This window comes from Meriones unguiculatus, chromosome 7 (genome assembly GCF_030254825.1).
Source record: "Meriones unguiculatus strain TT.TT164.6M chromosome 7, Bangor_MerUng_6.1, whole genome shotgun sequence".
NCBI lineage: Eukaryota > Metazoa > Chordata > Mammalia > Rodentia > Muridae > Meriones > Meriones unguiculatus.
Genome location: NC_083355.1, coordinates 20104200 through 20159606, shown reverse-complemented (window position 1 = coordinate 20159606; position 55407 = coordinate 20104200). Strand labels below are relative to the sequence as shown.

Sequence of the window (55407 nt, the reverse complement as noted above, 5' to 3'; positions counted from 1 at the left end):
CTCTTGGGTTGCCAAGCTGATGGCTCAGCTAACTGATCAGGATGGATGACTGAAAGAAGAAAAAAATTGGGGAGGGAGCCCAGGATTACTTCTCCAGGACTAGGGACTGGCTACACAGCTGCTAAGGAGGAAAACTTAAACTGACCACCCCCCACCCCTACCCTGTGCAGCCAGGATTGAAAAAGTGGCTTAGTTTAGGGGTTGTAAAAGGAGGCTGTGGGTTGTAAAGGTGGCTCTTTGATCTGTAGATTAACCTTCTTTTCAGAGATCTCTGTTAAGCTAAAGCATGCCTGCTGATGGCAGAGCCCTGAGTCTGTTAGTGAATCTACTGAAAAACAAAAAATAAGAGAGAGCTAAAAAACAAACCACACACACACACACACACACACACACACATGCACTCAAGAGGAAAAGGTGGATGAAGTTTAAAAACTCTAACTTCAACTTTTACAAATACCCACAGGCTTACAAATGATGATGATGATGATGATTTCAGCTAGCATCTCCTCGGCAGAAACTGCAGCAAGTTCAGGCTGCCAGTTCCATAGTATCAGTCCACACATACACATAGACAAATAACCAGGTGTATAGACCTGCACATATTTATACATATTCAATGGACAATACAAAGATAGAAAAGGAGCACCTTACAGTCAGACAGACAACTGACATACACTGATATACCTTACTTACAAAAAAACACACATATTTACATGCAAACATTTATCTATATATGTATTTACATATAAACAACTGGTGGATGAAGCAAATTCCAAAGTTTATTGTCTGGTCACAGCTTTTTACCTATTTGAGACAAAGCTTTCTACATTGGAAAAGGAATTACCTCATAGTCAAAAAGACAATCACAAAGACAGATGAATTATAAACTACAACATGTATTCATATGTTACATTTTTTTTTCATTAAAACTAGACATTTCTTACCTATATATCCATAACATGAGCTCATAGTGAGTGACAAGGCCTAAGGTTTACAGGGTCCAAAGTTACAAGACTATATGTCTTTTCAATTAGAACTGACCTGACTACACATTCTCCAGCTATCTCTAGTTGATAGTGAGTTCAGAAAAATAATTTAATCTGTCTTTCATTCTGAGAAACAAAGTAAATTCAAAATGACAGTATTGTATGCCATAAGGTGACAAGGTATAAGGGATAACAATGAACCAGTTTGTATTTAATGACATCAAGATTTGTATTTAAAGGCTATCGAGGTGGCTCAGAGGTTAGGAGCACTGGCTGCTCTTCCAGAGGTTCTGAGTTCAATTCCCAACAATCACATGGTGGCTCACAGCCATCTATAATGAGCTCTGGTGCCCTCTTCTGGTGCGCAGGTGTACATGCAGCCGCAACATTGTATACATAATAAAATAAATCTCTTAAAAAAGATTTGTACTTAATTTAGACATTTTTTGGTAACTTAATTATATTTTGGGTTCATGGAAAGTTTAAACCAACTTGCTTATATTAATGGTATATACCATGGTACATAGTGCCATCCTTAGAGTGAGTGAAAGTTTATCTGAAGCCACAAATCTGTCTCAAGCCTATCTCCTAGTGAGGCATTTGGAGGTCCACAAAGCTATTTATTGCAGCCATAAACTTTCTTTTAACTCTTTAACCTTCTAAAATATTTTTAATCAAGTCAGGAATTCTATAATCAGGAATTAATCCATTTGAACAGCACTACATCTTCATAAAGATTCCATAAGAAGTTTGTTCAAACGGAGTGGATGAGTACCCAGAAAGTGAGGGTTTACACCGCACCAGATTTTTTTTTTTTTTTGAGAGAGATAAAGCAGCAATGCAGAAATGACAGGGGTCAGAGAGGTTGGAAGCAATTCTAGGGTACATCAGGTATACACCTTGGGAAATATCTGATCCCTTCCAGAAAGCCTACAAGCCTACTGAACCTCCCCAAATCGATGACTCTTGATATCATGTCAGAGGCTGGAAGCAATTCTGGTGGTGCATCACTGTATAGACTTTGCAAAATACGGGACCCAGAAAACCCACAGGCCTACTGAGATCCTTTAACAGAATGGCTCTTGACACATGAGGAACCGTATTAAAGGGGTGCAGCATCAGGAGGGTTGAGAACCACTGTCCCAGGTAATTGGCTGTGTTGAGAGAAGATGAATAAGCTACCAGCTGTCAGAAACTCATCGAAATAGATGATGAACTAAAATTTTGTACTTTTTTTTTGGGGGGTGGTATCAAGACAGGGTTTCTCTGTCTAGCCTTGACTGGCCTGGACTCACTTTGTAAATTTCTCCACCCCCTCTAGAGGAGATGAACTCATACCCAAACAATTCCTTTTTAGGCCTGGTATGGCTGGTTAAGTCTTGTATTTCTTCCTGCTTGGCACAGAAAAATTAAGCAGCTTCTAGAAAGGGCTCAAGCAGTTATTTAGCCATACCGTGGGGCTTCAACATCCATTGCTGCCGTGCAACCCTGGGACCCAGCACGAGCCATTCAACTGCCCTGTGCCTTGTTTTGAAATCTCACTTGTTAAATAATATATTGTAAATAGTCTACATCACACAGGGCATCATGGTGATGAAATAAGATGAGCCAGGCACAGCAAGGCCTGGCACATAGAAAATGCCTAGCATTCTGCTTCTGGGAAAGTGCTCCATAGCCATTATATGCCACGTGAATCAATATGCCCGAATTCGCTGATTCACATGGTATTTCTTGATGGCCTAATATGTGCCCATTCCTGTTCTGGATGTGGGAGAATGCACTAGTAAACCTCTCTAACAGTTTACATCCTGGGGGTGGAGAGTGGACAACAGACGTGTCAACAAGATCATTTCAGAGGACGGTAGGTGTAACGGGTTGAATTTCATCCCCCCAGAGCACGCTGAATGTGTTCTGGAAATCACGTCCTTGCAGCTGACTGAGTTCTAGTGAGTGCATCAGGTTGAGACCTGGGTGGCTTGAATGAGAAGGGGCTCCTATGTGAACGGTTAGTCTTCAGTGAGTGGCTCTGCTGGAGAATGATTTTGAAGTGTGGCCTTATTGGGGTGGGTGTGGCCTTTTTGGAGTGGGTGTGCCTTGTTGGAGTAGGTATGGCCTTGTTGGAGAAAGTACCTCACCAGGGGTAGGCTTTGGGGTTTCAAAAGCTCTAACCAGACCCATGTCTCTGCCTGCCCATCCAGACAGAACTCTCAGCTACTGCCCCGGCACCATGCCTGCCCGTGTGCCACCATGCTCCCTGCCGTGATGACAGTGGACTAACCCTCTGAAACTGTAAGCCAGGCCTCTGCCCCCAAGCACTGGGGTTGAAGGTGTGCACCTTTGTGTAGACTTTCTTTTCAAAGCTTTGGTGTTTATTTTTGTTTTTAGGCGTTTTGCCTGCACTCACGTGCACTGTGTATACCATGAACACACCTGGTAGCAAGTGGAGCCAGGAGAGGGTGTCAGATCCTGTGGAACCGGAGTTAGAGACACTCGTGAGCCGCCGTATGGGTGCTGGGAATTGAACCCAGGTGCTCTGGGAGAGAAGCCAGTGCCTTTAACCACCGAGCCATCTCTCCAGTCCCCTACTTTGTGTTTTGTGAGAGAAGGGCTCACTATATAGCTGAGGCTAGCCTCAAATTAGCCACCCTTCTATCTCAGCCTCTCAAGTGCTCTGTGGCACCTGTACCATCCCCATGTGTACACATACATCAGACACATACACACGTGATAATAATGAATACAACTTAAAAGAAAGAAAATAGGAAGCCAGGTGTGGTGGCAGTCAGATCTCTGTGAGTCCAAGGCCAGCCTGGTCTACATAGTGAGCTCTAGGGTCAGCCAGGACTACATGGAGAGATCTTGTTTCAAAAAAACAAAAAAGATGAAACAAAGTTAAATATGAAAATGTAGATTTTGACTGAACGCTAATATCAGTGGTTGGGGAAAGTGGCGTGGTTGTCAGTGATGGCTGAGTATTATGAAGCCCTGTGTTTGATCCCCAGAACCCACATGAGAACCCCACAAGGAGGAAACCAGGTTATACAATTTTTCCTACAACCTCCACTCGCGCACTTGGGCCAGCAATAACTAAATACTTAAAATTATTTGTAAAATGGAAGTTAACTAACTGTGGGATGGTAAGCCTTTTCCTGGAGACATTTTCTCACCTGGTGGCAGGGGCTTCAGGATGTGCTCGCCCCCTCCCCCACTCCTGTAAGATCTGTGAGAAATTCTAATTTTGTGATAAACTTTTTCCGTATTTTAGGGTCCCTTTACAACCGTCAGGGTTGGCTCATGGGTGATATGGTGTCTTACATGGTTACTCAACCTGGTCCCCAACTCCTAGATTCATCTCCCTAAGCAGCTGCCCATATTACTTCCCTGCATGGGGACCTCAGCTCAGAGATCCAGCCACAGGCCAACCCCACCTGGAATTAAGCAGAGCTGTCTGTGTTGGCTCAGCTCTCTGTGGTGAAAGACTCTGGACAAGGAGTGTTTTGCCTCAGAGAGGAAGGAAGGGCTGCTGTGGTGGCTAACTGCATTTTTCTCCTTTGGTGCTGACATTTAAGCCTATGTTTTCAGTTGCCTCTATATACATCAATAACTGCCCCCCCCACCCCATAGACCAATGATTTCCCGACTTAAAAATTAAATTAAAAGTATACTGCAATTTTGCAACACCTTTAATCTTCTAGTTTGCTCTTAAACGCCAACGCCAACATTAACTTCATTAAAAGTGGTCATTCACTTCTTCATAAATTAAAAATCATCAGAGTGATTTTTCTCCCTTACCAGGGCCAGAGCTCTGTACCCTAGGGCCAGAGCTCTGATTTTTTTTTTTAAAGGATTTATTTATATATTTATTTATTTATTTATTTATTATGTATACAGTGCCTGCAACCCAGAAAAGGACATCAGATCTCATTATAGATGGTTGTGAGCCACCATGTGGTTGCTGGGAATTGAACTCAGAACCTCAGAAAGCACAGACAATGCTCCTAACCTCTGAGCCATCTCTCCAGCCCCAGAGCTCTGATTTTGATCTTGGGATGTTTCAGAATTATTAGGAAAACTTACATTTCATTCATTGAAAACAATTATATTTTACGCAGCAGCTGTTAGAGCGGAAGAGGCAAAAAGAACCGCCCCAGGAATTGTTAAAGCCCAATTGTTTGCAGCCGGGTGTGGCAGTGCATACTTGTAATGCCAACACTGAAAAGCAGTCTGGCAAGAGGGTAAGGAGTTCTAGACTAGCTTAGTCTACATAGGGAGTTGGAGGTGACACTGAGGTAAACACAAGCCCCAACCTCAGAGAGTGGGGGAGGAGAGGCAAAGAGAGAGAGAGAGAGAGAGAGAGAGAGAGAGAGAGAGAGGACAATGCTGAAGCGTTTCCTTGAGAACGGAAAGTGGTTGTACTCCAAGGTACAAGAGAAAGAATGGGTTTTCACAGGAAGAGAGGTGTTTTCTCCAATGAACGCAGATAAGGAGAGACGGAAAGGATCGATAGGTTGGTATATTGGTGGTAAAAGTTGATGTCTTAGTTTGCTTTCCAGTGCTGAATCAAAAACAGGAATGAAAACAATTAAGAGAGGAAAGGGTTTATTCAATCTTTCAGTCCAACATGAGGGAAGTTAGAGCAGGAACTCAAGGCAGAAATCTGGAATTAGAAACTGAAGCAGAGACCATGGGGGAATGTTGCTTCTGGATTGCTCCTCCTGGCTGGCTCAGTTTAGTTTCTTACACACCCCAGGACCACCTCTTCGGGGATGGCACTGCTCACAGCAGGCTGGATCCTTCAAGAAAGAGCCTCACAGGCCTGCCTACCGCCCAGGCTAAAGGAGACACTTTCTCAATTGAAGTCGCTTCTTCTAGATTACCTTAGCTTGTGTCAAGTTAACAAAAAAAAAAAAAAAATTTTAAACAGGCCAGGTGAGGAGGAACTTCTCATTTGCTTTTGTTTTTTTCAATGACAAATAATACAAGAGCATACACTGGAGATGAAAGAGAAGGGCTTGTGGAGGTCTCAGGAGAAGAGCAGGTGTGACAGTCATTCAGCATGTGAGAAAACTTGTCAAGAGTGTGAAGAAAGAGCTCAAGAAATATCATAAATTTGCTTGAGATTTATGAACATGAACGTAAAATAAGACCAGTCATCCTCAACCCCATGAATTTCTAACACGCCAAAAACGAGTGACATTTATAATTGTTCTCTCATTAATAAGTTGATGGCTCATTGTATAAAACATTTAGGGAAAGGAGGAGGAAAAGTGTCTTCTTAAGGCTTATCTGAAGACAAAACTGATTTGGGAGCAAAGTCATTATTTCAATAAGTACAAACACTAGTTTTGAAGTTAGAATTCTGAAAGACACACAGAATAGTCGCATACTTAAAACTGAATGAAGTTAATTTGGGAGAAGATTCCTTGACTTTAAGTATCCTGTAACATGGAAAGCTACTAGAGATGTGTGTTAACAGAAAGTAGTGTGAAAGGTGAACTGTGGAAGTGAGTGGACAAGGTGGGTGGGAGGGGGTATCTGCATCTGCACTTGAATAAATGGAAAGACTATAAAAAATAGATTCCTGTTATTGTCTTTTTTTTTTTTATGTGCATCAGTGTGAAGGTGTCAGATCCCTTGGAACTTGAGTTACAGACAGTTGTGAGCTGCCTTGTGGGAATTGAACCAGAGTCCTTAGGAAGAGCAGACCACTGAGCCATCTCTCCAGCCTGTCACCCCCTTCTTTATCTAGGGTTTCTCTGTCTGACAGCTCTGGTTGTCCTGGAACTCCATTTGTAGACCAGGCTCAGGATTTAAAAATCATTATTTACTCGTGTGTGTGTGTGTGTGTGTGTGTGCGCGCGTGTGTGTGTGTGCGCGCGCGCGCGCGCGCGCGGGCTTGATTCTCACACCAAGTGTGTCTAATGGATTGCTTTTACGTCGTTTGCCTTAGGGGAGAAGTTCCTTAATACCCACTGTCATCCATCCTTTAGTTCTTTGTAGCTCAAGCTTTTCTGAATATTTTCCATTCAGTTGGGTTGAGCCCAGTGAATTGGAAATCCAGACACAAGGGGCTGACTGCATTGTATAAATTGGATTAAACGTAGCTATTAAGTTGTTTAATTTTTTTTTTTTTTTTGTGTGTGTGTGGCTGATAAAACACTTTAACCTACATTTAACCTACATACATAATGTACACATTTCTAGTTTCTCCGGAACATTTGTTCTGGGGTCTAGCACAGACCCCTACTCTATTTTATTGCGTGGAATAATCCATACTAAAAGACACACCAAATAAAAGAAGAGATGAGGTTTCAAGACTTCCATTGGGAAAATGGTAACCGGTTTCTTCCAGAACTGGGAAGATTTTTGATTCTAGTGAAGCCATTGGAAACAATGTGTTGTCTTAGCTAAGACACTATCCTCTTTTGGGCGTGAATTTGCCCCTCAGGTATTTGATATCTAAGAGTCTGAACGTTTATTATCATAAACTGTGTAGAAGGAAAATCCGGTGCAGTGGTACTTGTCTTCAGTTTGGTACTAGCCGGAGGGAGAAAGGGATGGGAGGCGGGAGACAGGAGTCGCAGCCCGGAACCTTCAACTAGGGACCCGGGCCGCGGGCTTCTCCTGCGACGTCACTAGGGCGCGACGCCTACTCTTCCAGAAGCAGCGGCACATGGGGTCCCACGGAAAAGTCCAGTTCCGGGACAATAGGGCACATCACTCTTGAGCCCCCGGGAGGCTTGGGTCTCAGCATCCCTGACCCAGGTTTACCGCCACAGGGTACAGAGGCCGGCGCTCCAAGAGCACAGCCAGGAGAAACCTGTAGAGCCGAGCCTCAGAGAGGCTGCGCAGGGCACGTGCTCATCCTTGCCCGAGTTCCGGCGATTGGCTGTGACGTAACTTCCGTCGTGAGCGGCGAAAGCCGGGAGGGCGAGCGAGAGAGCTAGCAGGCAGCAGGCGGCAGGCGGGCGGGTGGCCGGCCGGCACGGAGGGAGGGAACGAGAAAGCGGTGAGCAAGCCAGCGAGGGCGGCCGGGTCCCGAGGGCAGCGGAGATTCCTCAGGTCCCTCCGGCGCCCTCCCCGGAGCCCACAGCACCTCCGGCACCCAGCGGAGCGGACACGGCCCGGCCCGGCCATGGCCTCGTTGCTGAAGGTGGATCAGGAAGTGAAGCTCAAGGTAGCGGCACAGCTGTGGCCTCCTCATCCCTTCCTTCGAACCCCCAGCAGTCGGACCTGCATCTCCCCATGTCGTCTTTGTCTCCCTGGGGACACCAGCTCTGAGCTTCCGCCCGGCTCAACCCAGCCCCCCACCCCTGGAGACGGCATTGGAGAGGGTGGTATAGGGTGGCTTTCTTCTCAGCTTCTAGTGATGGAGCGCACCAGGGCCTCCTCCGCGGACACGTGTTAGACTCAGTGCTTTAGGCTAGTGACAGGTGGCAGTCCCCCAGCCCAGCAACGTCCCCGCCCCCGGACGCTGCCACTGACCCTGCCCTTGGAGGTTGGCCTTACTGCGTATGATAGGCCAGGTCTGGGTGGGAGTTGGGCACGTTTGTGAGCTCACATTTTCCAGGGTAGCGTTTGTCAGCTTATAAAATTCAGAGAGTTTCAGACAACCAGAGTGAGGGAGGGACCAAGGGAGGGGAGGGGTTTGAACGGGGAGAACTGACAGGTGCTGGCCTTCAACCCCAACATCTTCTGAGATGGAGAAATGGATCCTCAAAAAAATAAAATATTTGCAGTCTGGGGGTCTCTCATCTTTTCACTATAATTTCAAGGTGAGAGAGACACAGCTGGATTTGGGATTCCTCGGGATCCATACCCTGTATCACTAGGTATTGAATTGCTCTCTTTGTTGATTTCAGGTTGATTCTTTCAGGGAGCGGATCACAAGTGAGGTGAGTCTTATAAAGGAGAAATAACTGGGGGATACCCAAACAGATATTCGTAGGGAGTGACCATCCCGTTTATTAATTCAGCTGTATTTTCTCTGTCTAGGCAGAAGACTTGGTGGCAAATTTTTTCCCAAAGAAGTTATTAGAACTTGATAGTTTTTTGAAGGTGAGAGACGCTTTTATTTCTTTAATTCTTTGGTCCCTGTCTTTGTGACAAATGGGGCAGATTGTGAGTTAATTCTGTTCTCTTGTGTACTATAAAGCACTCTTGTTTCTTTTCTTTCACAAGAAATACTTCTCTTTCCTTTTCTTTTTGTTTGTTTGTTTTGTTTTGTTTAAACTTACACTAATACTATTTTGGGATGAATGCCTCTCTTTCAGGAACCAATCCTAAATATCCATGACCTAACTCAGATCCACTCAGACATGAATCTCCCAGTCCCTGACCCCATTCTCCTCACCAATAGCCACGATGGACTGGATGGTGTGAGTGTCTTGCATTTATGTTTGTGTTCTTAGCATTTTATCTCTTGGTAAGCTTGGGGATGTACAGAGGATGTGGGTTTGCTTGTGGGACCTGGGGTTCTGTTTTAGGTATGGTGGCTCCAGTACACTGCTCTTTTGGACCTTTAAGTTTCATTTTTAACAAGGTGAGTATGTTTGTGCCACTCTCAGTCTTAGCCTGAGTTTTAATTAATTAGTTCTGAACTAGTCATGGGCTTCCTCTAGCTTCCTGGCTTCCCCCCCCCCCCCCCCCCCGGTTCAGAATAAGACTTTTCTGTTCGGTGTGTTGCATCTTAAGGTGAGAGAGAGAAGTCTTGCTGCATAGCTGCAGTCTGGTCTCTACTGTGCTTATAGGGCCTGCACTTTGTTTTGTTTTTGAGATGGGGGTCTCGCTGTGTAGGCCTGGTTAGCCCGGAACTCCCTAAGTAGACTAGACCAGGTTGGCCTCAAACTGCCTGCCTCTGCAGACGGAGTGCCAGGATGGTAGGTGTGAGCCACCATGCCAGCTGGCACCAGTTCTGTATTAGCTCCATGTTTGCATAGTGTTAGAACACCAGCGATATGACAGTTTTGTCTGGATTCCTGTAGTTTGGGTATTTTTCTGTTGTTTTGTGGGTTTTTTTTTTTCTGTCCTAGAGGTCAAGTCTGGGGTCTTGTGCTCTACCAGTGATTTATATTCCTAGCTGTCAGAACCATTTTAATTTTAATTAAGTAAGCTGGGTGTGGTGGCTCAGCCCAAGGAAGGAGAATTGTAGGTTCAAGGCCACCCTGGGATACATAGTGGGTTGAAGGTCAGCTAGGACACATACTGAGGTCCTCTTGGAAACAAAACAAAATAAATCTTCAATTAAGGAAAGAGACATCGCAGTTGTCTGTATCCTTAGCTTCCAACATTACTCCCAACATAGAGAAGGAAGGTAGTGGTCTTAGTTTATTAAACAAAGATTTGTCTTTATTTTAGAACCAGCAGATTCATGCATACTCCCTCAGTTATCCTCTTCCTGCCTTGTTTGCTTTCTTCTTCCTGTTTTTTGCTATGTTGGTCCCAGAGATCAAAGTTGAGTTGTCAGGCTTGGCAGAAGTGCCTCTACCTGCTGAGCCATCCTTTTGGCTTCTTCGGTTGCTTTTTTAAGTCTTCTCTTTGTTAATAAATTTGGCCTTCCCAACTAGAATTTAAGTTTCTTTATGACAGGAATCTCTTTTAAAAGATATGCATGCAGAAATTAATAAGGTAACCTGTGGGGTCCAGGAAGGAATTAAACTTGATTGTTTGCTATCTTGTGACGGGCATGTGGTGTTGAAAATAAGCTAATTCCTCCGTCTTCATACCCTTAGCCTACTTACAAGAAGCGCAGGTTGGATGAATGTGAAGAGGCCTTCCAAGGTAAGAGCTTCCCTTGATTCAGCTCACTTCACCTGCTGACTAGCAGCCCTGACAAGTAGAAGTAGGATGGATCTGGTTTTCACCAGCTCAGGAAGTGAGGTCTGATTTAATTTCCGAGGATCAACACTTGGCCAGTCCTCCTGACATGGTCATTATTTAGTCTTCTCGTACACCAGGAGGGTGCATGGAGGCAGAAGCTACACCTCCCGTTTGTCACAGAAGTCCAGGTTTTCTGTTACCCCTGCCCCCTTTAGTAGTAGTTGGTGACTGATGCATTGAAGGTGGTAGAGTCATTTAGACTTGCGACATAGAAGAAGGTTATCACATCTTCTAGGTCTAGGGAAAGGAAGAAGATGGAGGATGCCCTCGCTTTTCCACTGCCCTTAATTTCTGACCTTGACATTTCTCATAGGAACCAAGGTGTTTGTCATGCCCAATGGTATGCTGAAAAGCAACCAACAGCTGGTGGACATTATTGAGAAAGTAAAACCTGAGATTCGGCTGCTGATCGAGAAATGTAACACGGTAAGGCAGGGCTCATGACCCAAATAGCTCCACTTGCATTGTAGAATGGTGGGTGGGCTTGGCAGGCTAAGTCTCTTGATGTCTTTGTTTCTGTCATCTGTCCCTAGCTACAAGAATCATGTACTTCACGGCTTTAGTAGGAAAGACTAAGTTCCTTTTACATGTGTTTTGTCTTGTCGTGCTCTAGGTCAAAATGTGGGTGCAACTCTTGATCCCCAGAATAGAAGATGGGAACAACTTCGGAGTGTCTATTCAGGTACCGTGCCCACATTGCAAACTGGGAGCTCCTTCCCTCGCCTTGTCTCCTTTCCCTTGGCCTTTGGTGCTGCTGTTGAGTGATGTGCAGGTAACTTGACTCACCTGTTCTTCCCCCAGGAGGAAACAGTTGCAGAGCTAAGAACTGTCGAGAGTGAAGCTGCATCTTATCTGGACCAGATTTCTAGGTAGGGCTGCTTGGGCCAGACCCAGGTAATTGGGTTGGTGAAATGGGAGGCATGTTTAGGGTCGTCTTCAACTGTTCTCTTTCTCTCTCTCTCTCTTTTTTTTTCTTTCTCCCAGATATTATATTACAAGAGCCAAATTGGTTTCTAAAATAGCTAAATATCCCCATGTGGTAAGTAGGGGTCTTGGGGTCTGAGGGGGGCGGTGACAGGATGGGGAGGATAATAGGAATGAGCTGTCTGTGGGCATTCGGGCCCTGGAAGACTAGCCTGCCCTACCTCCCACACAGGAGGACTATCGCCGCACTGTCACAGAGATCGATGAGAAAGAATACATCAGCCTCCGGCTCATCATCTCCGAGCTGAGGAATCAGTATGTAAGTAAAGTCAGTCCTGCCCATGGCCTTGCTGGCTTCTCTTAGTTCTGTGGTAATTTGTTGAACACTGGTTCAGAATAAAATGAATGCAGTGGCTATGGTGGTGTCCACCTGTAGTCGCAACTACTCTGGAGATGGAGCAGGAGGATCCAGAACTTGAGGCCGGCCTGGGATGCACAGAAATAGCTGTTCATCAGCTGGGTGTGGAGAACGTGAAATCACTGAGGGAGTCTAGCTAGCTGTATCTGTTCTAGCTAGGTGGTGGTGGTATGCAGCTCATGGAAGGTTAAACACAGGCCTTGGAATCAGAGAGATGGCTTTGTAACCAAAGTCCTCATAAAATGGGTGATTTTGTTTTGCTTATTTTGTTGTTTGTTTTTTAGACAAGGTCTCACTATGTAGTTCTGCCTGGCCTGGAGCTCACTCTATTTGTTGTAGACTCACAGTTCCACTGACTCTGTCTCTCTTTTCCTTTTTTCTTTTTGGTTTTTTGAGACAGTTTCTCTGTGTAGCCTTGGCTGTCCTGGACTCATTTTGTATACCAGTCTAATCTGGAATTCACAAAGAATCCACTGACTCTGTCTCTCAAGTGCTGGGATAAAAGATGTGTGCCACCATAACCAGCCTGATTTTTTTTTTTTTTTTAATAATGTCTGTGTGTATTAGTATGTCCACATGCAAGAATGCAGGTACTGTGGTTACCAGAAGGAGGGTATCAGATTTTCTGGATAGCTGTGAGTTGCCTGACATGGGTGCTGGGAACTCACCTGTGGTCTTCTGCAAGAGCAATTCCTGTTCCTAGCTTCTGAGCCATCTCTTTCAGCTGGGAAAGTATGATCTTAATCATGTTCAGGGTCATGAATGTGACCCTATCTGAAATGGGAGTTTGATGACTTAACTACAAAACCTGATTTTTAGCAGTGAGACAGCACATAAAAGGGCTTCTTGGTGTGGTCTATGCTTGGAGCTAGTTTATAGGTAGTGTTGGTCCCCCTTTAACCAGATGATAGAGTAGGAGAAGGTAAGTGATTGCTTGGAGCATGCCAGTTTTTGGTGAGGTCCAGGTTGAACCTCACCAAAATGATGAGTAATTTCCTGATCTTTTCTGTCCCAGGTCACTCTACATGACATGATCCTGAAAAATATTGAGAAGATCAAACGGCCCCGGAGCAGCAATGCAGAGACACTGTACTGAGGCCAGGGCCAGGGCCAGGGGACTTTGTGAGTCTGGCTCAAGACCGACATTGCCTTGGTTTGTTACATGACTATCGTGATGGGGAAACTGGCTGGAAATAGTAATCACACCTCTCTGTTTTTAGTTAGAGTCTAATGAAACTCTCATGTAGTTCTGTGACGTGTTTACCTCTTTTTTCAGGCCTCAGGAACTCCTCTGTCTCCTTTCCCTCCCCTCTTTGCCTCCCCCTGCCCCCCAAACCCAGTCTGTCCTCATTTCTGGAGAACTCCAGGTCTGTGCAAGATATAGGCACAAGAATAATTGTGAGGGTTTTTGTTTTTTTCTTCCCTTCTCTCCCTCCTTCCCTGTTAAAAGTTTTGTGTTTTCTTCCTTTTGGTAATTAGTTGGTTAAAAGCTGGAGGAACTATAGGGAAAGTGTTAGGTGTCTTTTAGGAACTGGGGGAGTGGAGGTGGAAGGGACATCTCTTCCTGTGACAAGGCTAGTGTCTCTTGCTTCTGTAGGACTTTGGGTCCTCCCTACCACAGCCGTGGTGGTGCCTGGGGGCTTTCAGCCTCCATCCATCCCATGTTGAGCCGTGATGAGGGTACCTTAGGCCTTCAGCTGTGTCCCTAGAGCGCCTTTGGATGTTTTTATAACTGGGGTTTTCACATACACATGTGTGCGCATGTACACACGCATAGGGACATGTATACATGCTTCCTGCTCCATTATAGAACATAGCCTTTCTTCCTGCACCACCACCCCTCAGCCCCTGTCACACACAACACCTCAACAGGTGATAGTTGTCTTAGTCATCCACCCAGGCAAAAGTCCCAGGCCACCCTCTTCTGATAATGTAGCCGTTGGTGCCAGGGTAAGTTGAAGGAGAACCAAGAGCTGAGCAGCAGAGGGCTCATGAAGGCCTTCCCTCTGTGACTCAGGTTCTTTTTGGTGTTATGCAAAAGCTGGCCCTCTGGCCCCCACTCGCCCGTCTCCCAGGCCAGCTTGTGCGCTGGATAGGGCGAGGGCAGCTGTGAGGTCCAGAGGCTGTTGCTCCTCGCTGTGCTTTCCCTTTGGGAAATATTTCTCGTATTTATAGTATTGTGCTTCCAGGGAAAGCAGTAATTCATGTGTATATGTGTGTGCACATACACACGTGCACGTGTGTGTATTCGTGTATGTATAAATATGCTGCGAAGGTCAAACCCAAGGAAGAGTTGCCTCCTCTCTTGACTATTCCAGAGATATCACTTATCACAGCTTTTGTGTTAACCCCACCAGCCCCAGCTTTTTAAGTGAGAGTTGACCTTTGCAGTTAGCCTGCCAGTGACTCTCAGTGTCTATCTGACTATTCTTCTCTGTCTTCCGATTCCCAATCATATTTTCACCTGGGATGCATCATTTTCACTCCCAGTGTTCTATAGAGAAGGAGTCAGGATGCTCTCTTCCCATGAATAGTGCTCAGTAACAAACCAATTGCATTTTAGTTGGGCAGTACTCCTACCCACCCCTCAGATCCCTTCCAGTTAAACCCCTCCCCTCCTCCCAACATGTGTTTCTCAGTTTCCCTTTTTGTTTGATTGTTCCACTGCCCCTCCTCACCCTACCACCCTTGGATTGTAATGTAAAATTCTTTTACCATGTCAAGAAATTATTAAAAATACAGGTACTTTGACCTCTTTCTAAAGCTGCAGGCCCTGGTGCCGTATTCTGGGTGACTGAGAGACGTACATAGTAATCACACATGAACATTCAGACACTCACCGTCACAGATGCTCTGCCAGCCTGTTGTGTGGACATCTGCTGGTCAAACTGCTTCATTTTTCTTCCTAGTGGCAAGAGCAAAGCTTATGACCATCAGGAAGGAGTGGGTCCTGCTTTGTGTTGAAGCTGGGTTATGTGAAAGCTGCCTCTGTTGGATACCAGATCCCTGTTCCTTCCCAGTGATACCCATGAGCCGCCAGCAGAGGCTGCTGGAGTTCTGCATGGGGAGGGCTGCTGAGGCTTACCCTGCCCGTCTGTCCTTTCCCACCATAGCAACTTGTCTCTGAGGGAAATCCTGGTCTTGGTTTAAAATGACTCAGAGGGCTCATAGGAGACTCACGTCCCTCTGAAATAAAGTATCATCACCTCCCTCCTGGCAAGTAGACTTCAAATTTCCAGGGAGACTCTCATTGTCTGCAGAGGTTTAAGGTTCCAACAAGGGAGAGGCATCTACTCTGCTCTATCCCAGAGCTTAGAGCCAGTGGCTAGCAGCTCTGCCTGTGGGGTTACTAAGTACTTCCTTAGTAACCTTTTACTTAGTCAAAAGCAGGCCTTGAACTCAGGACAACCCTCTTGAGTGTTGGTATTGTAAGTGACTGTCCCACTGTGCTGTTATAGGCAAGAAACGCAGAATAAGTAGCTCCTTTAAGGCTATACAACTTAGACAGGATTGCTGTACAAATCTGAACACAAAGCTCAGAAACTCACCAAGTCTTTTCTCTGATGATAGGAGTAAGGCCTGCCCCTCCCAAGTCAGGCACTCACTGCATTAGATCCCACATAGAGCTGAATTGGGCAGTGGATCCAGGAACTATTAGTTGGGCTGTAATTCTGCCAAGAGGTGTTCCGTTTTGTTTTGTTAGTACTTATGTGCAACACAGAGAAAGGGTTGTGCATCAGAAATTGCCTTCTCAGAACTGTTGACGGTTACAAGGTAGCTTAGTGTGGTTACTCCATCCCTGCTCGTGTGGTCTAAGTGATGGAGGAGCCAAACCACGGCACAGAAAATTGGAACAGAATTACATAAAGTAGGATGAGAAATTTCCTGACCAGCCTCCAGGGTGGAGCTTAGTCCATTCCCCTCCATCCTGAATATAAGGCTGCCTTGATGTCAAAACAGAAAAGTGCTGCTGTTAGGTTGATGCAGCTCAGCGTCAACCATGAATCTCAAGGTTCTGCTGGTGTCTCTGGTGCTGTCTCTTGTCACTGTCTTTGCTCTGGCCTATGTTTTGCTGACCAGGCAAGGCAGTTCCGGCCAGCCTCCTCGATGTCCCTCCATACCTCCCAGAATTCATCCCTGGACACACCCTGGCCAGAGCCAGCTATTTGCAGACCTGAACCCCGAGGAGCTGACAGCTGTGATGAGCTTTTTGACCAAGCACCTGGGGCCAGGGCTGGTGGATGCAGCCAAGGCTCGGCCCTCGGACAACTGTGTCTTCTCGGTGGAGCTGCAACTGCCTGCCAAGGCCGCAGCCCTGGCCCACCTGGACAGAGGGGGCCCCCCACCTGCCCGGGAGGCCCTGGCCATCATCTTCTTTGGTGCACAACCACAGCCCAACGTGAGTGAGCTGGTAGTGGGGCCCCTGCCTCACCCCTCCTACATGCGGGATGTGACAGTGGAGCGCCGTGGTGGCCCCCTGCCCTACTACCGGCGCCCCATCCTGGGAACTGAGTTTCTTCAGATATGGAGGCATTTGAAAGAGGTAGAGCTGACGAAGGCACCCACCTTTCTGGCTTCTGTCTTGAACTACAATGGCTCCACCTTGGCACCTCTGCATGCTACTGCTAGTGGCTTTCGTTCAGGGGACCGGTCTACCTGGATAGCCCTCTACCATAACATCTCAGGTCTTGGAATGTTCCTTCACCCAGTGGGGCTGGAGCTACTGCTGGACCACAGAGCCCTGGACCCAGCCCACTGGGTGGTCCAGCAGGTCTTCTACCTTGGGCACTACTATGCAGACTTGGCCCAGTTAGAAAGGGAGTTTAAAGCTGGCCACCTAGAAGTGATTCAGGTTCCTCTACCCACTCCAAATGGGGCTTCCTCTCTGAGATCTCGAGTCACTCCAGACCCTCTTCCCCCTCTTCAGCTCTCCCCCCAGGCTCCCCAGTACAGTGTACAGGGAAACTCAGTGGTATCTCCCCTCTGGACATTTACCTTTGGTCATGGGGTGTTCAGTGGCTTAAGAATTTTTGATGTTAGGTTCAAGGGTGAGCGTGTGGCTTATGAGGTTAGTGTCCAGGAGTGCCTGACAGTTTACGGTGCCGATTCCCCCAAGACAATGATGATCCGGTACTTGGACAGCAGCTATGGCCTTGGCAAAAACAGCCGAGCCTTGGTCCGGGGGGTGGACTGCCCCTACCAAGCCACAGTAGTGGACATCCACGTACTCGTAGGCACAGGTTCAATCCAGCTACTCCCAGGGGCCGTGTGTGTATTCGAGGAGGCCCAGGGACTACCCCTTCGAAGGCACCACAATTCCATTGGGGGTCACTTTTACGGTGGTTTGGCCAGCTCGAGCCTCGTGGTCAGGTCGGTGTCATCAGTGGGCAACTACGATTACATTTGGGACGTTGTGCTGCACCCAAATGGGGCGCTCGAAGGGCGTGTCCACGCCACCGGCTATATCAACACAGCCTTCCTGAGTGGAGGGGCCGAGAGCCTCCTCTTTGGGAACCGAGTCGGGGAAAGAGTGCTGGGAGCAGTGCACACACACGCTTTCCACTTCAAACTGGACCTGGATGTGGCAGGTGAGTTCTTGGACTGAGGCTTGAAGGCTGGGAATGGGGCCCAGGGCGGGAAGCCCCCCGGGAGCATTGCCTGGGCGCAGCTGCAGTCCTAACAGGATGTCCGGCCAGAGGTCAAAGGGGTTCCTTTTGCCCAGCTTCTACCCTCTGACCCCCTCCCTGCCCCACATGGGCAGTTGTGAAACTAGTCTAAATGTAATGGCTGTGCCTGGCTGGCTTAGCCTTGAGGGACCCTCTCAAGGAGGGAGTTGACCCTGTGGGAATTAGATGGGGCTAGAGGGAGGCACTTGCTGCTCGAGCTTAAGGTGGGTGGGGAGGCCATGGACTAGAGCAGAGGTAACCAGAAGTGTGGCTGAAAGGCTTTCAGTAGGGTAAGGATGTTGTGCGTGGTACTTGGGGGGAGGGAGGTTGTCAGGGCTGGGGTGGTGCTGCAGTTAGTGTGGGAAAGGGCGTCCTACCTACCCTGTCATCACTGTGAACTGTCCACTATTGCAGCAAGGCTAGGATGGCCTGCTGTCCCGGGCAGATACTCTGGAGGACAGAACCCAGGCTCATGAAAGCACAGGCACGGACCCAGAAAGAAGCAAAATCCACCAGACAGACCTGCATTTTACGCTTGGGGAAACTGAGGAGGGCATGGGAGGTGGAGCAGGAAGTGGCTGCACTAGCGTTGTGTATGAAGGAAATGTGTATGAAGCCCTGGCATTCATGCCTTGAATACTGCATTTGTGCTTGTGGGTTTTGGAACAAGAAACGGAACTTATAACGAACACGATGGCAATAGATTCTAATCTGACATGCTTGGACTGTGACTGTCCAATTGGAAAACTCTTCAGCATCGTTGGGCATTAAAGAGCCAGTTACAAGCTTTCTAGTGTGGGCATCGTGGTCTCATTTAAGGGAACCAAATGTCCTGATCCCGAAAAAAAGGGATCAAGTAATGTGTTGGGTTGCGTGTGTTCGGGTCCAATAGGATTTAAGAAGCTCCTGGATGGTGATGGAAAGCTGTGAATCTTTTGAAAGAGACTAGCACTAGTGTCCCCTCTGCCATGAGATCGGGGTCCTAGAGCTGGGAGGAGTATACAGGGACTGCAGAGCGGAAGGGGATTGTGTTTTCCAGGTCACGTTGAGACTAGTCTCTCTTATTCACGGGAGTGTTTCCGTGTGTGTGCTTCTCTGTGTGTTGAGCACAGTCATAAAACAGCATTGATTGGGTTTGCTGTAAAGATTTAGGAAGTGGGAATCAGAAGCAAACTATTCTAAGGTCTACTGGGTAGGCCGATGCTACTACAGCCTTCTGTGGGGGCAGAAACATTTTGTATCTAGTCATATATGACTGCCAAGCAGTTTGTTGTTTATCTGAGGCTGGGTCTCACCACATGTTAGACTGGTTTTGGGCTTTTATTTATTTGCTTGCTTATCTATGTATTTTAAGATGGGGTCTCACTCTGTATCCCTGATTATCTTGGAGCTCTCTATGTAGATTAGTCTGGCTTTGACTTTGCAGTCACCTCCCGCCTCTGCCTCCCAGGTGCTGGATTGCAGGTATGTGCAACTGTGCCTAACAATACTGAGCTCTTTAAGTTATAGCTAGTGTGCCTGGAGAACTGAGTTTTTCGTATATGTAGCCACACGTGACTAGTGGTTGGAAAAAGCCAGGCTAGCACTTGCCCAGGTGCTCTCTGACGTCTTTGGCAGGCCAGTGCTATAGGCATCAAAGAGGAGCCCAAGGGCCCTGTCCAAGCAACCTCACCTGGTGTATAGCACTCTCCCTTTCCTCACCCTGACAGGTTTGGAAAACTGGGTGGTAGCTGAAGATGTGGTGTTTAAGCCCGTAGCGGCCCCATGGAACCCAGAGCTTCAGATACAGCGCCCACAGCTGACCAGGCAGGTCCTGAGCAGGGAGAACCTGGCTGCATTTCCCTGGGGGAGCCCCCTTCCCCGATACCTTTACCTGGCTACCAACCAGACCAACGCCTGGGGTCACCAGCGCGGGTACCGAATCCAGATCCGCAGCCCTCTTGGTGTACATGTACCCTTGGAGAGCGACATGGAGAGGGCTCTCAGCTGGGGGAGGTGAGGAGGGCCCCGGGAATGGGTGTGAGGGAAGGACTTGTCCCCAGTGCCACTCCCAGATCCTGGACCTGCCCTCAGATTCAAGTAGATAAGGACAGGATGGGAACTTGTCCCAGAATCTGACCAAGGGATTCCAGGCCTATAAAGCTCTTTGATTTTTTTCCAACACTGCCTACAATTCCCGGTCAGATACCAGCTGGTGGTGACGCAGAGGAAGGAGGAGGAACCCTACAGCAGCAGCATCTATTACCAGAATGACATGCGGACCCCGACCGTGGCCTTTGCTGACTTCATCAACAACGAAACCCTCCTAGGAGAGGTTGGTGGCTTAGAGAGTGTGGAAAAAGCTTTCTCTTTTCCTGGCACCTTAGCTGTCCAGCCTCTGTCCAATACAGGTCATCCCTACTAGGGCGAACGTAGTCACGACAGTGGCGCCCTGTGCAGCTCCTTCCACAGATTGTCAGGTGTTCTGGGTAGGAATATGGCTGGCAAAGAGGCAAAAGCCGTGCTGAGGCTGGAGGCTGGGAAACTGGAGCTAAGAGGAGATCCTTCGCCTCCAAAAGCCTCCAACTCCCCCCTCCCCCTACAGGATCTGGTGGCTTGGGTGACGGCCAGTTTCCTGCACATCCCCCACGCTGAGGACATCCCCAACACAGTGACTGTGGGGAACGGAGTGGGCTTCTTGCTCCAGCCCTACAATTTCTTCGATGAAGATCCCTCCATTTTCTCTCCTGGCAGCATCTACTTTGAGAGGGACCAGGATGCTGGGCTCTGCAGTGTCAACCCCGTGGCCTGCACCCCGCATCTGGCAGCCTGTGTCCCCAACTTGCCCTCCTTTTCCTATGAAGGCTTATAGGCTAAGGATGTGCGGGGGCCCGGGAGTGGAGAGTGAGATAACACTTCTCGCCCGCGCCCCAGGGTTCCCACCCTCTGTTCCTGGATAAACATCCTGGGTAGCCCCTTGGGGGTTGATTCTTGCTTCCTGCTGTTTTGTTGTTTGTTTTGTGTTTGTTTCTGACACAGGGTCTTCCTACATTCTGGAACTTGGTGTGTAGACAAGGCTGGCTTCAACACGCAGAGATCAGCCCGCCTCTGCCTCCAGACTGCTGGGATTAAAGACAGGCACCACTAACCCTGGCTTCTGCCAGTGACTGAAATGATAATTTATTAGAAAATGGTTTTGGAATACCCTAAAATACTGCAAACTGTCAAAGCTCACTGGTGTTCACATTATACTAGACTTCTCTAAAAGGAATGGTGTAGTTGGTAATAAAATGGTTTGCAAAATTTTTGAGTTTGGCTTTTTAAGTCACGTAGAGCTCCCAAGAGGATATAAAGGACTCTGGCCAAGGAAATCAGCAACAGAAAGATCCATGGGGGTTGGGAGTAGGTAAACCTGGCCAAGGAATGTTTCTTGGGAAAGAGGCTGGAAGTGAGGGTTTCCTTGACAAAACAATAACTTCACAGTGAAAGCAAAGAAAGCATCTGGCCCTCGAAAGGTGGGAGTTGGGGAAGAACTCCATCTGAGGAGCACTGGGCTCTGGAGCAGACCCGGCTCCTCACTGGTAGTGGATTTCCCATGCCCAGATTGGATTCCTCCCCCTTCCCTCAACCCTAGCTCTCCCCAAGCCCAACCCTGACCCAGAGAGCACAGTCTGATTTAGAAGCTGGAGGACAAAGCCATGTAAAGCCATGTAAGGTCTGTGGCTATCACTGCAGCCAGCTCAGACCCGCCTCCCAGCCCTGGCTCCAGCCTCCTTCTCCTCCTCCTCCTCCTCCTCCTCCTTCCCACCCTCAGCGAAAGCATCGGAAGCTCCACAGTTGAAAGGAGTCCATTTCTGATAGAAGCCCGGCTCTTTAGGGAACAATGACCCAGAAGACCACCCTGGTGCTCCTTGCTCTGGCTGTCATTACCATCTTTGCCTTGGTTTGTGTCCTGCTAGCTGGCAGGAGTGGAGACGGGGCTGGACAGAGCCAACCTCCTCATTGCCCCTCCATTCCTCCTAGTGCCCAGCCCAGGACACACCCTGACCAGAGCCAGCTATTTGCAGACCTGAACCCCGAGGAGTTGACAGCTGTGATGAGCTTTTTGACCAAGCGCCTGGGGCCAGGGCTGGTGGATGCAGCCAAGGCTCAGCCCTCAGACAACTGTGTCTTCTCGGTGGAGCTGCAGCTGCCTGCCAAGGCCGCAGCCCTGGCCCACCTGGACAGAGGGGGGCCCCCACCTGCCCGGGAGGCCCTGGCCATCATCTTCTTTGGTGCACAACCACAGCCCAACGTGAGTGAGCTGGTGGTGGGGCCCCTGCCTCACCCCTCCTACATGCGGGATGTGACAGTGGAGCGCCGTGGTGGCCCCCTGCCCTATTACCGGCGTCCTGTGCTGGCCAGGGAGTATCTGGATATCAACCAGATGATCTTCCACAGAGAGCTGCCCCAGGCTGCTGGGCTCCTCCACCACTGCTGCTTCTACAAACACCAGGGGCACAACTTGTTAGCCATGACGACAGCCCCCCGTGGCTTGCAATCGGGGGACCGGGCTACCTGGTTTGGTTTGTATTACAACCTCTCGGGGGCTGGGTTTTACTTACACCCCATTGGCCTGGAGCTGCTGATAGACCACAAGGCCCTGGATCCTGCCCTGTGGACCATCCAGAAGGTGTTCTATCAAGGCCGCTACTATGAGAGTCTGGCTCGGCTGGAGGACCAGTTTGAGGCTGGCCTGGTGAATGTGGTGCTGGTCCCAGACAATGGTACAGGTGGGTCCTGGTCCCTAAGATCCTCAGTGCCACCAGGTCCAGCTCCTCCTCTGCAGTTTCATCCCCAGGGACCCCGCTTCAGTGTCCAGGGGAGTCGAGTGACCTCCTCACTGTGGACTTTCTCTTTTGGCCTTGGTGCTTTCACCGGCCCAAGGATCTTTGATATCCGCTTTCGAGGGGAAAGGGTAGCCTATGAGATCAGTGTCCAGGAGGCCATAGCCCTGTATGGTGGCAATTCCCCAGCAGCAATGACGACCTGCTACATGGATGGTAACTTCGGCATTGGCAAATACTCTACCACTCTGACCCGAGGGGTGGACTGCCCTTACCTCGCCACCTATGCGGACTGGCATTTCCTTCAGGAATCTCAGACCCCCAAGACGCTACGTGATGCGTTCTGTGTGTTTGAACAGAACCAGGGCCTCCCGCTACGGCGACACCATTCGGATTTCTACTCCTACTATTTTGGGGGCGTCGTGGAGACGGTGCTTGTGGTCAGATCCGTGTCTACCTTGCTCAACTATGACTATGTGTGGGACATGGTGTTCCACCCCAACGGGGCTATAGAAGTCAAATTCCACGCCACCGGCTACATCAGCTCGGCCTTCTTCTTCGGCGCCGGTGAGAGGTTCGGGAACCGAGTTGGGGAGCACACGCTGGGCACCGTGCACATTCACAGCGGTCACTTCAAAGTGGACCTGGATGTGGCAGGTTAGACATCCCGAGGGAGACGGGGCTCCTCCAGGTGGGGAGCAAGGGTCAGATTGGAGGCGCATGCTTCCCTCTGCGCTGGCTGGGAGAGAAGGGGCCGCTGGGTTTTATGCGGATCTTAGCTTCCCAGCTGGGTACAAAGCTGCCAGATCCTCACACACACAGCGTCCTTAGGAAGTCTTGGGAAATGGCTAACCTCGGGGGAGAAGGCGGGGTCTGGTTTCACAAGGTCCCTTCAGCTTACACGGGCTTCTGTTCAAGCAAGCAGCTGTTTGCTTTCCAGCTCGGCTCTGTCCGGCCTGTGGTGCCTCCGCCATGGAGGATGGGTTTGGGTTTGCTGCGCCTCTGGGCATGCAAGCCAGTCTTGGAACAACTTCTGTTTTACATTTCTCTGGGAGAGAGGCCCTGCTCTTCCCTGATTTTTTATCTCTTTCCCGGCACCATTCCCTTCAGTGCAGGGGTATGCCCGGCTGCTGTGGAGAGTTCCAGATGGCTCCTGGAGTTTGCGCTAGCTCACAGAGACAGCCAAGGCTCCATGATTTAAGATCATCTTTCTCTTTTTTCTTCCTGCATTGAGTCATCACCTGATTTTTTTTTTTCTTATTCTGCTTATGAAATATCTCAGAACTCTCACTAGGTCCCAGGGATACCCTCTGTCCCTGCTGTCCCTGTTAAACTACCTTTTTTTTTTTTCTGAGAGGAGGTTTCTCTGTATAGCCTTGGCTGTCTGGCCTTGAACTCACAGAGATCCACCTGCCTCTGCCTCCCCAGTGTGGGATTAAAGGAGTGTGCCACCACTCCTGGCTGCACTCTTTTTTTTTAAGGTTTTTCAAGATAAGGTTTCTCTGTGTAGTCCTGGCTGTCCTGGAGCTCACTCTGTAGACCAGGCTGGCTTCCAACTCACATAAATCTGCCTGCCTCTGCCTCGCTGAGTGCTGGGATCACTGACGTCAGCACCCAGCGTCAGTCTTCTCTTGATGCTTTCGGTCCCGGGGTCCACTGTGTGTGGTAGAGACAGCTGTCCCGCTCATGCTGCTTCCACAGCTGCTGGCTTCCCAGCATCCACAAGGGGGCCTGCACAAGGACCTCCCTTCTGCCAGCCCTAGCCCACCCTGAGGGTTTCTCCCTTGCTCTGCTGTAGCTGTAGGGACAAGCACAGAGTTATTTTTCGTTTTTACTTACGTGTCTGAGGGTAGGCTGTGCACACGAGCCATACAGCCCACCAGAAGCCAGAAGGAGTGGAGCCCCTGGAGTTCTAGGTACTTGTGAGGGACCCAGCATCCGTTGTGGAAGAACATTATGCCCTCATTTTTTGTTTTGTTTTGTTTTGCTTAACAGCCCTGGCTATCCTGGAACCCTCTCTGTAGACCAGGCTGGCCTTGAACTCACAGAGATCCACCTTTCTCTAGCTCCCAAGTGCTGAGATTAAAAGTGTAGGACACCATCGCCTGCCAGCATTACGCACTCCTAACTGTTAAGCCGTAGCTCTAGTCCCTATTAATAGGTTAAAAGTTTTGTCTGGAGGATTGGGGAGTTCTTGGGGCAGGGAAGGAAGCAAAGAACCCAGTCAGTCCTGGGCTGCTCTCTGATGTCAGGTAGATGCAGAAATGGCCAGAGTGGTCAAATGACGAGCCCTTACTTTACACAGGGCTGAAGAACTGGGCCTGGGCGGAGGACATGGCTTTTGTCCCCGGGAATGTACCTTGGCATCCTGAGTACCAGATCCAGAGGCTGCAGGTGACTCGGAAGCTGCTGGAGACAGAGGAGGAAGCTGCCTTCCCCCTGGGGGGTGCCAGCCCCCGCTACCTGTACCTGGCCAGTAACCACAGCAACAAGTGGGGTCACCGGCGAGGCTACCGAATCCAGATACTCAGCTTCCCTGGGGAGCCACTGCCCCCGAAGAGCCCCATAGAGAAAGCCTTCAGCTGGGGGAGGTGAGCCGTGGGTGCTGAGAGTGGGCTGGGGAAGGTGAGCCCTGGGACAGAGCGGGAGCAGAGGAGGGATAACGGGAAACAGGTCATACTGTTTCAGACCTTGCCTGTCTCTGGGCTCAAGGGGTAGGGTAGCGGTGTCCTTTTTTTCCCCTTGGAGAGCTAAAGCCAGGAAAGGAGAACTCTTTTCTGTTGAGGGTGGGTGGGGGTGGGTTGTACTGTGAAATGGCAGGGGTGTGACATGAGCCTCCAGTGTGGTCACAGGAATTCTATTCCTGGTGTTGCTGTGAGAGGGAATATGGAAGCTGAGGGTCAGAGCGCTGGGCTCGCTTCCGTCGTCAACGGGCATGCCCTTGTAGGTACCGCTTGGCCGTGACCCAGAGGAAGGAGGAGGAGCCTAGCAGCTCCAGCATCTTCAACCAGAATGACCCGTGGACGCCCACGGTGGATTTCAGTGACTTCATCAACAATGAGACCATTGCCGGAGAGGTGAGCTGTTGGTGGGATGGACGGAGATGGGGCATGAGGGTAAGCTTCACTTTCTCACTGCTGGCTCCCTGAAAACCGTCTGAACTCCACGGAGGTGGAGCTGCCTTTCGTGGGTGTGATCACTTCCTTAAGAGCCATGCTTCCCAACCTCCCCAACGCTGGGACCCTTTAATGCGGTTCCTCATGTTGTGGTGACACCCCCAACTGTAACGTTATTTCCTTGCTACTTCATAGCTGTGAACTGTAATGTCAAGAGCTCATGTTCAGGCTATCTGACATATGACCTCTCTGGGGGTCATGACTCATGGGTTGAGAACCAATGCTCTAGAGACACTCTAGAGCTGGGGACTCATGTGCAGACAACTTCCACCTTAAAACCGAAAGCCCTAAAAGCCTCTGCTTTGTATGTAGACTGAGCCCTTTTCAGGCCTGAGGACACATAGAGGGCTGGAAATTACCAGAGAAAACCACAGACCACGACTCCCAGCCCCGCCTCGACGGCTGTATTCTCCACATCAAGCACTTCACCCTTCTAAGCCCTGAATGTCTGTTCCACAATGCTCCCCTGAGTTACACTTTAGAATTAGGAAAGAAAAGCTGAATTAGCCTGTAGTGATCACCCTCTGTGATGGGAAACATCAGAGATGAATGTTCGAGCCAGGCTCAGGGAGGCAGATGTTGTTTCCAACACGAAAAGAGCTTCTTATGTTTAGACTTCTAGGACGGTGGAAGGAGACACTGTTTAAAAAGATTCAAGATCTATGGGCTCATGAATAGCTTCTTCCCCGAAAGGCCACTGTGCAGGGAGGGCGTGTCTAGCCAGCCTCACCATCTTCGGTTCTTCTCTCCTGCTAGGACTTGGTAGCCTGGGTGACGGCTGGGTTTCTGCACATCCCACATTCCGAAGACATCCCCAACACGGTGACTGTGGGGAACGGCGTGGGCTTCTTCCTCCGACCCTACAACTTCTTTGATGAGGACCCCTCCTTCTACTCCGCTGACTCTATTTATTTCCGGGAGGGCCAGGATGTCGGGGCCTGTGAGGTCAACCCCCTGGCTTGCCTGTCCGAGACTGCCACCTGTGCGCCCAACCTCCCTGCCTTCTCCCATGGGGGCTTTACTCACCATTAAATGTCCCTGGATGGACAGTTTAGCCAGGGGCTGGGGAGTAGAGCAGCAGCTGGGCGATGCACAAGGGCAATCTGGCTCTCTCCTGTGTCCCCACATCTCTGACGGCCCCTCTCTCTTCTGCTGCCCTTCTGGTCTCTCCCTCCCCGCCTGGAGCATCCCAAACCCATAATGCCTGACACACAGTGGTACCTCATAGTAGCTTTGAGGACCCTGCAATGATAATAACCCCTCTAGGCACCCCAAAGTGGGGTCTCCTCTCAGTCTTGCACATCCACAAATGAGCTGCGATTCTTTGTCCACATTCCGTTTTACTTAAGCCTCTTTCATCTCCTCCTACCCCTGCACCCCCTGGAGTTTCAGTTTGCTCTGACATTCTAGGATTTCAGTCCAAAAGGGATGTCCGTCCTTAGGGTTCCCTCAGCCCTCATTTCCCCAATCGCAGCCCCTTCTCCTGGACCTGAGTCTGTGAGAGTCTTGAAGAGGCAATAGAAGGGCTCATTGGACAGGACCAGGCCTATCTGTCTCCTGATTGTTTGTCACTTGCCTGGAGTAGGAGTGGCCCCAGCTACGGCCCTGCTTGCATTCTCTACAAGAAGATGGTCACAGAGACAGCAGGTGACTGGGGTGCTGTGATAATGTTGCTTTTTTGTTTTGTTTTGTTTTTTGTTTTTTTGAGGCAGGATTTCTCTGTGTAGCCTTGGCTGTCCTGGACTCTCTTTGTAGACCAGGCTGGCCTCAAACTCACAGAGATCCGCCTGCCTCTGCCTCCCCGAGTGCTGGGATCAGAGGTGTGCACCACCCACCCCACCACACCCCGCTGCTTCGTGGTTATTTTATTCCACTGCTCTGTGCAACTACGGCCTCTGTGCCCTGCAGTGGCCAGTTTGGGACAGTGGGGTGGGGTGGGAACCATGAACGCACACCGGAAGTGAGAAACAGAAAGCCTGGGAACCCCAAGCCCAAAACAAGGCCTGTCCAATCAGAAGCAGTCATGCAAATGAGCCTGAGTCGCTAGAGAAGGGCGTGGCTTGGAGGGACCTGCTTCAGGGTTTCCCCTCACTGCTTGTGGTCCAAAGAAACACCCAAGTGACAGGCAACTACAGACACATCATTCCCCCGCAGGCTGGCCAGCCTTACAGTGCATACCAAGCTGAAAACTGATACGTCATTACATGTCAACAGGAATTGATCTTCGAGGGGGAAGATGCCGGCATGCAGAATTGTGTATACTTCACTCCCCATGTGAGTTTTTAAGGGGAAGAGAACAGAGAAGGATGTGATAGTGCGCAGCTGCAATCCCAGACTTCATGCTGGGGGCTGGATTGGCGAGACCTTATCTCACAAAACCTAGGGCTGGAAATGTGACTCAGTGATCGACAGAGCCCCTGAGGCACAGCTCAGCGAGGGGATGCCTGCCCATCCTGCATGAGGTTCAGTTCTCAGCACTGTTATCAATGAAGGAAAGGTGCATGGCTTGGAAGTTAAGTGTGCGCACTGCTCTCGTAGGGGACCCGAGTTCGGTTCCCAGCATCCTTATTAGGTGCTCACAGCTATCTATAGCTCTAGCTCCAGGAGATCCAATGCCTTCTTCATGGCCACCTACTCTCATGCACATACCCCCACACAGAGTTTCAGGACAGCCAGGGCTACACAGAGAGACCCTACCTAAATCAAACAAACAAAAACTTCCCCTTTCCCGGCCCCCCCCCCAAAAAAAGAGAATTCTTTAAAGACAAAATAAAAACTAAAAATGAGGAGGGTATATGAGTATATATTTCTTTATCTCTGCATTCTTTGAGAATTGAGTAAATCCAATTATCCAATCCTCTGGGGAGGAAGCTGGGTGAATGAGGGGACTGGGTACTGGGTACCTTCTGGGCATCCTGAATTTTGAATAATGTGATTGTATTGCCTCATCAAAATAAATAAGTGGGCCCGAACATGAACTATTTTTCTTTTTCTTTAAACATGCTGCGTGTGGAGAAGTAGGTGGCCTACAGTACTGCCCTGGCCTCCTCTTTCTTTTATGAATTCTGAGGGAATGCTGAACTTCAATAACTCTCACCACCTCTATTGCCTCTCTTGGAGGAGGGGATAATGAGAAGCAATGGAAGTGGGGACGTCTGCTCTGCCAGGAGGTGAAAGCAGTGGGAGCAGTTTCGGGTGCTGCTCCGTTTCTAGCCAAAAAGCCAGCAAGCTTAAGAGCTCAGACACCGTGGGTCCTTTCGCTGCCTTCTCTCTGTCCTGCCCCAATTTTATGCCCTCCTTCCCATGGATTGGGAAGGGGTCATGAGTGGAGAGAATGCAGAGTCCAAAGAGCAAGGAGGAAGAGGTCAATGAGGAACAAGGCCAGCAATGGCTGGCTTCATTTATAACATGCCCTGGGGTGAGTGATCTGAAGGTTGATGAATAGACTGGAGAGGTGACTCAGAGGTTATGAGCATTGGCTGGCTCTTCCAGAGGTCCTGAGTTCAATTCCCAGCAACCACATGGTGGCTCACAGCCATCTATAATGAGCTCTGGTGTCCTCTTCCAGCATGTAGGCCTACATGCAGACAGAACACTGTATAAAATAAATAAATAAATCTTTTAAGGAAAAAAAAAAAGGCTGATGCAGGAGGATTGCAAGTTTGAGACTAGCCTAGGAAACTATTAAAAAAATTTTATCACAGAAATGATATCCCTAACTAAGACAATATCCTTTTATAGCCCCTTCTCAAAGCGGGTGGCAGCACCAGAGTTACAGGGAAGGGAAGCAAAGGGATTGCTACCTGCCACCATTTACTTCACTTGAAACTCATTTCCTTCATGGCCATCTCTTCACTAGGGCCAGAGTGTATATATGTGGGGGGTGTGTGTGTGGGGGGGGGGGGGGGTGTGCAAGTGAACACAGTCCTATTTGAAGATGTGACTAGTGTGTCTCTCTAGCCCACCAATGATGGGGGTGGGAGCAGACATCTAGATGATCAGACCTCAGCCCAGCTCAGCAGGTCTTCAACGGGCCTTTATCCCTCTACCCTATCAGTCTGTCCTATAGATCACAGTCATGGCTTACAGTATTGGTCTTAGATGTATCAGGTGGCGAGGAGTGACTAGCTAGCGAAGACTGACATCCTGGTGGGTTGGAAGAACGGGTACCGCCAACGTTCAGAGCTTCATGATGGAGACCTGTTGACCTCAGAAGAGGACGCTGGGCTAGGGGGCCCCCGAGGCTGAACAGAGAGCGTGACTAGGGCTTCTCTGGGAATGCAGACTCAGACACCCACAGCGAGGCATAGGAGACATGCCAGCTGCCTCTACCTCAACATCAGTTCCACACTCTAGCTCCCAACACCTGGAGGAATTCTTCCTTGCGGTAAAGAGATTTATGGAAGCCAGGCATAGCGGCATACACCTATAATCCCGGCATGCAAGAGTCTAGGTAGAAGGATCATGAGTTTAAGACCAGACAGAGCTACTGTTCTGATTCATGATTTGAGTATTTACTTCGTAACATGGCGGCATTACTTTGGGAGGCCACAGAAACTTAGAACACCGTGCCAAGCTGGAGGACGCAGGCCCCCAGGCGAGCCCTGGGGATATGTAATCTCCGGCTGTTTCCTGCCTTGCCTCCTGGTTCACCATGAACAGTACTGCTGTGCTCTACCACACCCTACCACACCGTCCTCACCAAGAGAGATAGACGCTTCGAAGACCACGGGCTGAAATAATCTTTCCTCCTCCTTACATTGATTCTGTAAGGTCTCTCTCATTCTCTCTCTGTGTCTCTCTCTCTCATACACACACACACACGTACATACACACAAACACAATGATTATAAAAAAAACACCTTGTTTTAGCTAGGCTTTCTATTGCTGTGATAAAATGCCATGACCACTGAAAGCAATTTGGGGGAAGAAAAGGTTTGTTTCAGCTTATGGCTCATAGCTTATCATCCAGAGACTTCAAGGCAGGAATTCAAGATGGCGGCAAGAACTAAATGCACTTACTTGCTCCCTCCACTGGAGGCTCGCCATCAGAAAACGCAGATCTTTACACCGTGCTTCATAACACTAGCAAAATTAGTTATGAAGTAGCAACAAAAATAACTTTATGAGTCTGGTGCAGTGGCACACGGCTGTAATCCCAGGCACTCAGGGAGGCAGAGGCAGGCCTCTGTGAGTGAGAGGCCAGCCTGGTCTACAAAGTGAGTCCAGGACAGCCAAGGCTACACAGAGAAACCCTGTCTCGAAAAACCAAACCAAAACAACTTTATGGTTGGGGTCAGCAGAACACAAAGAACTGTGTAAAAGGGTCGGTCGTAGCATTAGGAAAGGCAGGAACCATGGTCCTAGAGGATGGGATGTCTAAATTGATCTTATGGAGAAATAAAAATTGCCTGGGGTAGAGGGGTGAGAATGTGAAAAGGCTCCAGGATGGACAACAGTGTGTTCAACTCCTGATCAAAGAGTTAGCCTCCCCACCAATCAATTCCCTTCCTAGGAAGCTCATTTCCCAGGAAATGGTCCGATCGCCTGTGTACACTTAACACAATACATAGGGTGGCTGGAAAAGCCATCAGTGAATAAACTTTGAAAAGCTGGGAAGATTCCCAGACCCTTTTAAAAAAAAAACATTTTTTTTTTACATGGTCTCATTATGTAGCCCTGGACAGCCTACAACTTACCATGTAGAGCAGGCTGGCCTTGAACCCACAAAGAACCCACCTGCCTCTGCCTCCTGTGTGCCGGTGATAAGTGTGTGCACCATTTTCTCCCCCATTAATTCACAACTCCCCTGTCTGTTGGAAGCAAAGCCTTCCTGTCAGCCCCTCAGGAATATCCTGCTATCTTCTTTCTATATTTGTTTACTTATTTAGGTTTTTGAGAGAAGGTCTCGGAGTGACCTAGCTGGCTACAGAGCCCTGGCTGACTGTGTGCAGAATGTACAGTGCTCTTTTCTCCCCTTCTCCTCCCCTCCCCCAGCCAGCCGAGAAAGGTTTTTATCAAGGTTTTTCAGCTCTTCCCTAGGGACCCGCATCATGCTGAGCCTCTGCCTGACCCTGAGGCTCCAGGGGGCAGGAGTATCACACACACCCTTTCCTCCGAAGAGTCCTCCACGCCATATGGCTCTGCTTCCCCAGGAAACCACCTTTCCACCCACCGCCCTTCCAGCAGGGAGCCACAGGTCATGGACACTGCTTCAGCAAATGTCAGCATGACATCTCCATCTCAAGGAAACCAGTGAGGCCTTCCAGCTGGCTCCTCCTGAGCTCCTCCTGCCCCTGCCCCGCATTCCCACACCTCCTCCTCCTCTGTGTCTGTCCTTCCTAAGATGACTTGTCCCAGGATCTCTAGACCCTCTTTCCAGGGCTGTGCTCTTGCCCCTCCATTTTTTTTCCTTTTCCCCAGAAACTCTCCTGCATACTTCAGACTGTGGGTATTAGCTGTTGGCTAAATATGTCTTTCTATCTAAATTGTTCCATTTCACAACAGCCCTTTGCCTTAACCCCCAGACATACATGTACTCCTACACACACACACACACACACACACACACACACACACACACACATCTGCTCTCATGCACACCAGGCACATACTGTCACACACACAGAGAAATATGCAGACACATGGACACATACAGGAAGAAGCATGTGCACATGTATGTATGACTACATGCACACATTAAGCACAGGTGTGTGTAAGTAAACAGGAAGAACAGGCACAGATACAAGGACACACATGGGACAGACCCCACATATGTGCAGGTATACACGAAGAAAAATGTGCATTCACAGTGTGAACAAATGACAGAAATATAAATGTGGATGGCATATGCTCCCATGCACACATGCACACAAAACATGCATGTGCACATACATACAGGCATATTCATACAAAAAGCATACATGTACACACTCACAGATATACATGTGTTTTTACTCAGACATAAACACTCTCGTGTATGCACCACAAACACAGGTGTATACCCACACATAAACCCATGTGCACACATAGACACATTTACATGTATACATGCATACCTGTTTTTGGTAACAGGATTTCTTGATGCAGCCCTGGCTGTCCTAGAACTTGCTATGTAGAAAACACACAGACATCCTACCGTTTCCCATCTCCCAGGCACTGGGGTTTTTCTTTAAGAATACAAACAAACAAACAAACAAAAAGTAGGGGATCTGGGGAAATGGTTCGGCAGTCAAGAGCACTGGCTGCTCTGCCAGAGGACCCAGGTTCAGTACCCAGCACCCACGTGAAAGCTCACATCTGTCTGTCACTCCTATTCCAGGGGATCCGACACCCTCACACACAGACATACATGCAGTCAAAACACCAAAGTACATAAAAAATAAATGAAGGAAGGAAGAAAGGCTCAGACAAGCCTGGAGCTGCGGATGTCACCAGACTGGCTGGAAGCGCAGGGCGGTCATGCAGCCTCCGTGCTGGGGTTACAGGCGTGAATCTTGACCCCTAGCTCTGAAAGCTTCTGTTGTTGTTGTCGTTAATAGTGTGTGTGTGCATGTGTGTGCCCATGTGATGTACGTGTGTGTGTGTGCAGGTACCTGCAGAGGCCAGAAGACAGGTGTCTGACCTTTGGAGCTGGGTCACAGACAGGTGTAAGCTGCCTTGTGGATGCTGGGAATGGAACCAGGATTCCGAGCAACAGCCACCAGACTGTTAAATTATGAGCTGTCTCTCCTGCCCCTAAGACTGTTTCTCAAGAAATACCAACCCTGCTTCAGAAAGACTCATCCTGAGGTTGGTTTCTCTGACGGTCCGAATGAGAAATGTCCCCCAGAGGTTCTAGCATTTGAGCGCTTGGTCACCAGGTTGTGGTCTTGTTTGGGGAGCTTTAGGAGGTGTGGCCTTGCTGGAGGAGTTGGCCACTGGGGATAGGAGTTTTTGAGAATGTGAAGACCAGTGCCATTCTGAGCCTGCGCTCTGTTCTCTGCTTTCTGTTTGTGAAGAGTGGCTTGGTTGCTCACTCCTGTAATCCCAGCCCCCAGAAGGAGGGAGCAAGGAGAAGGAGGAGTTCAAGGTGATTCTGCATTACCAAGGGAGCTCAGTACCAGCCTGGGATCCATGAGACCCTGTCTCAAAACCAAAACCAACCCCACAACCAAGCAAAGATGTATTAACTTAGCAAACCACTGACACCCAACAACTCAAAAGCTAAGAATAGCCAATTATTCTCAGCCCCACCAATCTGAGATTTCCAAAACCAAAGTATTTGAAAATGCCATGATTTTCTGCAGGTCTGTAGCTATGAAAACTCCATGTAGCTATAAAAACTTCCCCGTCGGGATATGCTGCTTGAGGCAACCTGAACCTGTGCTCCAGGCCAGGGTCACAGCACAATTGGCTCAGGAATAAACCCTTTTTCCCGTTGACGTGGTTTGCGTTCATATCAGAGAGGAGTCTCTGAAAACAGAACTGCTAGAGGGGCAGTGTGGGATTTCATGTGGATGACACAGTGATGGCAGGAGGGGCGGGGCTACAGGCTCCTGTCTGAGGCTGGAGCTTCTCCAAGCCTTGGGGTGAGAAGAAAGCAGAGCTCATCATTCCATAGGGGAGGGACACACACACCCAGTCTTCACTTGTGAGTCCCACGGAATTCCCCAGTGACCTGCTATTCCTGTGTTAGGGAGGCCCTCCAACGTCTCCCCCTGCCCCTCCCAGGAACCTTTACCCTCTTTTCTCTACTGCAGCAGTCCTGTCTCCCTTCCTCTCACCACATCTGTGCTCCGTTCCCACTCGGGACCTCCACGGAAGGAGATACAGAAGGAGCCAAAGGATTGTTCCTCAGAGATGACAAACTGTTTGTCACAGCACACTCTTCCTGTGTACCACAATTTTTTTTTTTTTTTTTTATGAAGACCAAGTCTCATGTAGCTCAGGCTTGCCTTGAGTACCCTCTGTAGCAGAGGGTAGCCTGGAACTCCTCCTTCTCCTGAGTACTGGGCTTACAGGCACACACCCACTATGCTTTCCCTGCTCTTGGGGAAGGATCAGGAGTTTCTTGCATGCTAGGCAAAAGCCGCACAAACTAGGTCTCACCCCTAAGCGTGTTTCCTAAATCACTTATCGAAAATATTTTGTTTGTTTACCAAGTGCTCACTAGAATGTTCCTAAAATGTGTTTTCAGTTAACAATATTTATCACACAGCCCTGCCCCACCCAACCCCCCCATCCCAGATAGTGGCTGCAGAACAGAGTCAGATGAGGAAGAGGAAACTTGTGTTCTTACTGTCCTGAAGGACAGGGAGGGCTGCCATGGTGTTGAAATGCTGTCTCACCAGAGGCTTCTGTTTCTCACAGCCTTGGAAGGAGCTCATGCCTACAGCTCTCAAGAACAAGGGAGAGGAACTGCCACCAAGGTCCAGCCAGTGACACAGTGACTTCTGGAAAGCCTTATCCTCCGGACTGGGGTCCAGGCTCCCATCTTCCTTCAACAATGACCTTGGGGAAAACAAGCAGCCACAAAGGCTTCCATCCTGTGCCAGTGAGACACATTATGTTTAAGGTCCCCTTAGCATCTCTTCCTGGACACATCGTCAGGTCAAAAGTGAACCCACCCCAACCCCAGGCATGTGAGAAAATCAGGTTCCATCTCTGGAACCCTTAGCCCCTCTGCCCAGGATGTGGCTGTCGGTTGACAGTGACAATGGTGCTAAGTTTGGGACCCAGGGACGGAGGATGGAAAGAAGATGCAGAGAGTTGCTGGTAGATGTGACATGCTTTCTTCACTCAGGGAAAACACATGCACACTTGATCCCAAGGCATTTTTGCAGAATATCACACAAAACTGGCTTCTTGCCAGAGCCGGCTACATGATGAATTACATAACAGTCACTTTGGTGGTTTACACATGGCTGCCTGCACATCCGGTGGTGGCCGTCTTAACCAAGTCAATTGGGTGTCCATGCTGGCACCTTTGTCTGAATCTTTATATGGCCCTGACAGCCTTTATTTCTTTCAAGTGGCCTCCCACATGTCCACTGCCTGGCAGAGAAGCCCCCAGACTGTGAGTAGTGGAGGTCACTGTCCTCAGCTCCTGCCGCCGTTTTGGAAGAGATTCTATCCCTGTTGCTGGGATAGAATGACCTGAAGGAGAGATATGAACCCCACAGGGTAAGACTAAGACCACTACCACAATTTTGGAGGCCAAATCTGAAGCAAGCTTTAGTGAATACTGGCCAGGATGATGGACACTGGCCAGGTCCATACTCTCCCAAGAGCATCAAATTACATTATAGACAGGAGCTCGAAGGAAAGACCCACAAGGTTCTATCCTTCCCACATTCGTCCAACCAGGGACAAGCATATATCCTCAAGCACTTCTTTTTTTGGTTTTTCGAGGCTGTCCTGGACTTGCTTCATAGACCAAACTGGTCTGGAACTCACAGCAATCCACCTGCCTCTGCCTCCCAAGTGCTGGGATCAAAGGCGTGGGCTACCACGCCCGGCTCTTCAAGTACTTCTTGCCCACAAACTTCCCACCTTCAGGTGGTCAAGGACGTCCTGTGTAGTTGGGGCAACCAAGCTTGTTTACAGAAGTGAAAACACATAGCTTGTCATTTTACCTAACAGCAGCCAGCCCCCAGAATTCCAGGAAGTTATCTGTCCTTCAACCTGAAGAAGCTTTAGCCACCACAGTGACTCGAGAAAGGGACAGCTTACTGTGGAAGGGAACAGCTTGTCTTGGGTCACAGTTCAGGGTCCATCCTGGCAGGAAAGTTTAGGCTTCAGGAACTTGAAGCAGCGGGTCACAGGTATCCTGTTGTAGAAAACTTGGTTATTGGTGTTTAGCATCAATCAATAGATTATTACGGCGGCTGTTATTTAAGCCAATAATATATCAATAAAAGACAGGCACCTGTTAGATTTTTAATATGCCTTAAACTCTGGGGCTGGGCAAAAACTACCCTCCTAAGCTATCTTTTACCTCCCAACCCCACATGCCATGCCAATTGCTCTAATAATTCCTAGCTGAGCTACTTCCCATCCAATATCCCATAAATGCTTGCACGTGTTTCTCTGGGCCGTTTCCATCACTGGTCCTCAGAGCAGACTCCTCCCGGCTATATGCTGTTTGTTTATGCTAATCCATGGGGGCTCTGCCTCTTTTTCTCCTCTCTCTCTACCTTCTCCCCTCTCTTCCCTCTCCCATGATCCTCCTGTCCTCCAAGCTTGGAACCTTGAACCACCTGCCTCAATTCTGCCCTGCCCGGGTATAGACATTTATTCAGGCCCCCAGGAATTATTTGGAAGCGAGGTTACATAGTTTCATTTTGGGTACCTGATAGATTGCTGGTTAAAAAAAAAAAAAAAAAACAGCAAGCAGCCCTCAGGGAGCAAAACAGTTAGCAAGCAAATACAAAGCACCAGACCATGCTGTAACAGTATCCACAGTCAGAAAGCAGAGAGGAAAGTTGGTACTTGGCCGGCCCCCTTCCTACTTTCTATATAGCCCAGAGCCCAAACCCAAAGACTGGTAAAACTGCTTTCAATGTTCCCACCTCAACCACGCACCTTTGCATAAGCCTGTCCAGAAGCCGCATAATCCCTAACAGCTGTGCCTGGAGGCTTATCTTCTAGGTAATTCCAGATCTGACAAGTTGGCAAGGAACATTAACCCTCACAGAGGATTTTCTGGTTGAAAGCTCTGGCTAGTAGGTTAACCTGGAGGTCAGTATCCCAGCCACACCTGGCCTCTGACCTGCCTGCCGGTCAATCATGCTGAAGAGGACACGAGGGTTTCAGTTACTTGCCATGTCTTCCCTGATCCTCATCAAGGAAGCATTCAGATTCCGACTTGCTCAGCAACACTGCCCCACCCCCACCCCCACCCACATATACACACTCCTTTCCAATGTTTAGAACCCTCAGGCTTCCTTGAAAGAAAGTGGCTCAGCGCTCCAGCCCAGCTGGGAACCCAGGAAGGGGGATGGAGGATAAGGGTGAGGGGTGAGCAGGTAGAAGTGGGTGGGGGAGGGGAGCGCCTGAAGTGCTCCAAACTGGAGGAAAGAGGGTGGGAATAAGGGAATCCAGCCGTGGCTCGGGTGCAGGGCAAGGGTCTGTGCCGCCTGTAACCAAGAAAGAACAGAGAAATAGCCCCAAGCTGAGACGCTGCTTCTCCCCCAAGCTGAGACGCTTCTCCAGAACACACCCAGCACCCATGTGGCTCCCCGCCCCTGGCTCTGGCCAGTGTATTGCTTGATTTGGAACAGGACAGAGACTATTTCCAAGGTCACTTGAAGTCAAGGTTCCTTCCCCTGCCCCGCCTGACCCCTGACTCAGGTACTTGCCTGATCTGTCCCTGCCATTCTGCCCAGGACTGTTTTTGTTTGTTTTTGGCTGTACCATCCAGAGACCAGGATCCTAACAAGGCAGAGAGACATCCCTTGCCAAGGTCCTTATGGTGCTCGGCCTTTCTGTTTCCCTCTTTCATTCAGAACCAGAGCCTGAGATGGTAGGAATCTAGCCACGGGTGTCTTCAATCTTCCTACCTGTTTAGGGTTCTGCTGACAGGCCTAGTGGAAGGAAGAGCAGGGAGTAAAGGAGAAAACGGAGTTAGGTGGGCTCCTCCTGGTCCCTCCACACTTCCTACTCTTCAGCTCTGGACACACCCTGGCCAGAGCCAGCTGTTAGCAGACATGAGCCCCCAGAAGCTCGCAGCTGTGATGATCTTGCTGACTAAGCGCCTGGGGTCAGGGCTGGTGGATGCAGCCAAGGCTCCGTCCTTGGACAGCTGTGTCTTCTCGGTGGAGCTGAAGGCCTCATTAGAGGCTCCAGCAGGGGCCCCTCTCCCAGCTGCCTGGGAAGCAGAGCTCAATGTGAGTGAGCCTGTGCCAGGGGCCCTGCCTCACACCTCCTACTTGTGGGATGTCACTGTGGAGCATCACGGTCCTATTATCAGTGTCCTATGCTGGTCAGAGGATATCTGAATACTGACTGGATGGTCTTTCATAGAGAGTGGCCTGGGGAGATCAGTCCCAAGAACTCACAGAGATAAAAGAATCAACTCCACAGGGCTGACCTATAACCTGCATGAGCATGCTTTACACACACACACACACACACACACACACACACACACACGTTATAAATAAATGGTAAAATTAGATGGGGTGGCCAGGCTCACACTTGGAATCTCAGTATTTGGAAAGCTGAGGCAGGAAGTTTAAGGGTCGCCTGAATTCCAGGCCACCTTGAACCACCTAAGTAAGTTATGCAGGGTCTACAGAGATGGCTCAGTGGGTGACAGCACTTGCTGCTGTTGCCAGAGGACCCAGGTTCAATTCCCAGCACCTACACATCAGCCCACAGCCGTCTATTAACTCAGGTTCCTGGGGACATAGCGCCCTCTTATGGCCTCTGTAGAAACTGCATGTGTCTTTAACCCTATGACCCCGTATGCACCCGATCCCATGGGAGACTGCCTGGGTTACCAGTGCTATGAGTTTAAAAAAAAATAAAATAAATATATATAATATATTTATTAATATAAATCTTTTTTAAAATGAGAGAGAAGTTAAACCAAACTGTCCCTGTACTTGGCCAGCCACCATAGCAATAAGAGGGGTCATTGGTGAGTTTAGCTGCTTAGGTGCTCCCCAGAACAACTCCCCTGAGAGAGCCTTTGGCTGGGGGAGGTGAGCGGTGGGTGGTCACAAGGCCTGCGGTGGTGGACTGAAAAAAGGGCCTCCCATTGCTCTACCTCCTGTGGGTAGAAGGGACCTATGATTCCTCAGTTCTGGGTCTTGAGCCGATCAAAATGAAGACACATGATGGACAGTAAGATTCACTGACGCAAAAATAAGAAAATGTTCCTGGTAGAACTTAGGTTGTGGGATTACAGATGTTTGCAAATCAAAACCCTCCCGCCTCATCTTCTGCGGGCTGGGATGACAGACACGTGCCACCATGCCTGACTCATATCGGACTGCAGATCAAACTAAGGCTTGTGCGTGCTACCCAGGACTCCACCAGCTGAGACACCCCAGCCTTGTATACTTCAGACAGTGACAATAAAGAATGAAGTTGAAGGCAGGGGATAGAAGGGACACAGAGATCAGGTGGGGGAGTGCAGCAGGCGGGCACGGCAGCTGAAACACTAGCGGTCCACATTGGAAACCATCATCAGGAAGCAGGAAGAGCAAGCTGGGAATGGCACAGGATCTTTAAAACCCCAAAGCCTGAGCCAGGGGGTGGTGGCTCACGCCTTTAATCCCAGCACCTGGGAGGCAGAGGCAGGCGGATCTCTGTGAGTTCAAGGCCAGCCTGGTCTAGAGAGCTAGTTCCAGGACAGCCAAGGCTACACAGAGAAACCCTGTCTCGAAAAACAAAAACAAAGATAGATGGTGCATAAGGATAACCTCTGATCTACACACACACACACACACACACACACACACACACACACACACACAAGCATGCAGGCATGCATGCACAAAGGAACTGGAGGGTTTTGAAGTCATATCCAATTGGCCTTGGGGCCAGTGCCCAGCGCCCAGCCTGGCACAGCACCCATTTACGGAAGCTGAAATGAGTCTCTCCTGAAGCCGGAACAGGCGCTCCACGTTGTTACATCCTCATCCCTCTTTCTCTTAACATTGAAATGGCCATTTCACATCCGTTTTCTGATTTGACTCCCTTGGAATGAGTGGAAGTTCAAAGATCCCGGGTAAATAAACCATCCTTTTTTTTTGCACTGTCAGCCTGGGACACAAGGCCAAAGGGCAGTACTGACATGCCAAGCCCAAGCACTTCCTTTCCAGGGGACAGTGGTATTGCCTGAACTTGGGTCCAGCAAAGGTTGCAGGAAAGACCTGAGGTCAAGAGATTCTGGGATGGTGGCTATGAGCAAGACAGAAAAGTAGTTCCTTCAGCTCAGAGGAAACCCTGAACTTGGAGGGAGACTGGTCATGGAGTGGGGAAGGGACTGGGGAATTAGATCCCGGTTTCTCGTCACCCAGCACTCACTGACTCTGTGAGGGACAGGACTGCTTTGGAGACAGTGGTTCAGTGTGCTGTGGTTTTCTCCCTCTGGACAATCGGAAGCAATGGGCACCACTGCTGGGATTTGGAGCCAGTCAGTGTGGCCTAGGATGAGTTAACAATTTTATCACCTGTGCAGTGGGGGGCAGGAATAAAACCCCCTTATGAGAAGTGAATTAATCCATGGCTTTCCATGCTTTTTCTTTTTTTAGGAGGGGGGTGGTTTGAGAAAGGCTTTTTCTGTGTAGCCTTGACTGTCCTGGACTTGCCTGGTAGACCAGGCTGGCCTCGAACTCACAGAGATCCGCTTGCCTCTGCCTCCCTGAGTTCTGGGATTAAAGGAGTTCACCACTGTGCCTGGCTTCTGTGAGTTTTCTTAAAGTAGTCCTGAACATAGTAAATGTTCAGTGCACGTAGCTATTATGTAACTTTTTATTAACCAGCAATTATAGGCTTTTTCTTTTTGGTTTTTCAAGACAGGGTTTCTCTGTGTAGACCTGGCTGTCCTGGAACTAGCTCTGTAGACCAGGCTGGCCTCAGAATTTAGAGACCCTCCTGCCTTTGCCCCCTTGAGTGCTGAGACTGAAGATGTGAGCTGCCATCGTCTGACTATAGGCTAGTTCAGTAACTGTGTAAGGAATCACTCTAAACACTTAGTGGCCTAGAGCAACAAACACAATTTACCTTGCTCACGACTCTAAGGGTGGGGAGTCTGGGCTGAGCTCAGCCGGGCAGTTCTTCTGCTGGATTCTCCTGGCTTCAATGACAAGGCTGCAGCTATCTGGCTAGCGGACAGGGTCTGGGTTGTCCAAAGTGGCTTTACTTATGTGTCTAGTGGCTGTGATTTATAGCAATATGTGGAGGTCAGAGGACAATTTGTTTATCTCCTTCCACCATGTGGGTTCCAGAGGTCAAACTCAGGGCTCTAGGCTTGGCAGCAAGGACTTTTACCTAATGAACCCTCTAGCCGGCCCTCTGTTTTATTTCTGAGCTAGGGTCTCTCACTGAAACGACCTCACTCGTCCGCTAGGCTAGCTGGTCAATGGGCTGTAGAGACCTTCTTGCTCCTGGCTCTGCGCCATCTCTAGAATCATCCCGTATTGCCGGCTTTTTATGCCAGTGCCAGAGATCAACACTCAGGTCCCCGTGCTTGGCCAGGGAGCATTTTACAACTGAGCCATCTCCCCAGCTCCTGACTCCTTTTTACCAATGCCCCGTTAGCCAAAGGGAGTCACAAGACCAGACCCATAGTCAGAGGATAAAGGCATAAACTTCATCTTCTGATGAGATGAGAGGTACCATCGAAGGCAAATGGGCCAGGGCCAGGGCTACGAGCGTGTTGTGTTCTCCACCATCTAAAGCCTTCACTTCACACTGAGCACCTGGTGGGTCTAGGATGCCAACCTAGACTGCAGAGCTCAATTTTAGAGACTGAAGGAATTGCTTTCTTGGCCCTCAAGGCTCAACAGAGAAAGAAAAGGATTGAGACATAAACAAAACAACTTCAACGCATGCTTGAATGTGATCAGCGCCCCAGGATTAGGACCAGGTTGGGTCAGAGAGCAACTTTAGTCAGAGGTGAGGGTCCCCGTGTTGGGAAGGCTTGATTAGCCTTGATCTTGGATACAGTTAGAAGCTGGACATTTGCAGATGAGGGAAATGATATTCTGGGTGGAGGAAAGAGCAAAGCTGGGGCAAAATGGAGGAAGGAAGGACTGTGGAGGGAACAGGAGTGGAATGATAACCTGGAATCTAACAGTGTGTGAACTTGGCCTTGAGCCGCACTCTGTAGGCAGTGGGAGCCACTGAATGTTTTTTTTTGTTGTTGTTTTTGTTTTTTTTTGGTGGTGAGTGAAAAGAACTACATTATAAAAAGGCTGTCTTGCTAATAGTCGGATGGCTTAGAGTGGGGCAGACATCAGGTGATCAAGGAACTAGGGCTCTAGGTGGACCAGCTGGCCAGAGCATCAAGAGGGAAAGCAGGGCTTGGGAGACGGCAGTGGAGAACATGCTTGCTTGCACAAGCATGAGATCCTGAGAGCTGGCCCCCAGCACCCGTCCAAGCTGAGATGCCATCTGTAATCCCGGCACTGATACCAGAGGATACGGGTGGATCCTGGGAACCATTGCTGAGCCAGCCTAGCCAAACTGGCAAGCGCTGTGTTCAGTAAGAGCCTATCCCAAAAAATAAGGTATGTGGGGTACTGGAAAGATAGCTTAGCAGTCAAGAACCCTGGCTGTTCTTGCAGGGGGCCCTGGTCCTATTCCCAGCAGCCACACGGCAGCTCCCAACCATCCATCACTCCAGTTCCAGGCGAGCCGATGCCTTCTCCTGACCTCTGTGGGCACCTGGAGCACACACACACACACAGAACACAGCCCCGTGCACATAAAATACAATAATATGAACAGAAATGTTTTAAAGTTAAAATTAAAAAAAAAAAAAAAAGAAAGGTGTTGAGTAGCACAAGAAGACACCAGACATGGACCTCTGGCTTCCACATGCACACGCACGGGCCAGTGCACACTCCTGCACACATGTGACACACACGCAATATACCGCTCACCCCCCAGACACACAATAAATACAACGAAGTAAGCTTGGAAATGTAAGGGCAACAGAGCATGAAGAGCTGTCAAAGAGGATGACAAGGCTGCCAGGCACAGTGCCCACAGGACGGCAAAGAAAGGGTTCCCTTCCAAAGCAGGGAAGCCTGGAGGAAAAACAGATCCGGAAGGAAGCTGTGGGTGTGGGGGATGTGTGGGACATCCGGGTGGCCTCTCCCTAGAGGGTAACACACACACACACACACACACACACACACATACACACACGCACGCGTGCGCACGCGGACTACAGAAGCAGAGAGAAAGGAACAACCTGGAACACAGCAACCAGGGTGTCAAACTTGTCACTTGTGGCCAGGTGATGAAGGGGGAAGCAGGATGCATGGAGGCCAGTGAGATCTGACAACAAAAAGGTCACAGTAAACTTCCAAGTGAGGAGATGAGGTCAAGGTCACCTGGGGTTCAAGGTGAGGGGAGCAACAGGCGTCTTGCTCTCGGGGTTTCTGGTTGGAGAGCTCCCCTGGACTCTTAAAGACCTCTTTCTGTTCCAAACCTCTCAAGGAGAAGGTGCTTAAAATCTCACTCACGGCTCCTGCTGCCAAGGCAGGGGCCTCCTGCTCCAAGGCGCTAGCACTGAGCTCTATGGTAGCTAAGCACATCCCAGGCCCAAGATGTTTAGAATCTGAAAACCAAAAAGGAACACTCTTTCCCCACCCGCCCTTTCTAGAAGGAAAGCACACTGGACTCTTCTGGCCCTGCTTCCCTATCCTCCATTCCCATCATGCCTTGTGGAGACTGGGGAAATCACCTCCTGGCTGTTTACTTCCTAGCTGAATCCTGCTGTGTTTTCCTATCTAAAAATAGCTACACACCAGCAGCTCAATTCGCAGGGCCTCCCTAACTTCAGTGTTTGTTTTCATAGCAACTTGGGACCTCACCTCTTCCCTTCTCAGCATCCGAGAACGCTGGGGGGAATGGGGGGATGTTTAAAATGGCCCAAGACTGCTTGTTTCCTAACGATGTTTCCAGCTAGCCTCCGGGAAAAGAGCAGGACACAGCATACACTGTAAGACGGGGTGTTTGCTCCAGATGAAATGCTCCCAGTTGGACTAGTTGATGAAGGGTGACAAGGACAGAGTCGGAGGCACAGAAAGCTCACTGTGCTGGGTAGATGCCAGGTGGGGGGTTCTGCTGTTGAGTTATGTGTACTTCAGATCTGAGCTTCTTCCATTGGTCTTAGTGTCCAAGTGTCTTTTATTTTGTTTTGTTTTTCAAGACAGGGTTTTTTTTGTGTAGCCTTGGCTGTCCTGGACTTGCTTTATAGACCAGGCTGGCCTGGAACTCATAGAGATCTGCCTGCCTCTGCCTCACTGAGTCCTGGGATTACAGGTGTGTGCCATGGTGCCTGGCTTAAAATACATCTATCTATCTACATACCTACCTACCTATCAAATTATTGTTTGTTTTTTTTTTTTTTTTGAGACAGGGTTTCTGAGCTCTGGCTGTCCTGGACTCACTTTTGTAGACCAGGCTGGCCTTGAACTCACAGAGATCTGCCTGCCCCTGCCTCCTGAGTGCTGGGATTAAACTGGGATTAAAGGCGTGTGCCACCACCCTGGCACATTTATTTATTGTGTATATATGCAGGCATGCTTGCATACTCAGATCTCACCTTCCACCATGTGGGTCCTGGGGATTGAACTCAGGTCCTCAGGTTTGGCAGCAGTCACCTTTACCTGCTTAATCATCTCTCTGAATCCTTAGGGTTTTTTGTTTGGGGAAGTGGGGTTTCAGTTTCCTGATTAGACAGAGCCTTTCGTTGTCACTCAGGCTGGCCCCGAGCTTCTTGAGCTCAGGCTACCCAAATGCCTCAGTCTCTTGTGTAGCTGGGATTAGGGGTACCATTGCACTCAGCTGACGGTCTTCAAAATCGAGCTCTGTTTATCTTTTCCTTTAGCTCTGTGCCAGAGGACTTGCTGCAAATGTACAAGGCCCGGAGTTCTAAAAGAATTAGCTCAGGCACATGGGAGGGAGACACTTTGAGAGGGCACTCCGTGCTCAGGATGGAAGGAGAAGATTCCCTGCAGTGTGCCACCAACCAAATTCAATTGCTAGGAGGAAGGACCAGGTTTGACAGGAGGAAAGTTCCCTAACCACTGAAGGGGTTTGAAATCACCAGAGGTTGTGTTAGGAATGAGGAAAGGGTCTGACATCTGTCCCTGAGGGAAGGGGAAGTGCTTGGTTGTCCCGGCAGCAACACCTACTTCTTTTGGGAAAGGTGGCTTAAGAGATTTTTGTTAATTTGTTTGCTCATTGAAATGCTCAGGCATTTCCTGGGCTGGCAGGAGGAAGGGAGAGAGCAGTGAGCTCTTAGCTGTTTGCAGTGGAACAAAATACCTTTGGGTATTCTTCAGTGGACAAAACGTCCAGCTCTTCCTGAGTGCCAGGCTCCGGCTGCCTGGCCAACAGGTGCACAGGTCAAGGTCCTCAGCCTGAACTTTCTCACCGGGCAGAGATAAGTCAGCCATTTTCACTGGCTAACAATCATTAACCCACCTTCACCTGGATTCCCCAACTTGTTTTTCTAGCAAAGGAATGGGGTCACTCACTCTGAAGGTGACAGCAGCTGAGCCAGCCAGTTTCCACAGTCCATCAAGAAACAGCCCTACCATCCCCACTCCCCCGCCACCCCCGGCACCCCATCGATCGCTTGTAGGAGAGAGGGAAATGAAACCCACTCAAAAGCTGTAAAGAACAGAAATATTAAGTTCAACTCTATGGCTAGGGCTGTAGTGCGTTTGTCTAGCAGGAACGAGCGGGCTCCTACAGACCAGAGTGGTGGTACATGACAGTAATCCCAACATTCAGAAGGTGGAGGTCGTTCAAGGTCATTCACGGCCTCAGAGAGAATTTAAGGTCGGCCTGGCTTGAGACACTGTTTTAATAGACACAGGCGCATACACATACACACACACACACACACACAAAGGGAGGGAGGGAGGGAGGGAGAGGGAGCGGGCAGAGAGAAACATAAGGCTGTTTGTCTTGCAATTCTGCCCTGACCTACACCCTTCAGCAATACCTCAGAAACAGCTCAGAAACAGCTGTGCAGTGTCTTCTGGCTACAGTTTGTAACTAAGACTTCCTGTAGCCACACTAACGTATACAGTTGAAGAAGCCCCTCTCTCAACAGCCAGGAACCCCAGCCAGAGCACCGGACTCGGCTTCAGAGAAAGCCAGGCTCTCTTTCTGGTAGTAAATGCAGTTGCAGCTCGTGTGTGTGTGTGTGTGTGTGTGTGTGTGTGTGTGTGTGTGTGTGTGTGAAGTGAATCATGCTCTTTCCTTTCTGGCTCTCCTGTTGGCAAATAAACCTAAAGGCATGCCTCAACTTTTCCGGAGAAGGTGGCAGCTGGGACACTGCGCCGTTTAAGGGTGGCGAGACTGTACCTCCTGGCCCCATTTCCCTCATGTTCTTCCCAAACTTCTAGACATCTGTTTGTGGAGAAAAAGAAAAAGAAAAAAATGCCCAGTGTCCTTGCCGGCTAGTGTACCTAACAAAGCATGGCCCAGGACACTTTCCATCCTTGTTATTTCCAGCCTTCACCGGAACCTCCCAGCTGGCATCTGTATGACCAGAGTCTTCCCCGTCTCGGATTCCACAGGGGCTCACTGGCATCTGAACAAGCAAGAGACCACGTCGATACAAGGAGCCCTCGGTGTTGGTTGCTTTGTCTAGCTCTGCCATCTCACCCCACCCCCACCCCCACCATGCCAGCGCCCCAGAAACCAGCCAGGATTTAACTTAAAATGCCTGTGGGTCGGTGAGGCATCAGACTCCGGGAAATGTTAGTTAATTTGAACTGGAATTATTATTATATATATTTTTTTGGTTTTGGTTTTAAGACAGGGTTTCTCTGTGTAGCCCTGGCTGTCCTGAAACTCGCTCTATAGGACCAGACATACACCACCACCACCTGGCTGAAGGATTTTAAGAAAAGAAAAAGAAGATGATGGCAAGAATTAGAGGGAGGGGGCTAGAGAGATGGCTCAGTGGTTAGTGGAGCATCTACTGCTCCTGCAAAGATCCCCAAGTTCAATTCCCAGCACCCACAACTCCAGTCCCACACTCACACGCACACAGACACACACACATATAAACATAATTACAAAAAAAAACCTCTTTAAAAAGAATCCGTTTTTAATGACAATTGTTTTAAAATGATGGGAGGGAGATCGTTAGGTTCTTTATTTGGGGATAGGTTTTTGATATTTTGTTTATGTTGGCTGTTATTTCCGTAAAGCCCATAATCATACCTGGGACCTCATGCACGCCACACACTGTTACAATGCTGAGCCAAAAGGCTCGGGTCCTCTGGGCTTCATCTCTTTCCACACCTAACAATTTGCTGGAAGCAGCAAGAAAGAGCGGGGAGGTCAAAGATGAGGTCTCGTGATGTAATCCACAGTTGGCCTAGAAGGGCCCCCGACCTAACAGGTAGGCTGCAACCGGGATTCCCGTGGCCTCTCCATGCGGAATAACCCTTATCAGCATGAGCAGGCCTTCACCCGCAGTTCCCCTCTCAGCTCCCTGTCCATACACTGAGCACATGACAGAACCCTGCCTGACACAGAGAGCCGGGCTCCTCACCCCGCACAGACCCAGACAGCCAGTGGCCTTTGGATGCTTTGTCAGACAGAATCTGCTGTTTGCCCTTGACTCACCTCAACCCACAGAAGCTCCCTTCCGTCCTAGGATCTTCACGGTTGTTACTCAATACCCTCTGGGAAGACTCAGCTGGAAGAGGGAAGAGGCTGTCTCTCTTCTAGGGAGACATACTCCCCAGGGCCCCCAAAGTCCCCACAGTGGAGGATACTATCCACTGTATGCCCCAGCAAACTGGCCACCTGCTTCCTCTGTGGCCATCCGGAGCCTCTCTCTCCAGGTCACCCTCTCTCCAGGTTAGAAACAGCCCCTGTAGGGCTATCAGTGTCTTCACAAGATAGCGGGCAGTCCTTCGTGGCAGAGATGAGATGCCAGATCTCCCCTCCAGGTGCCAGTGAGCCCAGATCCAGGAAGATGTGCTGATTACCTCCAGCAAGGAATGCTGTCAGCTTTTCCTACAGACTTGGGAACTCTCTTGAGTCTCCAGTTGCCGATTTACACATATACAGACACACATAGATGAAAAACATTTATTTTTATTGTTGTTTTTTGAGACAGGGTTTCTCTGTGTGGCTTTGGCTGTCCTGGACTCACTTTGTAGACCAGGCTGGCCTCCAGCTCACAGTGATCCGCCTGCAGAGCTCTGCCTCCCTGAGTGCTGGGATTACAGGCGTGTGCCACCATGCCCGGCTGGATGAAAAACATTTTTATTTCATGTGCATTGGTGTTTTGCCTGCATGTATGGTGTCAGATCCCCTGGAACTGGAGTTACAGACCATTGTGAGGAAACGTGGTTGCTGGGAACTGAACCCTGGTCCTCTGGAAGAGTAGCCAGTGCTCTTAACCACTGAACCATCTCTCCAGCCTAATGAAAAACATTTTAAAAGGTTGTTTTCTTGCCTTAAGAAATATAACAATTAATATTTGGCTTTGCAAACCAAAGGTAGACCCCAGACCCACAGGAATTTGATGAATGGCCAATAGTGACAATTCCCAGGACAACAGACCCTACTGCTGTACAATTTGTACATTTTAAATTAATAACTTAAAATGTTGCTCCCCACAGCAGCAAACTTCCCTTTGTCTCCAAATAAATGCAATTGCAGACTTCAAAAAGCAGATGCCTTTGCAAGAGCCATGGTGGAAACAGACTCTGCCCCAAGCCGCTGGCCTGGCTTCAAGGACCAGGAAGGAGGGCAGCCCCTAGCACTGTCAAGCAGTGTGCCCAAGTTAATAATTGGCTCTGCCAATGGCCGATCAGGCTGTTTTTGTGTGCCTGCTTTGCTATTTTACGTAAATCACCCTGAACACGTTTGCATCAACCTACTGATGATGCACCTTTGATCAATAGATTTTAGACAAAAGTGTTTTTTTGAGTCCAAAGATCAGGGCTGGGTTAACCTACAGACTGAATCCAGGGCATATAAAACAGGGGCAAGGCGCAAGCTGATAGCAAAGCAATTGCCACCCAGCCTGCACTCACGGCCCCGGCCGGGCTCTACTGGCAGCTTCCTGAGGTACCAAGGGAGTAAGGATGGAGGAGGGAATGAACGTTCTCCACGACTTTGGGATACAGTCCACTCGCTACCTCCAAGTGAATTACAAAGACTTCCAGGACTGGTTCGTCTTAGTGTCGGTGATGGCTGACCTCAGGAATGCCTTCTATGTCCTCTTTCCCATCTGGTTCCATCTTCAGGAGACCGTGGGCATCAACCTCCTCTGGGTGGCAGTGGTTGGCGACTGGTTCAACCTCGTCTTTAAGTGGTAAGAACCGTTCAGAGGGGCGATGGGCAGCGGAGGAGGCTGCGCTCTCTCTAGAAATGGCTCTCCCTCCGTGGGGGCACCCCAGACTGTTCACCAGGCTACAGCCTGGTGTACCCCCTTTGACTTGAGAGTCTCCTGCAGAAAGAACCCCACCAGTGCCTGGAAATGGGCAAAGACTATTTTGTCAGACCTGGAGACTTGGGAAGACAGCTGAATTTAATAAAAAGTCTGAGTGTAGGTTTTGTTCTGGTTTGCTTTACTTTATTATTTTTGAGATAGGGTCTTGTGTAGCTCAGGCTGGCCTCAAACCTACTATGTTTTTTGTTTGGTTTGTTTGTTTTTTGAGTCAGGGTTTCTCTGTGTAGCCCTGACTGTCCTGGACTTTGTAGACCAGGTTGGCCTTGAATTCAAAAAGATCCAGCTGCCTCTGCCTCCCGAGTGTCAGGATCACTCGCAGCCATCTGTAAACAGGTTTGTTTTTTTTTTCTTTTAAGATTTATTTATTTAGTGTGTATGCAGTGTTCTGCCTGCATGTGTACCTGCAGGTCAGAAGAGAGCACCAGATCTCTTGTGAGCCACCAGCAGACAGTGCTCTTAACCTCTGAGCCATCACCTCTGAGGCCCTCCCCAGAATCTTAATAATACTTACAATGAACACTTATTGAGCAGTTACTATGTGCCAGGCTCTGTGTGCATATGTGTGGATGTTGCAAGAGACTGGCCGCTGCAAATCTAAAAAAGTTCCCTATCGTGGAGGAACAGCACCAGCCCCAGGCCATGTGCCTTTCTATGAAGTCTTATATCACAGGTCGGAGAACACGGCGTAGGAGTTTCCTGGTAGCATCAACACGGTTAGTAAGCAGGAGAGCCTGTCAGCGCACTGAAGAACTGAGTCCCTCACTATGTAGCTCTGACTGTCCTAAAACTTACGTGGACCAGGCTGGCTTCAAACACACAGAGATCTGCCTGCTACTCGTTCCTGAGTGCTGAGATTAAAGGTGTGCACCGACATGCCTGACTCTTGCTTGTAGCCCAGGCTGGCCTGGACCTGATTAAATAGCCCGGTCTGATCTTGACTCACACCTCTTCTCACCTGCTGGGATTACGACCGTGAGCCACTGTGCCTACCACGTTAAGTCCTGGAGCCGGAATGCACAGCCTGTGGGGGCTCTTTATCACTGAGCTATATCTTCAGCCCCCTGGTGGGGTTTTGTTTGGTTGGTTGGTGTTGTTGGTTTTTCTTAAAAGAGAAGGTCTCTTACTATGTAGCCTAGACGTGCCTTCAACTTGTAACCCTCAAGGCTCCGGCTGCAGGGGCGTAGGATTAGAGGTGTGCGCACGCCTGGTTCCAGGGCCATTTTTTTGTTTTGTGTTTGAGCCAAGGACTCCTGTGGCCTGGGTTGGCCTGAAACTCGGGGAGTAGCTAAAAATTGCTGTGAACCCTTAATCCTCCTCTGTTCAAGTTTCAGAACTTATCTGCTGTGTCCTACAGATTCCCAGGCCTCCCCCCAGACACCTCCAAAGGCAATAAATCCTCAAACCTCTTTCTGTCTTTGAAAGCGTGGGCCTCCAGCAAAGTCACCCACTGAGTCACTCCTGACATCGGCTCTGCTCTCCACAGGATCCTCTTTGGACAGCGCCCCTACTGGTGGGTCCTGGACACTGACTTCTACAGCAACACCTCCGTGCCCCGGATAAAGCAGTTCCCTGTCACCTGTGAGACTGGACCAGGTGAGAGTCCTCGCCCTCGCTGAGGTGCCGTGGACATCATGCTTCACGCACTTGCACTGACATCCTTGTGGGGGCTTGAGGACAGTCATTGCTTCACTCTTTTCTCGCAACTCAATTCGTCTTCCGCTGGGTACAAATTCATGACAGGGGGGCCTTCCGTTGCTAGTTTGGAAACCTAAGTGATACACCCAGGATTAAAGTTACTAGTCCAGGGGAGGCAGTGGCGTACCGACAGGTGATGGCTAGTCAGAGCGACCGATTCAGAGCCCCGTATCCAGAGAGGAGACAGTGATGGACGGAAGCCTGAGGCCTTGATCGTCCTTCCCAGCATCCTGGTCCAGGGAACATGGTCCTCTAAGCAGACTGCCCCATCCCTCATGCTGCCTGCAGTTTTTGTCTTATTTGGGGGAGGTTTTCTTTTTTCTTTTTGTTTTTCTCAAGACAGGGTTTCTCTGTGTAGCCTGGTTGTTCTGGAACTCACTCTGTATACCAGGCTGGCCTCAAATTTGCAATGATCCTCATGCCTCTGCCTCCCAGAGTGCTGAGATTACAGGTGTGTGGCGCCATGCTTGGCTCTGTTTTCTTTGTTTTGAGGTATGTCCTCACATAGGCCAGGCCTGTCCTAAACTCGCTTTGTAATTGAAGATGGCTTTGAACTTCTGACCCCCCCCACCTCCCACACCAGCATCCAAGCACCTGGATGGCAGGTATGGTAAACAAGCACGCTACCAACTGAGCCACATCCCAGGGACAACTTCTGTTTTATTAGGTATAGCCAGAAAGGAACTGTTAGGTCAAATGATGGATTTTCCTTTAATTATTAGAAATAATCTGCCGGGCAGTGGTGACACACTCCTTTAATCCCAGCACTTGGGAGGCAGAGGCAGCTGGATCTCTGAGTATGAGGCCACTGGTCTACAGTGTGCGTTTCAGGACAGCCAAGGCTACATGGAGAAACCCTGTCTTAAGAAAAACAAAAAAAACCAAAGCCAGGTGAGGTGGCTCACCACTGTAATCAAAGCACTGGAGAGGCAGAGGCAGGTGGATCTCTGTGAGTTCGAGGCCAGCTTGGTCCACAAATTGAGTCCAGGACAGCCAGGGCTACACAAAGAAACCTTGACTTGAGAAAAAGAAAAAAAAAGGGGGGGGGAGATATCCAGTAAGATCTTCCCAGAAGGTCTCTGTGCTCTGGTCCCAACCTCAGGGTCCCTTCCCTGGCCTCTGCTAAACAACATCTTGGATGTTTATTCTCAGAGATCATTGGTCTCTCCAGCTGTCATGTTTCTTGGGGACCTACAGAGCGACAAGCCCTCTTCTAGATGTCTGAGGTACCTTTGCCAGTGAACAAAACAAAGGTTCTGGCTTCACAGGACTAAAATTCAGAGGACAAAAATCATAATAAATCAGTAAGACAGACTATTAGGAGATAATTTGCAAAAAGAAGAAAGGGAAGAGAGAGAAAGGAGGTGGAGAGAGTGCTCAGCAGTTGAGAGCACCGGCTGCTCTTCCAAAGAACCCAGCTTTAACTCCTGACATCTGTATAGCATCTCAGCTGTCTGTGACTCCAGTTTCAGGGGATCTAGTTCTTCAGTGAGTACTCCACACACATGGTAAGCAGACATACATGCAGGCAAAAGCACACATACACATTTATTTATTTTTTTTTTAAGAGGAGATGCGGGTGGGGAGAGAGAGGGAGAGAGAAAGTCTGTCCATGAAATTTCTTGGAATGATGACTGGAATGGAGATAAGAGTGCAGTTGATACTCTCCAGAGCCACAACTATGCAGGGGAAGGATGCTGGGGTTCAGCCCCGGGTGAGGTCAGGGCCTGAAGAAAGGTGAATGCAAGAGCGCCAGGGAGGAATGAGTCAGGCACGGATGGGGAGAGGGGCAGTTTTACATCCTGATTGGCTGGCAGTCTGGGTGCTTCTTTATTTATACAGAATTTCATAGGCAGGGATAGATGCATGTTGTTCCAAAACGTAAATCCCATACTTTTTTGTTCCTGGACATGTGTTTTAATGTCTGCTTGGTCATAAGTTTAGCCATTATTGATGAACCATGACAGAACAGAAATATCTTTTACAATCAATTTCCCTCGTCAACTCTTAAGCACTATTTCAGTTTCAAGGGCATATTTTGCCAAAGCATGACAGCCTGTTCTCAGGCTGGTAGCTCTTGCAGTTTCAAGGCCACCAGAAAGAAAATATCCAAGCCAGCCATGTCCCAAGCAGTGTATTGTCAACTTTTAATAGCCAGAGTGCTAATTATCATTAATCCCCCCCAAAAAAACCTCTTTAAGCTAAAGATGCTGTAGTTATTATTTAATTTCTGTCCTAATATAAGGTTTGTATTTTCTGTATTTGTAGAATTTATTTATATGTCTAATCTTGGTGTTCTTTTCTTCCTTGGTCACACGACACCTCAACTGAGGATGTCTTAATATTTTACTTTTTTTTTTTTTTTTAATCATTTATCCACACCATTCTTTGCCCAACCGTGGTAGGAAGAGACTTTTAATTTGATCTGGGGCCAGCTTCTCTAGCCTACCGGGAATTGTTTACCTTTTTCCGGTTTACTTTGTTTTGGTTATTTTGTTCCTGAGTAAGTGTGGGGGCAGATGTGCCAAGAGTATCTTTGAGCCATAGCCCCATAAGGAGGTCTCTGGCATAATTATTTGAGTCACAACCTCCAGGGGTAAGGAAGACGGACCCTCAAGTAGGCCCAGATCAGGCTATGTCTCTAAAAGCAGAAGTGGTGGCACAGGCAGGGCATTCCTGGGAAAGCTTAGAAGCAGTACACCTGGGAGAACACATAAATGGTTCACGAGAAAATTTCCATCAATCCAATATCTCCAAGTTGTACAAATAATAAAGCCCCCCCCAAGCATTCAACATGTGGCGATCAAGGCCGAAAGAGTGGGAGACTGCACCACAGCCATTGCAACACTAGGCTCAGCTTTGCTGGCTCTTTGTCAAGCAGATGTGCTGGCTTTATGATTTTCACTGTTCCTATCAGCTATGGCTGGGCCAGAAGGGATGTGCTTGCTGATGGGCAGACGGTGAAGTCCAGTTGGGACTAAATCTCACATGACCCCACGAGGAGTGCCCAAACTTGAGAAGTCTCCTTGAAAATTGCTCTGAACAGGTCAAGGGCACCAGCCTTTAAGGCATAATACAAACCAGTTATGGGAAACAGGCTACACCTAGGTATAGGGGTTAGTGTTGACCAAGATAGCTCAAAACCATGTCTTGACTGAGAGTTAAGGACCACCTACAACTACACTTTTTTTTTTCTTAAAGATTTATTTATTATTTATACAGTATTCTGTACTGCATTTGTGCCTGCAAAAAGAGGGAACCCAATCTAATTATAGATGGTTATAAGCCAGCATCGAACTCAGGACCTTTGGAAGAACAGCCAACGGCTCTTAACCTCTGAGCCGTCTCTCCAGTTCCTACAACTACACTCTTACCAGCTGGCAAACTGTTGTTCTGTTCAGGGGCCGGGGGTGGGGGTGGATGGCAGTTCTCAGGAATGGAAAGCAACTGTGAGTTGGTCAAAGTAGGTCTGAGTCAAGCCTTGAAGAGGACAGAGAGTCAGCCGGAGGATTTATGGGAGAAGAGCATGCCCATCACATTTAGAGGCGAGCCATGAGCAGCCTGGCCAGGGCAGAGCTCCAAATGCATGAGTGGATAGTAGGATGGATAGGTAGAGGGAGGCGTGGTGAACGGATGAGCTGATGGATGGGTAGATGCATGGATGATGCCTCAGCAGCCTCTCAAACGGACAT

General features: G+C 49.2%; 4 protein-coding genes and 1 long non-coding RNA gene across 6 annotated transcripts in view; 4 read left to right on the top strand and 1 right to left on the bottom strand.

Annotated features, from left to right (window-relative positions):
• Nucleotides 1–7881: 7881 nt before the first annotated feature.
• Psme3 (proteasome activator subunit 3) lies at nt 7882–14970 on the top strand. Its single transcript, XM_021641193.2, has 11 exons — nt 7882–8163; nt 8849–8881; nt 8982–9044; nt 9260–9364; nt 10718–10766; nt 11179–11291; nt 11479–11547; nt 11667–11734; nt 11850–11904; nt 12022–12108; nt 13223–14970. Exons 1-11 carry the CDS (start codon nt 8122–8124, stop codon nt 13301–13303), a joined length of 765 nt encoding a protein of 254 aa, XP_021496868.1. The 5' UTR covers nt 7882–8121; the 3' UTR covers nt 13304–14970.
• Nucleotides 14971–15110: 140 nt separating this feature from the next.
• On the top strand, nt 15111–20733 carry Aoc2 (amine oxidase copper containing 2). The gene is made up of 4 exons (XM_021641191.2): nt 15111–17795; nt 19583–19868; nt 20058–20187; nt 20458–20733. Exons 1-4 carry the CDS (start codon nt 16208–16210, stop codon nt 20722–20724), a joined length of 2271 nt encoding a protein of 756 aa, XP_021496866.1. The 5' UTR covers nt 15111–16207; the 3' UTR covers nt 20725–20733.
• A 1001-nt stretch (nt 20734–21734) lies between these two features.
• Nucleotides 21735–28826, top strand: Aoc3 (amine oxidase copper containing 3). Of its 2 annotated transcripts, none has more exons than XM_021641190.2 (4): nt 21735–23335; nt 24984–25269; nt 25626–25755; nt 26611–28826. In XM_021641190.2, exons 1-4 carry the CDS (start codon nt 21736–21738, stop codon nt 26884–26886), a joined length of 2292 nt encoding a protein of 763 aa, XP_021496865.1. In that variant the 5' UTR covers nt 21735; the 3' UTR covers nt 26887–28826. The 2 variants fall into 2 exon arrangements, with proteins under 2 accessions (XP_021496865.1, XP_060242648.1); XM_060386665.1 differs by lacking the exon at nt 21735–23335 and adding an exon at nt 24249–24594.
• Nucleotides 28827–35611: 6785 nt separating this feature from the next.
• On the bottom strand, nt 35612–37694 carry LOC132655129 (uncharacterized). The gene is made up of 2 exons (XR_009592768.1): nt 37420–37694; nt 35612–36664 (listed from the first exon to the last, which is right to left on the bottom strand). It is a non-coding gene; the product is annotated as an uncharacterized LOC132655129 (long non-coding RNA).
• Nucleotides 37695–49559: 11865 nt separating this feature from the next.
• G6pc1 (glucose-6-phosphatase catalytic subunit 1) overlaps nt 49560–55407 on the top strand; it is an 11055-nt gene continuing 5207 nt past the window's right edge. The window contains exons 1-2 of the mRNA XM_021641187.2: nt 49560–49882; nt 51504–51613. Of these exons, the coding sequence (XP_021496862.1) occupies nt 49653–49882; nt 51504–51613 (340 nt within the window). The 5' untranslated portion in view covers nt 49560–49652. The remainder of the gene's footprint in view (nt 49883–51503; nt 51614–55407) is intronic.

Excerpts from the sequence above, each read along its gene's own strand:
- Aoc2 (XM_021641191.2), top strand. The coding sequence starts at position 16,208 with ATGAATCTCAAGGTTCTGCTGGTGTCTCTGGTGCTGTCTCTTGTCACT. Across the intron at positions 17,796-19,582 it reads ACTGGACCTGGATGTGGCAG|GTTTGGAAAACTGGGTGGTA; the intron begins GTGAGTTCTTGG and ends TCACCCTGACAG. Across the intron at positions 19,869-20,057 it reads AGGGCTCTCAGCTGGGGGAG|ATACCAGCTGGTGGTGACGC; the intron begins GTGAGGAGGGCC and ends ATTCCCGGTCAG.
- Psme3 (XM_021641193.2), top strand. The coding sequence starts at position 8,122 with ATGGCCTCGTTGCTGAAGGTGGATCAGGAAGTGAAGCTCAAG. Across the intron at positions 8,164-8,848 it reads ATCAGGAAGTGAAGCTCAAG|GTTGATTCTTTCAGGGAGCG; the intron begins GTAGCGGCACAG and ends TGTTGATTTCAG. Across the intron at positions 8,882-8,981 it reads GGGAGCGGATCACAAGTGAG|GCAGAAGACTTGGTGGCAAA; the intron begins GTGAGTCTTATA and ends TTCTCTGTCTAG.
- Aoc3 (XM_021641190.2), top strand. The coding sequence starts at position 21,736 with ATGACCCAGAAGACCACCCTGGTGCTCCTTGCTCTGGCTGTCATTACC. Across the intron at positions 23,336-24,983 it reads AGTGGACCTGGATGTGGCAG|GGCTGAAGAACTGGGCCTGG; the intron begins GTTAGACATCCC and ends TACTTTACACAG. Across the intron at positions 25,756-26,610 it reads ATGAGACCATTGCCGGAGAG|GACTTGGTAGCCTGGGTGAC; the intron begins GTGAGCTGTTGG and ends CTCTCCTGCTAG.